Source organism: Ranitomeya imitator, chromosome 7 (assembly GCF_032444005.1).
Source record: "Ranitomeya imitator isolate aRanImi1 chromosome 7, aRanImi1.pri, whole genome shotgun sequence".
Classification (NCBI taxonomy): domain Eukaryota; kingdom Metazoa; phylum Chordata; class Amphibia; order Anura; family Dendrobatidae; genus Ranitomeya; species Ranitomeya imitator.
Window position 1 is genome coordinate 204,604,219 of NC_091288.1, and position 72,089 is coordinate 204,676,307.

The 72,089-nt window shown below is 48.3% G+C and overlaps 1 protein-coding gene across 2 annotated transcripts; it reads left to right on the forward strand.

Moving 5' to 3' along the window:
• The first annotated feature begins 7,635 nt into the window (after nucleotides 1-7,635).
• Nucleotides 7,636-45,668, forward strand: CAPN15 (calpain 15). 2 transcript variants are annotated; one of them, XM_069734492.1, is made up of 12 exons: nucleotides 7,636-7,718; nucleotides 22,590-23,742; nucleotides 26,762-26,970; nucleotides 27,272-27,455; nucleotides 27,543-27,766; nucleotides 27,897-28,022; nucleotides 34,735-34,887; nucleotides 37,321-37,482; nucleotides 39,017-39,249; nucleotides 39,339-39,511; nucleotides 39,665-39,843; nucleotides 41,429-45,668. In XM_069734492.1, the coding sequence occupies exons 2-12, from the start codon at nucleotides 22,603-22,605 to the stop codon at nucleotides 41,604-41,606; spliced, it is 2,961 nt and encodes a 986-aa protein (XP_069590593.1). In that variant the 5' UTR covers nucleotides 7,636-7,718; nucleotides 22,590-22,602; the 3' UTR covers nucleotides 41,607-45,668. The 2 variants fall into 2 exon arrangements, with proteins under 2 accessions (XP_069590593.1, XP_069590592.1); XM_069734491.1 differs by lacking the exon at nucleotides 7,636-7,718 and adding an exon at nucleotides 15,954-16,133.
• Nucleotides 45,669-72,089: the final 26,421 nt, after the last annotated feature.

The following is a 72,089-nucleotide window of genomic DNA, read 5'->3' on the forward strand; positions in this document are numbered from 1 at the left end:
ACACTTTTGAAGAAAGTTTCTATATGTGTATGTAAATAATTAGATAAAACAAATTCTATATATATATATATATATATATTGAGCTGTAAATATACAGGTATATGGAACTGACGGGGTCCTCCGGGGGGCGACGCATTCCTGTCCAGTCACTGGATTTGACCATGTCGTGGCCAAGGGCAATAGCAATATAATCCCCGTGGTGATGACGTGGTTAAACTGGCGAAGTAAGACAAAGCTGCGGGACGGCAGCCATTTTCCTTGAAGACGGGGAACATGCTACTGGTATAAAGTTTTAAGATATTCCTCTAGGGCTGACAACTCTGGTGGAAAAAGGGTTGTCGGTAATCGCAAGGAATCCTCCGGTATTTTAGCGAGTCGTCCTCTTTATTTTATTTTTTCTTCCTTTGGTGAAAACTTGTTGGGAGTTGTAATTCTATCACTAATGTTTCAAGCAAAGAGAATACATGTAAGGATGAGGGGTCCCCAGAGCATACATCTTAAAGGGAGCCCTCTTCCTGGTGCTAGTCCACCCCCACAGCACTTTACACCCCCATCATGGTACAAGAGGTACTGCATTTATTTATTGTTACCCATTTCCCCTCCGCGCACACCCCACCGTTGGTTGCATTTTGCCACTTTACCTATGGAGAAATACTCCCAATACAAAGCCAACCCCCTTCAATACAAAGCCAACCCCCTTCCTTAGGCATCATGGCCACATCCGTGATTTTTTTTAAAAAAACATAATTTCAATCCTTCTTACTGGATTTCTAAAAATTGGCCAAGATAGCAGAGTTAGTGACACAGGAAACGACGAACACTCATCAATGATATATCCTGGTTCCACGTCTCGGTGACATCACTTGGTTTCAGGCCTTTGCGTTGTGACACAGGGTTGTAAGGCTCGGTGACATCACTGGGTTGTAAGGCTCGGTGACATCACTGGGTTGTAAGGCTCGGTGACATCACTGGGTTGTAAGGCTCGGTGACATCGCTGAGTTCTAAGGCTCGGTGACATCACTGCGGTAAGGCTCAATGACATCACAGTTCTAAGGCTTGGTGACATCACTGGATTTGTAAGGCTCAATGACATCACTGAGTTCTAAGGCTCGGTGACATCACTGTGCGGTAAGGCTCAATGACATCACTGAGTTCTAAGGCTCGGTGACATCACTGTGCGGTAAGGCTCAATGACATCACTGAGTTCTAAGGCTCGGTGACATCACTGTGCGGTAAGGCTCAATGACATCACTGAGTTCTAAGGCTCGGTGACATCACTGTGCGGTAAGGCTCAATGACATCACTGAGTTCTAAGGCTCGGTGACATCACTGTGCGGTAAGGCTCGGTGACATCGCTGAGTTCTAAGGCTCGGTGACATCACTGAGTTCTAAGGCTCGATGACATCACTGTGCGGTAAGGCTCAATGACATCACTGAGTTCTAAGGCTCGGTGACATCACTGCGGTAAGGCTCAATGACATCACTGAGTTCTAAGGCTCAATGACATCACTGTGCGGTAAGGCTCGGTGACATCACTGAGTTCTAAGGCTCGGTGACATCACTGTGCGGTAAGGCTCGATGACATCACTGGGTTTTAAGGCTTGGTGACATCACTGAGTTCTAAAGCTTGGTGACATCACTGTGCGGTAAGGCTCAATGACATCACTGAGTTCTAAGGCTCGGTGACATCACTGTGCGGTAAGGCTCGGTGACATCACTGAGTTCTAAGGCTCGGTGACATCACTGTGCGGTAAGGCTCGGTGACATCACTGAGTTCTAAGGCTCGGTGACATCACTGTGCGGTAAGGCTCGATGACATCACTGGGTTTTAAGGCTTGGTGACATCACTGAGTTCTAAGGCTTGGTGACATCACTGTGCGGTAAGGCTCAATGACATCACTGAGTTCTAAGGCTCGGTGACATCACTGTGCGGTAAGGCTCGGTGACATCACTGTGCGGTAAGGCTCGGTGACATCACTGAGTTCTAAGGCTCGGTGACATCACTGTGCGGTAAGGCTCAATGACATCACTGAGTTCTAAGGCTCGGTGACATCACTGTGCGGTAAGGCTCGGTGACATCACTGAGTTCTAAGGCTCGGTGACATCACTGCGGTAAGGCTCGATGACATCACTGGGTTTTAAGGCTTGGTGACATCACTGAGTTCTAAGGCTTGGTGACATCACTGTGCGGTAAGGCTCGGTGACATCACTGAGTTCTAAGGCTCGGTGACATCACTGTGCGGTAAGGCTCGATGACATCACTGGGTTTTAAGGCTTGGTGACATCACTGGGTTGTAAGGCTCGGTGACATCACTGGGTTGTAAGGCTCGGTGACATCACTAGATTTCAGGTTTGATAACAACTGGGTTCTAGGGCTCAGTGATATCACTTGGTTTCACAACTGAAATGACAGGATTTCACTTCTTGGTGACATCACAGGGTTCCAGAGCCCGTTGACATCACTAGATTTCAGGTTTGATAACATAACAGGGTTCCACGGCTCGGTGACGTCATAGGGTTTCACGTCTCTGTGAAATCGCCAGGTCTCGCTGCTTGGTTACATCACTGGATTTAAAGTTTTGATAACATAACTGGGTTCTAGAACTTGGTGACATCACTTGGATTCATGACTCTGTAACATCATAGGGTTTCATTTCTCGCTGACATCACAGGGTTCCAGAGAGCCGGTGACATCACAGGATTTCAAATTTTGATAACATTACTGGGTCCCATGGCTCGGTGCAATCACCGGGATCCACAGCTCGTTATCACCGGGTTCCGCGGCTCGGTGACATGACTGGCTTCATGCAGATGGGCTGATGACGGTCGTAGGCTGCACTATGTAGCTGACCAGCATGAACGTACACTACATGTAAAAAGAATCGTTTGTTTTAATTTAATTATTCTGAGATCATTTGCTTTATCTTTGTGTATTTTCAGAAATTTCTGGTGAAGAATAAATTCCGTTTGATTGCAGTAAATTCCTTGTCCGCTTCATTTGTGATAAGCAAGCCGTTACTTTCAGCTGAGTGTGCATGTTACTAGAAAAAAAAAAAAAGACACGAAGATAAGCGGCCACAAGTGTCTGGTGCTGATTATCTTCAAGGGGCGGAAGACATGACTGGATCTGCAGCATCAATTAATCCCGACTAGTAAAATAGAATGACGAAAGAATTAGTTTGGGGGTTGAAACTACTTCTAGAAACAGCGCCCCTCTTGCCCATGGGCTCTATCTATTATTGCAGTTCAGTCGATGGAAATGCTCCTATGAATTTTTTCTTTTGTTTACAGTTTGTTGCCTCGGAAACCGACCACCGCAGCTTAGACAGCAGAACATTCTCAGTGCTTATAAGCTCTTTTCTGTGACCTTGTAAGCACTGTTTTGAAGCTGGTTGGGATCCCTGGAGCGCATTGTTGCCTCCTAATCCTGGCCAGCTTTGTTGCAGCGCTTACAAGCTAGACCGCATCAGTTACAAGCTAGAAAGCAGCAGTGGTCGGTCTCCTAAGAAACAAGCTTGAAAGAAAACAAAACTGTTAATATCTCAAGAACGGCTGCAAATTTTAGCAAGCAGTAAATTGCAAAAGTGCTTGTTTTTACCAGCTCTATCCGACAATACCGAACAACCCTTTGATTTATAAAGTCTATTGTTCTCTGGTGTCAGACGCTTCAGGCTGATTAAGATTGGAGGGGGGAGGGGAGTGGTGGTAGGAGGGGAAAATCCTAGCTTCCCCAATGATCGTATTTTTAATCTAGAAATGATACCGGCAGTTTTCTTGGTAAAAAAACAAACATTTTTAGGCGAGGTTCTGCAGCAGCTGAAGTGTTGAGCCGTGTTGTGCCTCCGCTGCTGCAGAACATAAATATACAGCTGCAAACCTGGCATGTGAAAATGCCGGGCGTTTTAGATCAATCGATGATGGACAGAAAGTTTACCCTTACTTGTCAAGAAAGAGGTTCTGCAGCAGCTAAGGAAATAATAAGACATGCTGCACTTATTCTACCTGTGAAATATTCCGCTTTCAGTAAGTTTGAACTGAGACCTAAAAGTCTGCTGGCTTTTATATTCTCATAAGGCTACGTTCACACTAGCGTTGTGCTAGTGTGCGTCGCCTTACCGTCGGGCGACGCAGCGGCGACGCACGCGTCATGCGCCCCTATGTTTAACATGGGGGACGCATGCGTTTTTGTGTGTTGCGTTTTGCAACACTTGCATCTTTTTTGCCGCTAGCGTCGGACCAAGAAAACGCAGCAAGTTGCATTTTTCTTGCGTCCGATTTTCGGCAAAAAACGACGCACGCGTCGCAAAACGCAGCGTTTTTGCGTGCGTTTTGCAGCGTTTTTGTGTGCGTCGTGCGTTGCGTTGCCGACGCAGCGGCGCGCAACGCTAGTCTGAACGTAGACATAGTTTGTCTTAAAGGGATCCTCTTCCGTTGCTCACTGCCGCCAGGTGACAGGCACTTGTTCACACGAGAACACGAGAACGAGATCTGGCAGAGGCGCAGCATCATCAACACCCCTCAATGAAGTGAGAAGAGCTGCAGAATCCCATAAAAAGGAGGCTATCACCCGTGAGGGGGCGGGACCTGACACATGGTGTTCATCCTGCTCCGCCCCCTCATATGACTACATGGAAAATCGGATCAAACTGTACATATTGGTTTGCTAATAAGTTGTGACATATTTCTAAGCCCTTCCAGAAGACTAGTACGGCCATTTTGTATACAGATTGACCATAGTGATCTATAATATAAAGTGCAAAACACTTCTACTTTGGAGGCTCCATCAAAATCCCCCAATGGCAGATTGTCAGATTTGACAAAAAAAAAGCGCACTATTTTATTTTTTTTTTACCGGTAAAACGAAAAGAAAGGAAAAGTGGAGGCAACCAATCAGATTTGACCTTTCATCATTTAGATGCTCTTGAAAAAATGCAAGATGTGATTTAATTGGTTGCTATGGGCACCCCCACTGGTATCTATGGGACAATATCAAAAGGGAAAGCAAAGGCGGCCAATCAGATTTCACATCTCATTTTTTAAAAAGTTTTAGAAAGATAGAAGCTGTGATTTGATTGGACGCTCTGAGCTCCGCAGTGGCAGCCATTTTTCTGGTGTATTCCTATATAGCCTATGGCATATTTACCAGTGCAGGACCGATGCCTAAGCGGCACACGTTGGCAGGGTTATCGTTTTTCGACACGTGCGGCATTTTAAGATGTTGGAAATGCAGGAAAGTGTCCTGACTTCCATATGGTCCAGCCAGTCATGGCAGCCAGGGGTGGGCTTCATAAGAGGAGACTCATACAATACACTGCAATGTGACAGAATTGTACAAGCGATCACAGGTTGGTACCAAAAAAAATATTAAAATACAAATAAATTAAATATAATTAAGATATATTTAAAAATAATGAATAAAAATACATTTTAAATAAAATAATTACGGTAAGATTATATATTACCGGTATATACAGTACAGACCAAAAGTTTGGACACACCTTCTGATTTAAAGATTTTTCTGCATTTTCATGACTATGAAAATTGTACATTCACACTGAAGGCATCAAAACTATGAATTATCACATGTGGAATTATATACTTAACAAAAAAGTGTGAAACAACTGAAATTATGTCTTATATTCTAGGTTCTTCTAAGTAGCCACCTTTTGCTTTGATGACTGCTTTGCACACTCTTGGCATTCTCTTGATGAGCCTCAAGAGGTAGTCACCGGGAATGGTTTTCACTTCACAGGTGTGCTCTGTCAGGTTTAATAGGTGGGATTTCTTGCCTTATAAATGGTGTTGGGACCATCAGTTGTGTTGAGCAGAAGTCTGGTGGATACACAGCTGATAGTCCTACTGAATCGACTGTTAGAATTTGTATCATGCAAGAAAAAAGCAGCTAAGTAAAGGAAAACGAGTGGCCATCATTACTTTAAGAAATGAGGGTCAGTCAGTCCGAAAAATTGGGAAAACTTTGAAAGTGTCCCCAAGTGCAGATGCAAAAACCATCCAGCGCTACAAAGAAACTGGCTCACATGAGAACCGCCCCAGGAAAGGAAGACCAAGAGTCACCTCTGCTTCTGAGGATAAGTTTATCCGAGTCACCAGCCTCAGAAATCGCAGGTTACCAGCAGCTCAGATTAGAGACCAGGTCAATGCCACACAGAGTTCTAGCAGCAGACACATCTCTACAACAACTGTTAAGAGGAGACTTTGTGCAGCAGGCCTTCATGGTAAAATAGCTGCTAGGAAACCACTGCTAAGGACAGGCAACAAGCAGAAGAGACTTGTTTGGGCTAAAGAACACAAGGAATGGACATTAGACCAGTGGAAATCTGTGCTTTGGTCTGATGAGTCCAAATGTGAGATCTTTGGTTCCAACCACCGTGTCTTTGTGTGACGCAGAAGAGGTGAACGGATGGACTCTAAATGCCTGATTCCCACCGTGAAGCATGGAGGAGGAGGTGTGATGGTGTGGGGGGGGCTTTGCTGGTGACACTGTTGGGGATTTATTCAAAATTGAAGGCATACTGAACCAGCATGGCTACCACAGCATCTTGCAGCGGCATGCTATTCCATCCAGTTTGCGTTTAGTTGGACCATCATTTATTTTTCAACAGGACAATGATCCCAAACACCTCCTGGCTGTGTAAGGGCTATTTGACCAAGAAGGAGAGTGATGGGGGCTACACCAGATGACCTGGCCTCCACAGTCACCAGACCTGAACCCAATCGAGATGGTTTGGGGTGAGCTGGACCGCAGAGTGAAGGCAAAAGGGCCAACAAGTGCTAAGCATCTCTGGGAACTCCTTCAAGATTGTTGGAAGACCATTCCCGGTGACTAACCCTTGAAGCTCATCAAGAGAATGCCAAGAGTGTGCAAAGCAGTCATCAAAGCAAAAGGTGGCTACTTTGAAGAACCTAGAATATAAGACATAATTTCAGTTGTTTCACACTTTTTTGTTAAGTATATAATTCCACATGGGTTAATTCATAGTTTTGATGCCTTCAGTGTGAATGTGCAATTTTCATAGAAATATAAAAAGATCTTTAAATGAGAAGGTGTGTCCAAACTTTTGGTCTGTACTGTATATATTAAATATTTTTTTGTTTCACCCAAATTAGAATTTGTTTCCCATTTGTGTATAATCTGATAAACTACAACTCGTCGGGCAAATATGAAGGCCTCTTATGGAAAATAGAAAAAAAAAGTTATGGATCTTGGAAGAAGAAGTGCGAAAATTAAAAATTCCTCAAGTTTTTATAAAAACATGGAGTTGCCCATAGCAACCAGTCACCTTGTTATTTCCCATGCAGGTTGCTATGGTGGATCTATTACTCTGTGTGACTACTCTAATGGTGGCCATATTGGTCACCACCCAGCTTTCCCAGTAGCAGATGTGATTGCTTAGGACTTTGACATAGAAATGGTGTTGCATGAAGGCCTGAGCCGCAGGGAGCGCTGGAGGAAAGCTGGAATAGCGCACACAGGAGGTAACGCGTCTCCACGGCGCCGCTCCCGGGGCCCCAGCTGTAACCTGGCAGCGCGGTGGCTGCCGGGAGTTGTAGTTCGCACGGCGTACACAGGGCGGCGCTTGCGTCATTCTGCCGGCGGGTGGAGCTGCTGAGCTGCGGAGACCCGGAAATAGAGGCGAGGAAGGAAACCGGGCGAGCAGGAACCGGCAGCGATCAGTGCGGTCCTGGGAGTCCTCAAGGTATGAGACATATAATGATAGGATGGCAGATAACAGACAGATCGGCGATTACTACAGCGGATCCACAGCGGGGATGGTGACTCTCACTTCACCTTCTCTGTGAGCTCAGGGAAGGAAAACCCCCATCATGTCCCACCACCTGAGCGCAGGACCCCCATCATCTCCCTCCACTGAGCGCAGGACCCCCATCGTGTCCCACCACCTGAGTGCAGGACCCCCATCATCTCCCACCACCTGAGGGCAGGACCCCCATCATGTCCCACCACCTGAGCGCAGGACCCCCATCATCTCCCTCCACTGAGCGCAGGACCCCCATCATCTCCCTCCACCTGAGCGCAGGACCCCCATCATCTCCCTCCACCTGAGCGCAGGACCCCCCCCCCCATCGTGTCCCACCACCTGAAGGCAGGACCCCTCCATCACGTCCCACCACCTGAGCACAAGACCCCTCCATCATGTCCCACCACCTGAGCACAGGACCCCCATCATGTCCCACCACCTGAGGGCAGGACTCCCATCATCTCCCTCCACCTGAGCGCAGGACCCCCATCGTGTCCCACCACCTGAAGGCAGGACCCCCCCCCATCATCTCCCACCACCTGAGCACAAGACCCCTCCATCACGTCCCACCACCTGAGCACAGGACCCCCATCATCTCCCACCAGCTGAGCGCAGGACCCCCATCATGTCCCACCACCTGAGCACAGGACCCCCATCATCTCCCACCAGCTGAGCACAGGACCCCCATCATCTCCCACCAGCTGAGCACAGGACCCCCATCATCTCCCACCAGCTGAGCACAGGACCCCCATCATCTCCCACCAGCTGAGCGCAGGACCCCCATCATCTCCCACCAGCTGAGCGCAGGACCCCCATCATGTCCCACCACCTGAGCGCAGGACCCCCATCATCTCCCACCACTTGAAGGCAGGACTCCCATCATCTCCCACCACCTGAGGGCAGGACTACCCCATCATGTCCCACCACCTGAGCACAAGACCCCTCCATCACGTCCCACCACCTGAGCGCAGGACTTCCATCATGTCCCACCACCTGAGGGCAGGACCCCCATCATGTCCCACCACCTGAGCACAAGACCGCTCCATCACGTCCCACCACCTGAGCGCAGGACTCCCATCATGTCCCACCACCTGAGGGCAGGACCCCCATCATGTCCCACCACCTGAGGGCAGGACCCCCATCATGTCCCACCACCTGAGGGCAGGACCCCCATCATGTCCCACCACCTGAGGGCAGGACCCCCATCATGTCCCACCACCTGAGGGCAGGACCCCCATCATGTCCCACCACCTGAGGGCAGGACCCCCATCATGTCCCACCACCTGAGGGCAGGACCCCCATCATGTCCCACCACCTGAGGGCAGGACCCCCATCATGTCCCACCACCTGAGGGCAGGACCCCCATCATGTCCCACCACCTGAGGGCAGGACCCCCATCATGTCCCACCACCTGAGGGCAGGACCCCCATCATGTCCCACCACCTGAGGGCAGGACCCCCATCATGTCCCACCACCTGAGGGCAGGACCCCCATCATGTCCCACCACCTGAGGGCAGGACCCCCATCATGTCCCACCACCTGAGGGCAGGACCCCCATCATGTCCCACCACCTGAGCGCAGGACCCCCATCATGTCCCACCACCTGAGGGCAGGACCCCCATCATGTCCCACCACCTGAGCGCAGGACCCTCATCATCTCCCACCACCTGAGCGCAGGACTCCCATCATGTCCCACCACCTGAGCGCAGGACCCCCATCATCTCCCACCACCTGAAGGCAGGACCCCCATCATCTCCTACCACCTGAGCACAAGACCCCTCCATCACGTCCCGCCACCTGAAGGCAGGACCCCCATCATCTCCCACCACCTGAGGGCAGGACTCCCCCCATCATCTCCCACCACCTGAGGGCAGGACTCCCCCATCATCTCCCACCACCTGAGGGCAGGACCCCCATCATCTCCCACCACCTGAGCGCAGATCCCCCCCATAGTGTCCTACCACCTGAGGGCAGAACCCCCCCATCATGTCCCGCCACCTGAGCACCGGACCCCGTCATCTCCTCTATCAATAATATACTAAATTGTTATAATCCCGTGCGCCGCCCGCTGCTGTCTTGGGGTCTCCCGCCGCTGTCTTGGGGTCTCCCGCCGCTGTCTTGGGGTCTCCCGCCGCTGTCTTGGGGTCTCCCGCCGCCGTCTTGGGGTCTCCCGCCGCCGTCTTGGGGTCTCCCGCCGCCGTCTTGGGGTCTCCCGCCGCCGTCTTGGGGTCTCCCGCCGCCGTCTTGGGGTCGCCCGCCGCCGTCTTGGGGTTGCCCGCCGCCGTCTTGGGGTCTCCCGCCGCCGTCTTGGGGTCTCCCGCCGCCGTCTTGGGGTCTCCCGCCGCTGTCTTGGGGTCTCCCGCCGCTGTCTTGGGGTCTCCCGCCGCTGTCTTGGGGTCTCCCGCCGCTGTCTTGGGGTCTCCCGCCGCTGTCTTGGGGTCTCCCGCCGCTGTCTTGGGGTCTCCCGCCGCAGTCTTGGGGTCTCCCGCCGCCGCCTTGGGGTCTCCCGCCGCCGCCTTGGGGTCTCCCGCCGCCGCCTTGGGGTCTCCCGCCGCCGCCTTGGGGTCTCCCGCCGCCGCCTTGGGGTCTCCCGCCGCTGCCTTGGGGTCTCCCGCCGCTGCCTTGGGGTCTCCCGCCGCTGTCTTGGGGTCTCCCGCCGCCGTCTTGGGGTCTCCCGCCGCCGTCTTGGGGTCGCCCGTTGATATTTCTGGGCCCTCGGGTGGTAAAGTTGCGAATATCAGCATGTAGGAAAAGAAGCAGACGTGGCCCCTCTGGGGTCTTTGCCTCTGACCTTCCACATCCGCCCAATCTGGGGTCATAAGGAAATCCTTTACACTAAGCCCTGGACCCTGATCCTCACTACAGATCCCAGGATTACATAACGGGGGCCGCTTCTTTCCCACCGTCCTTCTCCTGGAGCTGTGTCCTGGTATTGCAGCTCAGCCCCCTATTGCAATACCAGATACATCCTGTGGACGAGGGTGGTGCTGTTTCTAGGAGAAATAAAGACATAAAATCTCCTACAACTCCCTGTCAGTCTGTCGTGAAACTACATGTGGTATGGAGGATTTCTCTGTGGAGGTCTGCGGGGTCTTCAGCCCTTTCAGACCCCGTCCTCCTCCAGTGCGTGTTAGTGAAAGTGGCAGCGCAGATATCCTGTTATCAGCAGGTCGCCGGGCGTCCGTGGGCGTCTTATCATGGTGGACCTCGGCAATTACCTCCCTTCACACTCGTGTTGTCACCAGTGCTCCGGAGAGTCGGCGTTCTGCTCGTCACAGTCCATCTACAGGCTACGGAGGGTTAATTATACTGGCTGATGGGGGGCTTATTATGTGATCACTCAGGTGCCCCTATAAAACAGCTGAATTTGCAGGGGGCAAGGTGCTGCTCATGTGTCCTACAGCGGCCACTACTGGGGAAACGTAGTATTACCGCGCTGCCCATGGTCGTGCTGCCGAGTCCTACACAAGAAAGCTTGGCCGGTAACGGACACCTCTGGCATCGGCTTATCTCCCCTGGAAACGAAAGGATCAAGTGTTGAGATTCCAGCTGTCCGATCCTTCTCTCGCGTTCCGTCAGGATGGAGTCGGGAGCCCCCCATTAGATGGTCGTCCCAATGAGGGGCTCAGCCTGCTGTCATCACGGGGACCTTTAGGCTTTACATGTAATGTATGAACAGGATATGCCTCATCCCGCGAGATCCTGAGTCAGCAGACATGTGATCCGTACGTCCTCGGGCCACGTCTCGTCATCTGCGTAAAAGAAAGCGCAAGCTGTAAAAAAGCCTTTATCCTGCCGGATGAGCAGATATTCTGGATTATTGGACTGATGTAGAGAAAGCACCAGTCGCTGCTGTTTGACAGCAGCATTTAAAGGGGTTTTCCACTTTCAGATAAATCCTAGTTCCTGGATTTTTTTTATAACAAACTTTCTTTACTCACCCTCCCCAGGTCCAACACAGAATCTCCACCTCTGCTCCCGGTGTCTGTTATTGTCTGCAGCGCTGACATCATGTCAACAGTGCAGTAGCCAATCGGTGAGCTCAGCGAGGCGTTCCATCGACACAGGCAGAGCCACTGAGCTCACTGATTGGCTACTGGATTGTTGACGTGACGTCAGCGCTGCAGACAATAACATGCACCAGGAGCAGCGGTGGAGGCCCAGCAGTGGGTCCGAGGGAAGTAAAAGTGCGTTTGGTTTTTTAACTTTAATAATTTGTGCCCCGGGATCGGGATTTTCTGAAAGCAGACAACCCCTTTAAATTGTGTGAGTGCTTCTTTGTCATACCACATTTAGCTGTTGGCTGACCGAGCGCTCCCGCGTATGGGTGAGATGGTTGTTGGCTGACCGAGCGCTCCCGCGTATGGGTGAGATGGTTGTCAGCTGACCGAGCGCTCCCGCGTATGGGTGAGATGGTTGTCAGCTGACCGAGCACTCCCGCGTATGGGTGAGATGGTTGTCGGCTGACCGAGCGCTCCTTCGTATGGGTGAGATGGTTGTCGGCTGACCGAGCGCTCCTTCGTATGGGTGAGATGGTTGTCGGCTGACCGAGCGCTCCTTCGTATGGGTGAGATGGTTGTCGGCTGACCGAGCGCTCCCGCGTATGGGTGAGATGGTTGTCGGCTGACCGAGCGCTCCCGCGTATGGGTGAGATGGTTGTCGGCTGACCGAGCGCTCCCGCGTATGGGTGAGATGGTTGTTGGCTGACCGAGCGCTCCCGCGTATGGGTGAGATGGTTGTCGGCTGACCGAGCGCTCCTTCGTATGGGTGAGATGGTTGTCGGCTGACCGAGCGCTCCTTCGTATGGGTGAGATGGTTGTCGGCTGACTGAGCGCTCCCGCGTATGGGTGAGAGATGGTTGTTGGCTGACCGAGCGCTCCCGCGTATGGGCGAGATGGTTGTTGGCTGACCGAGCGCTCCCGCGTATGGGTGAGAGCTGGTTGTTGGCTGACCGAGCGCTCCCGCGTATGGGTGAGATGGTTGTCGGCTGACCGAGCGCTCCCGCGTATGGGTGAGATGGTTGTCGGCTGACCGAGCGCTCCCGCGTATGGGTGAGATGGTTGTCGGCTGACCGAGCGCTCCCGCGTATGGGCGAGATGGTTGTTGGCTGACCGAGCGCTCCCGCGTATGGGCGAGATGGTTGTTGGCTGACCGAGCGCTCCCGCGTATGGGTGAGATGGTTGTTGGCTGACCGAGCGCTCCCGCGTATGGGTGAGATGGTTGTCGGCTGACCGAGCGCTCCCGCGTATGGGCGAGATGGTTGTCGGCTGACTGAGCGCTCCCGCGTATGGGTGAGAGATGGTTGTCGGCTGACCGAGCGCTCCCGCGTATGGGCGAGATGGTTGTTGGCTGACCGAGCGCTCCCGAGTATGGGTGAGAGATGGTTGTTGGCTGACTGAGCGCTCCCGCGTATGGGTGAGAGATGGTTGTCGGCTGACCGAGCGCTCCCGCGTATGGGCGAGATGGTTGTCGGCTGATTGAGCGCTCCCGCGTATGGGCGAGATGGTTGTCGGCTGACCGAGCGCTCCCGCGTATGGGTGAGATGGCTGACGGTCGGCCATTGTATATGGCGGCCTTACCTCTTAGTTGATGTTGTGACATGCCAGAATTGGATGTGATGAGATCACCGCAATGATGACGGCAGCAGGAGGTGAGTGTGTTGATGTTGATGGAGGCAGTGACCACAGATTGTTGGATCATTGACGGGATAGTTGAGCAGCACTGAGTATTTCAGGAGACATTAGGCGATCTCGGGGCGGACGTCGTGCGGCTATGAAAAGCTTCTTGGAGCCACATGACGTTTATTGTCCCCGTAACTTCTCAGGGAAGCTGCTATTTAAAGGCGCAGGCCCAGTGTAAAGTGGAGCGCGGCTATTTCTGGAGAGCAGTTGGTGGTAACTGTACCCGCAGTCGGGGCACGGGGCGACAGAGCGCTCTCTCATTTCACCTAGTGCCCCAGGAAGTCATATTGGAGAAATACCTGGACTGACCCTATAAACATAATGGCCACTAAATGAATTCTCAGCCGCGGTTGCCAACCTCTGGCTCTCCATCTATTGAAAAACTACAACAGGAGATCGGCCTCAGGCTGGTTGGGTTTTCCGGTCTGTAGGAAAGCTGGGTGGAAGCCATCATCAGTGCCCCCAGCTTCCCTGGTATGATCGGTTCTGATGCCCGGCTTCCTTATTGCAGACGTTTGTAGCGATAGAATTTCCTTTTAAAGGGTTATTTCCCATCCTTGCAGATGGATATTGTCAGATAGAGCTTGAAAAAACAAGCACTTTTGCAATTTCCTGCTTATTAAAATTTTCATCCGGTGTTGAGATATTAACACTTTTCTTTTGTTTACATCTCGTTGCCTTGGAGACCGACCACCGCTGTTGTCTAGCCTTTAAGCGCTGGCCTGGGATTAGGAGGCAATGGGTCAGTCTAGCGAATCTGGCCAGTTTCAGAACGGCAGTCCCTGGCTCAATAGATAAGAGGCTGTGAGCACTGCGCATGTTCTGCTGTCTAGCAGCGGTGGTCGGTCTCTAAGGCAACGAGCTGTAAACAAAAGAAAACCGTTAATATTTCAAGAACAGATGCAAATTTTAAAACACAGTAAATTGCAAAATTAGTTATTTTTTCAAGCTCCATCCAACAATACCCATATGTAAAGATGGGGATACCCCTTTAATTTGGTTTTGTTGGGCTAGATATTTATTGATCAGGGCTTTAGAGAGTTTTGGGCTTGGGTATCCCTGGCTCCATGTACAGGGAGACCTGCCATGTAGGCGTTGGGTGACGGGTAGATGGTGGCCTCTGCAGATCTTAGTTTTCCATCTGGTTTTCATTAAACATTTTGCTTGTTGCCCTGAAGACCGACCACCGCTGCTAGATAGCGGATCGTGCTTGGTGCTTACAAGCTCTTTTCTCTTGAGCTTGTAAGCACTTGTTTTGAAGCTATGCTTGCTTTAAAGAACAGGGGAGCATGATTCTTGGATTTGGGGTGATACAGCTGCTGGCTTTATGGGGGTGTTTCCCCTCCTAAATCCACAATGACTGGCATTTATTAGACGAGCCGTGGGGTGTGTTACCTGCTTATGTGCATTAAAGGACTTTCCTTTTCCTGTACAACAGGTCTAGAAATCCTCAGTCTGCTTTCGGGATTTAAAATCCACGCACAACTTACAAGAAAGGAAAGATCACGAGTGAATCTTGTTTTATTACATCCGCCATATCGTGTGTGAGGTTTTCCACCATTTCATGTTTAGATCCACCATCCGGAGTTGATTCATTTGATATCTTTTGAGCTCCAAATTCCCTGCAGAAACTGAATGATTTTTCTACTTCCCGGCAGCCACCACTAGGGGGAGCTCACCGCATACAGAATGTTCAGATAGAATGCGGCCAACTCACAAGCTCCCTCTTGTGGTGGTACATATCAACGCCACCCAAAAATGATCACCTTTTAAAGGGTTTTTGAAAAAGAAACTTGACCTTTTCCCTTCTCTGCTTCCTCTTCGTTCTGCATTCTCACAATTTCTGAATTAATGGGCTTTAGCTAGAGGAAAGTTTAGGGGGGGAACCTAAACTTGTAGATCGGGAAATGTCACTTGATTGCATAAATCACACACAAAAAAACCCCTGCATCAAGGAATGTTGAGCATATAATCAATGCAAATAATGCTCATCCTGGGCTTCCTGGTTCACGAGTACTAGAAGTTGATGGCTACAGGTAGCCTTGGCAGCAGGATACAAACGTCCGCCATGTTGCTGCCGTTGCCCGCAGGACTCGGGCGTGTGCTGGCAGATTTGACTGTTGCCTAATGACCCTTTTTATAGATCGGTCGGCGACTAATGATCTCGGGTGTTTATCTGCTGACACTCGTGACGTCGGCTCCTGTAATTACATGTGAATGCTGAAAGACAAGTTGTGAGTTTTTGGCCGTCACTGTGGAATAACATGTGGAGTGCGTGCCTGGAATCGGTGTCACGCTGTCACCTGGCAGCGCCGCCGGCATCGTCCTCCTCCTGTTCTGCCCTGGCAGCTCACTTCTCTTCTCCTTCCTTAAGGTGATTCCTCCAGCCTGGCGCCCTCCTTCGCCCACCCTCCCGTCCCTCCCTGACAGCTGTGCCCTCCCCGTGTGTCAGCGCTCACTCTCTGCCGCTCTCTGATGCCCTCTGTCACCCCCTGGCACACTCTGCGATCTAGCCCGGGATACAGATGGGGAGTTCGGCATCTTCCCTGGCAGCAGAGGGCAAGTCGCACCCTGGCTCCATGGGCACTGCGTACCCTGGACTGGGCTGGCACAGGAGCGGGCTCCCCGGGTCTGTGTTGCAGGGCACAGCCATTCCCATGTACCGGACTCACAGGTAAGCGGTCGTGCCATCTGTAGAATAGTCTCATTAGATGTAATTGGCTGCAGTGGTGGCGCTTATCGTCAGCAGTCACAGGAACGTGTAGCTCGCTCGTGTGTGCCCTGGGTGCTTGGCATGGGTGGCAGGGGGTTAATGAGTGATGATAGCGGGCGCAGACAGCTGTAGGTGGCCTGTTTATAAGTGACGTGTGCCCGTGTGTGGGGGCGGCATTATTATCAGATTATTATTCTCATTATTCATGTGGTGCCAGCTTATTCTGTGGTAGGACCGTCAGACACATGGCACATTGGGGGCATTCCGATATACCAGTCTGCCGAGGAAAGGAGAAGCGGCTCTGGGGGTGCCTGGCAGCCCCCTCTCTGCCCAGTAAGCGCTGGTCAGTACCCCGGGCGTCCGGCTGTGCAGGGGACTTCAGTGCGGCCCCCCTGGACTTTGGCTGTGCAGGGGACTTCAGTGCGGCCCCCCTGGACTTTGGCTGTGCAGGGGACTTCAGTGCGGCCCCCCTGGACTTTGGCTGTGCAGGGGACTTCAGTGGGGCCCCCCTGGACTTTGGCTGTGCAGGGGACTTCAGTGGGGCCCCCCTGGACTTTGGCTGTGCAGGGGACTTCAGTGCGGCCCCCCTGGACTTTGGCTGTGCAGGGGACTTCAGTGCGGCCCCCCTGGACTTTGGCTGTGCAGGGGACTTCAGTGGGGCCCCCCTGGACTTTGGCTGTGCAGGGGACTTCAGTGGGGCCCCCCTGGACTTCGGCTGTGCAGGGGACTTCAGTGGGGCCCCCCTGGACTTTGGCTGTGCAGGGGACTTCAGTGGGGCCCCCCTGGACTTTGGCTGTGCAGGGGACTTCAGTGCGGCCCCCCTGGACTTCGGCTGTGCAGGGGACTTCAGTGGGGCCCCCCTGGACTTTGGCTGTGCAGGGGACTTCAGTGGGGCCCCCCTGGACTTTGGCTGTGCAGGGGACTTCAGTGGGGCCCCCCTGGACTTTGGCTGTGCAGGGGACTTCAGTGCGGCCCCCCTGGACTTCGGCTGTGCAGGGGACTTCAGTGGGGCCCCCCTGGACTTTGGCTGTGCAGGGGACTTCAGTGGGGCCCCCCTGGACTTCGGCTGTGCAGGGGACTTCAGTGGGGCCCCCCTGGACTTTGGCTGTGCAGGGGACTTCAGTGGGGCCCCCCTGGACTTTGGCTGTGCAGGGGACTTCAGTGGGGCCCCCCTGGACTTTGGCTGTGCAGGGGACTTCAGTGGGGCCCCCCTGGACTTTGGCTGTGCAGGGGACTTCAGTGGGGCCCCCCTGGACTTCGGCTGTGCAGGGGACTTCAGTGGGGCCCCCCTGGACTTTGGCTGTGCAGGGGACTTCAGTGCGGCCCCCCTGGACTTCGGCTGTGCAGGGGACTTCAGTGGGGCCCCCCTGGACTTTGGCTGTGCAGGGGACTTCAGTGCGGCCCCCCTGGACTTTGGCTGTGCAGGGGACTTCAGTGGGGCCCCCCTGGACTTCGGCTGTGCAGGGGACTTCAGTGGGGCCCCCCTGGACTTTGGCTCTGCAGGGGACTTCAGCATGGCCCCCTGGATGTCTGGCTGTGCAGGGGACTGTTATAATTCTTCAATCAGCCAGATAGGAGCCCAGAGAAGGGGGCACAGCACTATGCCATCTCTGCAGACCGTTCATTCTCGGAGATCGGACCCCCATGGATCATACAGTGATGGAATGCCCCTTTTTAGACTGAGCTTTCTTCAAGACGTCATTGTTCAATCCCACATTTGCCCGGGGTGATTTATATGGGGGTCTCCTACCTGTCCCCTTTTGTGTCCGGCCATCACGGTCTGTCTCCCATAGTAGTCACATGCTGCAGTGGGTCACCAGCCATGGCACCTCCTGTGGGCCGCTCAGGACGGGGGTCTACACCGCAGACCTACAATGAACCTTGTGTGTGAGTGGTCCGTGCTCAGTGTGTAATGGGTGTGACGGACATCTGCCGGCCACAGAGGCCAAGATCAGCAGCTGCTGCACGGCTCCCATAGAGCGCGGCGAGGGGCATCAGCTGCACCTGGCACGGCCATGTGGGTGCCAGCCTGTTATTGGGCATGCTGGGAGATGTAGTTATGCAGCAGCTGCTGAGCCATGTTGGCAACCTCTGGCCCACATGCGATGACTCCGGTGGATCCGCTCCCATGTAATCTGATTACTCAGAGCCGCACAATGCTTACGGTAGGAGAAAGTTGCACTAAGCCGTCCGCCATCCGTCAGGGCTCTCCCCTGCTCCAGACTATTGCCTAAATAGCAATGACGAGATTCTCACGATTAACTAGGAATTGCTTACAAATGGCCCCTTACTTGTATTCGCTGTAAGGTTAGGATTCTGAAGCGCGTCCCTCTGTTGTTCCTCCTGGAAAACCTATGAAAGCTTCAATAATCCCCACGCTGACTGAGGAACACAAAAGCCTTTGGTCAGGGGAGGTCATGGCATCCAAGCGCATAGAATTCTGCATTTCCAGGAGGAATAGCGGAGGGACGGCAGAGGGACATCTTGGTAGAGAAGATGCTCCAGAAGTGTGATTTCACAGAGAATAGAAGAATTTAGTAAAAGAACCGGGAATTCACATCTCAAGGGCCCGGCGGTCTGGTCGCGGAGGCGCGGGGCCCTGTGGTCTGGTCGCGGAGGCGCGGGGCCCGGCGGTCTGGTCGCGGAGGCGCGGGGCCCGGCGGTCTGGGCGCGGGGCCCGGCGGTCTGGTCGCGGAGGCGCGGGGCCCGGCGGTCTGGTCGCGGAGGCGCGGGGCCCGGCGGTCTGGTCGCGGAGGCGGTGGGCCTCCGTCCTATCGCGTTTGCCCTTCACCTACAGAACCGCTGACTCTTAAAGTCCCGCACGTCGCTCCCTGCACTGACATCGCACCCGGGTCGCCTTCCGCCCATGCGTGCGTTTTGCGGTTGTAAATAGACACCGGTCGTTCCGGTCTGAACTCCTGGCCGATTCTCGTTTCTGTTGATTCCTTAGAAATCATAAAATCCCAGCGCTGCCAATTCCAGTTTCTCGAGTCATAAGGAAGGAAACCGCGTTCTGCGTCCTTCAGGGTTTGTGTCCTTAAATTAACCCCGAGGACTCTCAGCCTTCGCGGCCGAGCTGCGCTTGTGATTGCATTATTACCCTGGTATAAAGCCGCCATCTCTCGGGATTGTGATATACGGCGGACATTGATAAACGTCTATCAGATGCGGGCTCCTCGAGGCTCGGGCCCCATGTGGCCTTATCCACCATGTAAACCCATCAGAGACCCTTTACCTCTCCTGACATGTCCGCTTCACACCAAGTTTACATGATTCTCTTTTTTTTTTTTTTTTTTCTAATTCCTCACATCCCTCTGTTATTCCTCCTGGAAATCACTGAATACATTGACAGCTAGGCGCTACATAGTCAAAGCGTCATGTCCCTACATAATCGGCTCTGATCATCAGCGTGCACATAGACACGACCCCAATTTAGTCCTACATTTCCAGGAGGGATAACAGAGGTACAATATATATATATATATATTTTTTCTTTTGTCTTAAGATATTCCGGAATTATTTCACATGGATATGATGGAAGTGGTGACGTGGCCCCTTTAAGTGTCCGTTTTTCTTTTCCATGTGGCGGGCTAATAATTATCTGCCGTTACATAGCAGAACGTCGGAGTCCCAGATTTCCATTATGTGTCAGGAAGGTTCTGCCAGGAATCACGTCAGCGCTCCTGGAATCTGGAAACTATTCCACCCAGTAGAGAAGTTTGCTTTTCATAGATTATCACTTGTTTTGTGTCCCCAGATAGTAGCAAGATAATTCCTCTTAAAAGGAGGCGCTAAAATTCCCCAAGATTTCTAGAGGGGTCTAAACTTGGAGCAGCATGATGTAGGGGCAGAGACCCTGATTCCAGTGATGTGTCACTTACTGGGCTGCTTGGTGTAGTTTTGATAAAATCACAGTTTTATCAGGTCTCTGAATACTGAGCTCTGTAGAACCCCGTCCACACCACTAATTGGCATCTGTACACTGTGCATAGGCAGTAAGCGGCCAGTCAGTTGTGTGGGCGGAGTTATACAGAGCTCAGCATTCAGAGAACTGATGGCAGATAAAACTGTGATTTTTATCAGAACGACAGCAGGCAGTCCAGTAAGTGACACATCACCGGAATCGGGATCTCTGCCCCTACGTCATGCAGCTTTCAGCTTAGGTGGCAGAAATCTAGTGGTAGGTCACCAGAACTTAAAGGGAATCTATCGGTGGGGCTCCGGCTGAATCCACTTCATCGATCAGCTGATTGATGGAGTAGCACAGCTCCACACATTTGCAGTGGCCATGAACGGTAGTGCAGCCTCTTGCCCATACAAGTGAATGAGAGGTAGCGTGCAGTACCGTTCATGGCCACTTTATGGTGTATGGAGCTGTGACATTTCAATTGCCAATCAGTTGTGGGGGAGGGGGTTGGTCGGACCCTTGAATAGATCCATCATTATTAAAATCCCATAAACCCCCTTTAGCAGCTAGAATAGAAGGCAGGGACGGCAGTTAAAGGGGTTGACTTGTCATAGACGAACCCTTTGATTTGAGAGCTGCTGAGGTAGTTGCCAGCAGCTGCTGATTTTCTCTGCAGCGGCCACTACAGGGGACAGGTGGTATGACATGTGGCTGTATAAATGAAAGGTGGGCCGCCAGTTTCTGGATAATATCTGTTGCCTGATGGGAAGAATAAATTTCCTCTCTCCTTGTGCCACATCCTGTTTGTTCGGATAGCGCTTGCTTAATCCTGCAGCGTCCACACCCAGGTTTATTTTACGGGACGGCTATTAACATGTAGATTAGGTGCAATTAGATAAATAGACTTAGTGTGTGCCACAGTGCCAAGCCGACTCGTGAGAGGTGGCAGTACATCTGACAGCTATCCCTCCTGTACTCGGAAATTCGGCTCCAGCCGAGCGCTGCAGGTTCTGCTGAACTCAGGGGCCTTAAAGGGGTCTTCCAGCCCCTCTCACTCCTGAATCGGGGGGTGGTTGGGGCTGATGACAATGCTGTCTCTTCTCTCCTCAACGCCTCTAACCTCCCAATGTGGAGGTGAAAATCTGGAGGACCCCTTTAAGATGAACTCTCTTAAAGGGAGTGTTAACAATTTTTTTAGATTATCCCCTATTTATTGGATTGGGAATTATTTACTGCCCCGCAGCGATCCCGAGATTGCAGATCCCCGTCTGAATGGAGGGCAGGTCGGGCATGCTCCTTTGGGACGGAGGAGCGTTGTACTTGGTTGTGCCCTATTCAGACTGGACTCTACCAATACGGTATCTTCTGTCCGATCGATTAGGAATTTGCTAATACCCCCTTTAAGTCATCAGGGTCTGTTTCCACTAACTATTCCAAACCTCTGTGCATAGAGCTTGGAGCAAAAATATCTCCTACCGTTTTTTTATCTACAGCTTCTATGCAGAGCTATGTGTCTCCATGGTTACATACTACAAACAAACCTTTTGTGTAGTCTGATCCTTCCCATAACTATCGAACATTACGTTTGTTCAGTAGGTTAGCGAGCTGTAGTGGACAGAGGAAACCCAGTGCTTCAGGCAGAAAAGCTCCGAGCACACCTTGCCTAGGAGACAGGCCACCTCTGAGACTGAAGAGGTGGTCGGTAACCTAGGCAATGAGCTGTGCATAATGGCGCTGTTACTTGAAATATGATCCTATTTTTTCCTTTGCAGATAAGGCCTTTAAATGCGATACCAAAGACACGTTGGCTCATCGACACGTAAACTCCCATGGTGCTGTTAGGTCGGGAGTCAGCAACCTGCGGATCTACGGCTGTCGTGAAACTACAACTCCCTCAGCCTGCAGCTGTCAGGAAGGGCCGCAGTAGCCGTCTCACCACAGCTGTAGTGCCGCAGTTTGCGGACGTCTGGTTTTTCATACAAATTGGAATGAATTTGCATTTGCAATACACCCTTGTGCACTCGGAGTACTAGGGATTCCAGCCACGATAAAGGTGGCCGCACATATTAGGTGAATGTCAACCAAACCTGTAGATCGTACAGCCATCTAATATGTCCCCAGTGGTTGGAGGAAGGGTGGAGATCGGACATATTGGATTTGAACTTGCCTGATCCTTCTCTTCTTCCTGGAGATAAGCCACCAGCAGAAGTGACTGGCAGTGGTCCGCAGTGAGAATACACACCCGCTCGTCATATGCGGGAGGTGGATAACTTCTTTCTGCTGCCGGTCTTGGGGCTTTGGTGTTGCGCCCATTGCACCACTACAGTAACGCTGCTGCCGATATGATCAGCGATTTATTGCACCGCTTATCTTTATGGCTGCCCTTTGTGCAAGGTGCCGTTGGAAAATGTGCGATATTTCCTATGTGACTGTCCTGATAGCATCGATTTTATCTTTGGTTAACCAATGGACCTTACAGCTACTCTAATCGCCGTCTTTCTCGCCCACAGGCTTCCAGACCCCATGGCTGCCCCCTCCCCAGGCGGGGAGTGGTCATGCTGCCGATGTACATTCCTAAACCCTTACGGGCAGCGACATTGCTCGATATGTGAAGCTCCTCGCAACCTGCCGGATCTCAACCACATCCTCCGCCTGAGCTCAGCCGAACAACGCTGGTCTTGCAGCCGCTGCACCTTCTCCAATCTTACTCCGACCAACCCTTCACCTCCGCCAACCGGCTGCCAGATTTGCGGGTTCCTGCCACCTCCTGCGGTTCCCAATGGCGTCATCCGTGGGCCGCACGAAGACCCAAGATCCCCCGTCCAAGAATCCGACCCCGAGGATATAACTAGCCCTACTGTCCAGCCTACGTCGAGTTCAGGTTGGAGTTGCCCTCGTTGTACCCTACACAACACTCCCGTGTCGTCCTCCTGTTCGGCGTGTGGTGGTCCACGTAAACTGTCCTTGCCCAAAATACCCCCCGAGGCGTTGGTCGTTCCTGAGATTCTTCCACCTCCTGCTGCGTTTCAAGGCCCGGATGAACAAGCTGCCTCTTCTCTCCGTGAACCAGACTCTCCCAGACCTTTACCTGCACTTCCACTTTCACCGGGACCCCATAATATTCCTGTTCCCAGAAGCCGTAGAGAAGTGGCGCCAGATAATCCACTCTCTCCTCCTCCTGCTGCTGCCAGTCGTCTTCCTAAACGCCTGAGCATCTTGGAAGAAGAGGTAACGGCAGCTGAAACCACTCCATCCTCCACTGAGCCACAAAACCCGGATACCAGTTGGTCATGCGGAAAATGCACTTTTCGGAACCTTGGCGGTGCCAGTCGATGTTGCGTCTGTGGAGCAACGCGGGCAAGTGAGAGCGATAGTAATACAGCCGGACTCGAGTGCTTGCCGTCACCGTCCAGCACGGTGGTCCTCCCCATGCCCGTTTCCCGTAGGACAGAGTGGCCCTGCCCAGCTTGTACCCTTATAAACGAGACCCGTTGCTCGCACTGTGTGGCATGTCACACGCCGCAGGGCTACGTGGCCCAACACCGTAACATGGGGGCACGGATGCTACGTCGCAGGGAGAGCGTCCGGGCCGAAACCAGGAGGCAGTCAGATGAAGGCGAAGCCAAGGAGCTGTGGGAGAACATCGTCAGCTTTTGCCGAGAGGTGAGCTCTAATATCTATCTATCTATCTATCTATCTATCTATCTATCTATCTATCTATCTATCTATCTATAAAATTGTCTAAGGGGTACTTCCGTCTGTCTGTGAGGGAAATCCCGCGTCGCTGATTGGCGGCCGCAACCAATCGGCGACGGGCACATTCTGGCCGAGAATTAGTACCTCCCTACTTCCGTCCAGTCAGTGCCCGGCCCCCGCTCCATACTCCCCTCCATTCAGTGCTGACACAGGGTTAATGCCAGCGTTAATGGACCGCGTTATGCCGCGGGTAACGCACTCTGTTAACGCTGCTATTAACCCTGTGCGACCAACTTTTTACTATTGATGTTGCCTATGCAGCATTAATAGTAAAAAGATCTAATGTTAAAAATAATAAAAAAACAAAAAACCTGCTATTCTCACCTTCTGTCGTCCGCCGATGCGCGCGCAGCTGCCACCAGCTTCCGTTCCCAGAGATGCATTGTGAAATTACCCAGAAGACTTAGCGGTCTCGCGAGACCGCTAAGTCATCTGGGTAATTTTGCAATGTATCGCTGGGAATGGAAGCTGGCGGCAGCAGCGCGCGCTTCAGGACAGCTTCGCTGGACGCCGGCGGGTGAGTATATAACTATTTTTTATTTTTATTTTTTATTTTTTTTAACAGGGATATGTTCCCACACTGCTATATACTACGTGGGCAGTGTTCTATACTACGTTGCCAGTGTTATATACTACGTGGCCAGTGTTGTATACTATGTGGCCAGTGTTATATACTATGTGGCCAGTGTTATATACTACGTGGCCAGTGTTATATACTACGTGGCCAGTGTTATATACTACGTGGCCAGTGTTATATATTATGTGGGCTGTGTTATATACTGCGTGGGCTGTGTTATATACTGCGTGGGCTGTGTTATATACTGCGTGGGCTGTGTTATATACTGCGTGGGCTGTGTTATATACTGCGTGGGCTGTGTTATATACTGCGTGGGCTGTTATATACTGCGTGGGCTGTGTTATATACTGCGTGGGCTGTGTTATATACTGCGTGGGCTGTGTTATATACTGCGTGGGCTGTGTTATATACTGCGTGGGCTGTGTTATATACTGCGTGGGCTGTGTTATATACTGCGTGGGCTGTGTTATATACTGCGTGGGCTGTGTTATATACTGCGTGGGCTGTGTTATATACTGCGTGGGCTGTGTTATATACTGCGTGGGCTGTGTTATATACTGCGTGGGCTGTGTTATACACTGCGTGGGCTGTGTTGTATACTGCGTGGGCTGTGTTGTATACTGCGTGGGCTGTGTTATATACTATACATACATACATACGCTAGAATACCCGATGCGCTAGAATCGGGCCACCATCTAGTCTACAATATTGAGTTTACCCACTACTACCTATTTTTTTGTATAAATGATATTTTAACCAAGAAGCCATTTTTTAGATTCTGCGGCTGGGATATACCATCCTTCCTATGTAATGTAATACACCTGTCGCCCTCTTGCACAAACAGCGCCACTCCTGTCCATAGGCCAGTTCTGGTATTGCAGCTTAACCCCATTGCAATCCCGGACAAGTGCTGCTGCTTCTGGAAGAAAGCCGCCATGTTTTTATAATCTTAAAGCTGAGCGTGCTCACTCACTCTGACATCTATTCCTCCCAATCCCCCTTACACATGCACGCTCGTTGGGGCGAGGGGAATAGGCCACTTCTGGAGGCGGCTTATCTCCTGTGAGGAGAGTGAATCGGGCATATCGAAATCCAATATGCCTGGTCCTTCTCCTGCCGTCAATATTAGATGGACATCTGGTCTCAAAATTCACCTAACACAGGTCTGCAACCTTCGGCACTCCAGCTGTTGTGAATCTACTTCTCCCAGCCTGCCCTGACTGCTGCAAGCCATCGGATGGCCGTCAGGTTGTCTTTTACAATGGCTGGAAGTTGCCCCCCGATCATCCCTAGTGTAATATGTACGGCCCCCCTTAAGGCTCCCTACTAACTGGATGGGACCCTTCTGCAATGATACACCAGATATCGCCGCCTGGTGCTGTGATTACGGCTGGCGGCGATGGGGTCTTTGTGGGTGAGCCCACATCTGTTCTTCCATCATCTCTGCCCACACAGCAGCGCCCGTTGTGTGACATCTGCAGCTCGCCCTTCCCTGGCACCGTCCGCCTCTTTGTTCGTTGTTGCGCGCGGCGATCCTGGTAACCGTTGTGAATGCGGACACGTTCCTGTAAAAGCCTCATCACCTTCACCAGAGAGAGCGATCGTCAACAAGGAGACGTTACGCCGTGAACTTGACACCGAAATGTGAACCCGACACTGACGGTGTCCTAAAAGACGACACCACAACACAATGGTTTCCATTTAAAGTCAGGTGTGGAGAGGAGCGAGGGGGGTAAACCTATACGCACAAAATCGTACGGTCTCGCAGGATTCAGCTGACTTCATCCTAAGGTGACTTGGATCACAAAAAGCAGCGGATCAGCTGAGGAATGTGACACTGTGCATGCTCCATAGTTGCAGACTATTGTCTGAAAATGAAGAGATCTATTATTGCACATATTCTCTGGCTGCATTACTTATCTTTTTCCTTTCATTGATCGTGGACCCAGGTGCTCCTAACCTGCATTATCCCCTGTTGGTTGCACGCAGGCGTACGTCTGCCCTTCTCCGCTAATCGTTAGTGATGATGAAAGTGCTCGGGTGCGATGTTATCTGAGAATGCTCGGGTGCTAACAGCGTGTCTTCAGAGTTCTTGAAAAATATGTTCTAGTCTCCGCACCTGTTTGACAAGTAATCCCTGCGTGTGTTGCGGCTGTCAAACAACCACGAGACATTCAGCCGCGGGGACTTATTTTTCGAGCACGCTGAAGATACTCATTTAGCACCCGAGCATGCTCCGATAACCCCTAACGCGGGCACAGTCGCTCATCACTAGTAACCACGTGCCTCCTCCTGACATAATCGGTACCGATACCCTCTCTGACACTTGTCCTCTTGGCTAATCCCCAGAACAGAGTGAATTTCGTGGACGACAGCTTTCCACCGGGACCTCGTTCCGTCGGCTTTCCAGAGTCCGATAGCGTCCAGCAAAGGGTGAAACAGTGGCTGCGACCGCAAGAGATCAACTGCAGCATCTTCAAAGACCGCGGGGTGAAGTGGTCCGTCTTTCGCACACCGAGACCCTCCGACATACTGCAAGGGCTGCTGGGGAACTGCTGGTAAGGACCGCGTCGTACATGGCGGGATCTGTATGGACATCCTGTGGTGCTCATGCCTGACTACAACTCCATTCACTTCTATGGATCTGTGAGAGTAGTAGTGCTCAGGTGTGACCACCGCCGTCATAGACCATATGCATGCACGTTCACTCGAGGGACAGGGGACCCCTGTTCTTGGCAGAATAACTTTTTTTTCCCCAAAAAAATTTCCGGGAAAAGTTCTCCACATTGCAGAATACACCTCCGTTTGACCCTACTGTGTGAACAGACCCCTGATACCAATGAGGTCTTCTCATCGTAGGTTTCTCAGCGCGCTGGCTGTGTTGGCAGAAAGACCAGAACTGGTGAAGAGGGTGATGATCACAAGGACGATATCTCCAGAAGGTGCTTATCAGGTGCGACTATGCAAAGATGGCACCTGGAGCACCGTCCTGGTGGATGACATGTTGCCTTGTGATGAAGCTGGGTATTTACTCTTTTCTCAGGTGCGTAAAAAAAAAAAACCCACACTGTTCCGCAGATCTTGCCCCCTCTGTTCTTGCTGATCGGTGTGCGATTTGTCTTCCATACAGGCCCAAAGGAAGCAGCTCTGGGTGGCTCTGATCGAAAAGGCTCTGGCAAAGCTTCACGGCTCCTATTTTGCCCTCCAGGCGGGTCGGGCTATCGAAGGTCTGGCCACTCTGACGGGAGCGCCCTGCGAAAGTCTAATGCTGCAGGTCAGCTCTACTAACCCCCGAGAAGAGACGGTGGACACGGATCTCATCTGGGCCAAAATGCTGAGCTCCAAAGAAGCCGGGTGAGAGGAATGGTCGTCTTCCCGTACACTGAGTGTATTCGTAAACGCATTCAGGCGCCCCAGTGAGATGTGTAATCTGGAGCCTTGTATTTGTGGTACGTTGGAGCTCACTTGTCCCGTGTTACTCCAGGTTTCTAATGGGAGCATCCTGTGGAGGTGGGAACATGAAGGTGGACGACGCGGCTTACGAAAGTGTCGGACTACGACCTCGACACGCTTACTCCATACTGGATGTGCGAGATGTCCTCACTCACCGGTAAGGATAATTGATCGGTGTCAGAATTAGGCTCCAATTACACCTGTCGTATTCTTTAACTTGATGCTTTGGCAACGTAAAACGGGTTTTCTCTATCGCCTCATTGGGGGACACAGGAAACCATGGGTGTATGCTGCTGCCACTAGGAGGCTGACACTATGCAAATAAAAAAGTTATCTCCTCCTCTGCAGTGTACACCCCACCGACTGGAAGTAGGATATTCAGTTTAGCTTAGTGTCAGTAGGAGGTGGACACGGGTCTTTCATTAGACCCTTATCTACCTCAATGTGCGTCGTTTCTTTTCAGATTTTCCGGAGGGATACAGGGTGAACAGTCACACCTGTAGTCCCACATTATGGACTATGAGTACGGCGTGTACTGCCACCCCGTATCCTCATAGATCCCACAGCAGGGCCAAGATCCTAGCACACAAGCGTGCTTAGAAGTCCGGTCCTGCATCCGTCCCCCACCCACTCGCCCACCAGAGCCTGTCGGTCGGAGGAGACGAGGACGTCCATCAGCTCCCTGGACGTCTGATATTTTCCCCGGAATGAGGTTAGTAAGGACGGCGTGGGATGTTTTAGGTAAGTATTCCAAAGTACCTCTGAGTCCTTCCTTGGTTCCAGGGTAGTCATTTGGGGGTCCCTTGGGATATTTTTCCAGGTTGCATGGGGCGGGGGTCGTCACCCCATTTGCGTGAGCTGCGCTACTTCCTGGCGGCCGCGCTGTTCTTGGCCTTACAGGCGGCCGCACTGCTTTTCCCCAGCTGCACTGGGCTCTGACCCGGCGCTGCAGCCGTGCAGCAGCCGCTGCCTTTTTTCCCATGTGGCCGCACTGTCTCTGTCCCGGCGCGGCGGCCTTACAGGTAGCCGCGCCGATTTCCTCTTACAGCCGCACTATTCTTTTCTGACACTGCGCGGCTGCCTCGCTGGCAGCCGCGCCGCTTTCTCCTGCGGCTGCACCGTTTTTCTTCTGGCACAGCGGCTTAGCAGGCACCGCACCGCTTCCTCCTCCGGCCGCTTCCTCCTCCTTTGGCCACGGCGCAGCGGCCTTGCAGGCAACCGCGCCGCTTTTCCCGGGGTCCGCACTGCACCCGCCGCCGCGGCCGCCGGCCTCAAATTTAGGCCCCGGCTTCTACCGGGGCCTACTTCCGGCGCCGCATCTCCTCCCACTTCCTTTCCCTCGGGCGGGCTTTTCTCCCACCCGAACATCATCGGCAAGCTCCGCCCACCGGCGCCATCTTGGTGCTCCCCTACAGGCGGTTTAGTCTGTACCCATTCCTGTTCAGAGCGGCTAGCTCCGCCCACTACTCCCAGCCGCACTATTCGGCCTGGGATCGCCGCTATCTTGTTGGGAACCGTTCTCCTCCGGAACTGATGGCTATTCGCGCCTCCCCCCCCCCCCCCCTTCAGATCGGTGTGCTTGTCCTTTCCCACCAGCGTGCATCTGCAACGGCCGGGTTCCCCGCCTCCATCTTCATACTGGTGCCCTGGACCTGTGTCCTGATGCCTGTCGCAGTTACAACCTTGGAGCAGACTACAGGACACTACAACTGCTGTGAGTAGCGCTGCTTAGCAGTTTGGCACTCCTCTCTGCATCTCTCCTGTTCCCCTAACCTTCTGGCATTCCTTAGTAGGTATGCTTATCATGCCCAATCCTATAGGAAAGTGTTCTCGTCGTCCTTTCATGCAAGCCGGTCAACCGTGCAGCCACTGGCGTAATGCAGTCACTGGTGTGATACGTATTAGTACTCTAAAGCCGTGCAGTCGATGGTGTATCACTACTCTAGACCCGTGCAGTCACCGGCTTAATGCGTAATAGTACTCTAGACCCGTGCAGTCACAGGCGTAATGCGTAATAGTACTCTGGAGCCGCGCAATCACTGGCAAAGTAGCACTCTAGAGCCGTACAGTCTCTGGCGTAGTAGCAAAGCCTTGCAGTCACCGGTGTAATAAGTGCCCTAGAGCCATGCAGTTACCAGCGGGGTATGGCAGTATGTCCCTCGCTGCCGTCATCTGGGCCACTGTCCGCCCCTCACCCTCCACAGGGAGATGGACCATTATAAGACCTGCCATATGACGTTCACTTCGTAGAAGGTTTCAGTTGCCTCAGAGTTCTACGTTTTCACACTGCTGTTGTGATTTCTGCTATTGCAGACCTGTGCCTTGATTTTCAGCGGTGCTCGGCTATTTCTCTACACACAGCGATGCTAGAGCCCTGGCATATCAAATGTTTCCATATCTCCTGCTCTAAGGCACTTGCCCTCCATCTCCCTGCAGCCTCCTCCGGATGCAACCATTAAACTGCTCTAAGCAGAGTAGGGAGCTGCTCCTACTCACTTCACGACTGCAGTGTTCAGACCTGACTTCCAGCCGGTTAAGAGTCTGTATTTCCCAGCAACGTCTGCCGTGGCTCAGTGGATAAAGAATCTGACCACATATCGCAGGCACAAAGGTTTGAACTCAGGTGCACAACAGAGAGTAGAGTTTAGTCTCCCTGTTGACAAGCCTACTGTCCTACCTTCAGGAGAATGAGCACGGCAGGACATACTTCAAGACAGACTCCGTGGTGCGGCTTACTACACGGAAGCTGTTATTCTGTCTAATGCCGTCAGGTATCACGACCTAGACCGCAACACAGAATCAACTCTCTCCTATACCCTTCTCCAGGGTTCTCTCCAGGCTGATTAGTCACAGGATACCGAGAGCCGATCGCAGCAGTACTCTATTTGCCATAGTTGCAGGATATCGGGTGCCGAACGCAGCAGTACTCTATCTGCCATAGTCGCAGGATACTGAGCCAATCGCAGCAGTACTCTATCTGCCATAGTTGCAGGATACCGAGAGCCGATCGCAGCAGTACTCTATCCGACACCCAGGTTTCACACGCACCACCTTCCAGGTACAGTACGTTATTTGAAACTGTCGTATCTTCAGCGGATCAGTCATGTCTTGGATTGACCACCGCAGGGGTACCGGCGTTCTGTACTATATTCAGGTAAGTCAGGTGCACTCCCCTATTCCTCCTGTCGATTGCAGCAGTACTGTCTGCTATCCAGGCTTTAGATGTCATCTTCCAGACACATTAAGTCAATACCTGCCATCGTTCCAGTGGTTTAGACGTGCCCGAGATCGATTGCTGCACTGGTCCTGCTCTTTTGCTCCAGAGTCAGGTATGTCAGAAACACCCTCTATCACTCTCTTAAGGTTCTTTTGCAGCATCTGCCTAGGCTCCCCTTTAGTCACCACTCAGAGAGAGGTGCCCGGTATTTATCACTTCTGGTTGACTGCCGCAGCAGTTACAACCGCATTCAGGTGAGTCGGAGCCGCAACTTTACTGTGTATTTCACGGTCAATAACGTCTGTGGTCTATTAACAGCTAAACAGAACATCTAGCACGTACCACAAGGCGGATCTCAGTGCCACAGGGTGGACCTCAGTGGCAGCATAAGTGGCCAGTCCACTTTCAGGTAGGTCGGACTTGCCGGTGTCAGGTACCGACTGGTTGCAGTTTTCCTTCAGCCACGCACTGGGCCTTAATTGCGGGTTGCTCCCCAGGAGCCTTCCCACTCCGTTTGGTTATTCGGGCCTACCACTAACTATCCAGTAGGTAAGTTTACAGTGCTGTCCTAGATTTATCTGCACGATCCAGTGCATTACTCCTATCATATATGATTTACAGTATTGTACGTTCTGGCTGTCTCTTACGAAGTCAGAGCCCATATAATACCTTGACTCATGATTGTTCACGGCACTAGTCTAGGGGCCTTTGAACTACCTCTATACAGAGCTTCCTATTTATGCATCAGTACTTACCTCTTCTTTCTTACAGACACTGGATTCAACCTCGAGCAGCGCCGGGTTTTTATTTCCGACTGTGGCAGGAACAGGTTCTCCCACCTCGGATAGGAATTGGATCTTACTCTGTGCAAGCATCGTCCAGTGTACAGGGCTGCTCCACGCCTGGATCCAATGATGGGTTTTTGGGATAATACATTCCTTCCTTCAGCAGGATTCGTATCCCTTTCATTGTTATCCTCGTTTGTGTGGTGTCTTATACTTAGGTAAGTAGATCCACACACTACAATCCTCTCCCATTCCAGAGGGTCCGTGACGGATAGGGTCACTCAGGTCGTCATAGGTACGGATCTTCCTTTTGGCAGTCAAGTTTTTTTCCGGGGCCTATGTACTCCTTCATAGGGCCAACTTCCCATGGAATTGACATACTCCAGTTTTCCATGGACTCTTCTCCCTTGACTGCTCATGTCCGATTGTGCTTATCAATGCCCATCTTGTCATGCTTTCTAGCAGGCTCCCAGTACCCTACTCTCAAGTTTTTTCTTGTCATTTCAATTTAATGGTCTTTTCTGGGTTTTCTCTTAAAATCCTTAGTCCAGCCGTTCCAAAGAGGGTTTTCCTATATTCCCTCTCTCCTGAACTTACTGCGAGCTGGACCTCTTCTCCGTCTCTGGACCCTCCGGTTTCCAGCTTTTCTAGTCCTCCTCTTCCACAGAGAGCATCCCTCAAGGATACCAACGACGAACTAATAGTCCACGGCAAAGTCGGCCATTGAAGTGTCCACCGCTACATTGTGCCCTGCCTTTGTCTCCACCTAGACAGCAGGTTTATAGACGCATGGGCTAAGCCGCTCCATCAGGGCCCCCTTCATGGAGTCCGATCGGAGAAAATCACTGTCCTTGCGGACTAATTTAATCCTGCAGGAAGTGCATGGTATCCGTTCCCGCGGATGCCACTGCAGGTGCTGCTTGGACATTCAGCAATATGGTGCCCTTCCGAAGGACCATTTGCTTATGGCGTGACAGGACTTATCCTCTGGGAAGTCCCTCACAGTTTGCCTTCCGAGGTTTTCCGTCAGTTTGTCTCCGACGTGAACCAATTATTAAGGAGGTCCTCGGAGGGACAGGGTTCTCCTGGGACCGTGTGTGCTTTCCTTTATTTTATGAAAGCCTTTATCCAGGTCCTCCCTTTCTTCAGACATCGGACACTCCTGCATTTTTGCGAGGGGTGGGTCCATTTTAATTTTATACCTTCCTTTCAGGCTCTCAACCACTTCCAGAGTCTGTGGCAGCAGTTTTGTACATTCTGTGGATTACAGGTTCAGTGCTCTGCCCTTATCTTGCCGAGGTTCTCCATGGTTCTGTTCATCATTCTTGATTCCCTTCCCTTTGTCCTGCTCGGACTCGTCCTTTGTAGCGTTCTCTCATCACGCTACCGGGTCTATCCAGCTAAGGCCCCCTTTTCAGTATAAGGGCTCGGCGTAGAGAGGCCCTCCGGCCTCCTAATCAACGCATGCCCGCAAAATCCGGTCAGCAATGTTTAGATTTGCCAGGTCAGAGCAGTGCTCCTCCTTCCAGGTTTAAGGCGCACTCTACCCGGGCAGTGGGCGTCTCCCGGCGGTGCACATATAAGGCCTCTACCTTGCACCTCTACAGACCGATGATCGGTCCTCCACATGTTCGCGAAACTTCGATGCCTAGCTTAAGCGTATGCCGGCTTAGGTAGGAAGACCTTGCAGGCGACGGTGGTGAGTTCCTCTGACCTAGATTGGAGTTGACTGCTGTTCCCACCCCAGGGACTGCTTTGGGACGTCCCATGGTTTCCTGTGTCCCCCAATGAGGCGATAGAGAAAACAGGATTTTTGGTTGCTTACCGTAAAATCTTTTTCTCTGAGCCTTCATTGGGGGACACAGCACCCTCCCATGTTGAACAGCTCTGTTTATTGTTATACTGTTAACGTTTGAGTTCTTTAAACACTCTTTGAGCGTTTGAAACTGTTAATCTGTGGAGCGCTGCAGAACTTGTTGGCGCTATATAAATAAAGATTATTATTATTATATTGTTGTTCTTTCTCGTTGCTTCTCCTACTGCTTTCTCACTAACTGAATATCCTACTTCCAGTCGGTGGGGTGTACACTGCAGAGGAGGAGCTAACTTTTTTATTTGCATAGTGTCAGCCTCCTAGTGGCAGCAGCATACACCCCCATGGTTTCCTGTGTCCCCCAATGAAGGCTCAGAGAAAAAGATTTTACGGTAAGCAACCAAAAATCCTGTTTTCTCAAGATCAGAATTGTAAAGGCAAGCAACTTTGCAATTTACCTTTTATTAAAAGTCCTCTCTGATCTCCAAGTAGAGAGGGATTTTACGCTTTTACTGCTTATTGTCCAGGTTACCGGCCACTGCTGCAGTCTATCAGAGGTGGCCAGTCACCTTGCAAAGAAGCGCATCATATGAAGCTCTTTGCTGTAGAGCTTGCAAACGCTTCTTTGAAATGAGCAGAATCTCTGGACCATGTAAGAGCGCTCAGATGTGCTGATGTCCGAACTGTCAATCATTGAGTAGTGCACTGCCACCAGGAAGTCGGGAGGCCTTGGGGCGGTGGACGTAGTGCTCTACTGTAGAAGGGTCTTGAAACAATCCCCTTTAAAGAGGTATTACCATAAGCGATGGATTATCACTGGGACACTTTGGATCCTGCATAGGAGGAGACCATTTGGCTGCTTCAGCTCTAAGGTTCCTTCACATTTTTTCCTCTGCGTTCCTAACCGCCCGCAGTAGTGTGGCACTGTGAAGAGGCCCTTCATTCTCCAGAGGTCGGACCCCCACCAGTTATGGCATACCCTGATATGGGAATACCCCTTAGGTACAGTATAGCATGAGACATTTTCTAATTTGTGACGTCTTTTCCTCTGCAGCCTTCTACGTCTCCGCAACCCCTGGGGTCGCTTCTCTTGGAACGGAAGCTGGTCGGACGATTCGCCCTTGTGGACGGGGTCGCTCAAACACGAGCTGATGCCCCACGGTAGCAGCGAAGGCGTCTTCTGGATGGAATACAGCGACTTTATCCGGTAAGCGAGCGACGCTCGTCGCGTATCATCTCTTGCGGATATATTATCCGCACAGGATATCCAGTCAATCTGTTGGTCAGTCCATCTGGCTCTCACAATCACAGTTTGCCTGCTTGTTCCAAACATGTCGGCGCAAGCAGATATACAATCCATAAAGGGAGGTTCCCGTAGGAATTCTTCGCTAACGATGTAGACCCCCATACATGTCTCATGTTCGGCTGGTTCAGACCACTTTCATCTAGGACCTTTAGAGAGCAGTGCGAGCGGAGTACAGACTTGTAGAAGGAGCACGGCGCGCGGCAGGGCACTTCTACTCCTTTGTTTTATTGATCGGTGGCGTTCTCGGCATCGGGACCCTCGCCGGTCTAAGCAATTGTAAAAGATCTGGTTATGCTTTCAAGGAGTATTCCCACCTGAGCCATAAATTACCAGAGGTGGTCGGGGTTATATAAACAGCTATGCTTTGTAACTTCTATGTGAGCCATGGACATAGTACAGGTCCTTCTCAAAAAATTAGCATATAGTGTTAAATTTCATTATTTACCATAATGTAATGATTACAATTAAACTTTCATATATTATAGATTCATTATCCACCAACTGAAATTTGTCAGGTCTTTTATTGTTTTAATACTGATGATTTTGGCATACAACTCCTGATAACCCAAAAAACCTGTCTCAATAAATTAGCATATCAAGAAAAGGTTCTCTAAACGACCTATTACCCTAATCTTCTGAATCAACTAATTAACTCTAAACACATGCAAAAGATACCTGAGGCTTTTATAAACTCCCTGCCTGGTTCATTACTCAAAACCCCCATCATGGGTAAGACTAGCGACCTGACGGATGTCAAGAAGGCCATCATTGACACCCTCAAGCAAGAGGGTAAGACCCAGAAAGAAATTTCTCAACAAATAGGCTGTTCCCAGAGTGCTGTATCAAGGCACCTCAATGGTAAGTCTGTTGGAAGGAAACAATGTGGCAGAAAACGCTGTACAACGAGAAGAGGAGACCGGACCCTGAGGAAGATTGTGGAGAAGGACCGATTCCAGACCTTGGGGAACCTGAGGAAGCAGTGGACTGAGTCTGGTGTGGAAACATCCAGAGCCACCGTGCACAGGCGTGTGCAGGAAATGGGCTACAGGTGCCGCATTCCCCAGGTAAAGCCACTTTTGAACCATAAACAGCGGCAGAGGCGCCTGACCTGGGCTACAGAGAAGCAGCACTGGACTGTTGCTAAGTGGTCCCAAGTACTTTTTTCTGATGAAAGCAAATTTTGCATGTCATTCGGAAATCAAGGTGCCAGAGTCTGGAGGAAGACTGGGGAGAAGGAAATGCCAAAATGCCTGAAGTCCAGTGTCAAGTACCCACAGTCAGTGATGGTGTGGGGTGCCATGTCAGCTGCTGGTGTTGGTCCACTGTGTTTCATCAAGGGCAGGGTCAATGCAGCTAGCTATCAGGAGATTTTGGAGCACTTCATGCTTCCATCGGCTGAAATGCTTTATGGAGATGAAGATTTCATTTTTCAGCACGACCTGGCACCTGCTCACAGTGCCAAAACCACTGGTAAATGGTTTACTGACCATGGTATTACTGTGCTCAATTGGCCTGCCAACTCTCCTGACCTGAACCCCATAGAGAATCTGTGGGATATTGTGAAGAGAAAGTTGAGAGACGCAAGACCCAACAATCTGGATGAGCTTAAGGCCGCTATTGAAGCATCCTGGGCCTCCATAACATCTCAGCAGTGTCACAGGCTGATTGCCTCCATGCCACGCCGCATTGAAGCAGTCATTTCTGCCAAAGGATTCCCGACCAAGTATTGAGTGCATAACTGAACATTATTATTTGTTGGTTTTTTTGTTTGTTATTAAAAAACACTTTTATTTGATTGGATGGGTAAAATATGCTAATTTATTGAGACAGGTTTTTTGGGTTATCAGGAGTTGTATGCCAAAATCATCAGTATTAAAACAATAAAAGACCTGACAAATTTCAGTTGGTGGATAATGAATCTATAATATATGAAAGTTTAATTGTAATCATTACATTATGGTAAATAATGAAATTTAACACTATATGCAAATTTTTTGAGAAGGACCTGTATAGCGCAGTCTGGTTGGTTGTTTACACCTGGTCACATTTAGACAGATGATTACAATATATGGCAGCGGTGGGAATATCCCCTTTAAATATACACAAGCTCCCCTCGTGATCGCTTGTCCTAGATCCACACTACTGGAGACGGATCACCATCACTGAAAGCGAGACGTCTGCCCACACCCTGAACACTCCGACAGTGCAGACGATCCTTGTATGGTACAACTACCACCACCATCATCCTCTGCTTTGTGCTATATGCCTAAAATAAACAGCAAATGATGATCTATTTCTCTGCTCTTCTGATTTTTTGGCTTTTGATGCCCTCAGGTACTTTGACTCAGTTGATATCTGCAAGATCCACACTGACTGGCATGAGGTTAGAGTTCAGGGCACTTTCCCAAACAAAGCGTCGACCCCCGTGACTGTAACGTCGCTCACAGTGGTGGAGCGCACCGCCCTGGAGTTCTCACTTTTTCAGGAAGGCAGCAGGTAAATGAGCTTAAATCTTAAAGGGGGGGGGGGGGGGGAATTCATTCATGTATTTATTTAATTTTGTTCAAAAGGTGATAAGCTCATGACAAGGCGTTCCACCGTTCAGACCCCAGTGATCAGCTCCATTTCTATTGAAGTCTATGGGAGTAACGGAAGGAGCGGAGCAATCTCTTTCTGTAACTACTGTAGATTTACAGAAAAAAGGCTTATTTCTAGCCTAAAATAATGTTACTTTCCGCATCGATTCCTCATTTGCAAGATCTCTGCTTGTATTCAATGAATGATAAGCGCCATTGTTTTCTTCGTCCTGGTCTCGTGCCTCTCGCACTGCTGTACGGCTATCAACGATCGGCCGTGCAGCTGTGTTCATCCCAGGACCCCCATGGGTTAACAATGAATCCCATGATGTTTAACCCTTTTCCGTCCCATGACATGCTATGGAGTCTGCTCAAGGTACCTCTGCAGCCAGGGAGACCCCTGTCGCTGCCATCTTTGGACTCAGCCCTGGCGCAGTCGATGCTATTAAAAGTTAAGTTTACAAATATTTTTTAAAAAAATCCTAAAAATTCGAATAATCTTTCCCGGAAAAAAAAAATGTATACAATTGAAAGTCGGACCTGTCAAAAATTAAAGTATTTAAAAAAAAAAAAAAAAAAAAATCAGAGCTTCACAATTGCTGCCCCTCCTCCACCCAAAAAATGCAGTAAAAAGTGATCAAAATATCATATGTTCCTCAAAATGGTAGCAATATAAACTACGTCTCGACACGCTAAAAAGCCAAAAAGCCCTCGCGCAGCTCCACAAACCGAAAAATGTAAAAAATGACGGTCTTGAAAACTGTCGATACAGACCTAGTTTTTAAGCCACTAAAATAATACGCCTACATACGAGTTTGGTATCGTCGGCATCGTCCTGACCTGAAGCGTCAAGTTACCCGGATCATTTTTTTACTGCCGATCAAGCGACATGAAAAAGAGCCCATCCCCCACACAAAAAAACGGAGGTTTTTTTTTTTTACCATTTTACTGCAGTTTGTGCTAAAAACCTTTTTTGTGTGTGCATGAATTCAGTGGCGTCATTAAGATGTGATTTACTCTTGGTAGTAAGTGAAAACAAAATCGTAAAAAAACAAAAAAACAAAATTGGCTTCTTCGTTAAGGGTTTGAAGGAGAATTACCATCTCCAAGATCCTATCTTATATGTAGTAGGTGTAATAAATATTATCAAATGGCTCCAATTAGAAATGTATAGTTCTTTTGATTAGCTATGTCTCTTACCGCATGTACAGGGCATTGTAGTAGCTTAGGCATCTACGGTTACGACTGCAATGCCCTGCACAGTGGGTAAGCGACATCACGAACCAGGAGAACTACACTACGTTTCTTATTGGAGGCATTTGCTAATATTATTATTGTTGTTATTATTATTATTATTATTATTACACCTACTACATATTGGCATAGGGTCGGTGTGCTCATTGCACATGGTCCGGAGTCATATCCTTGCGGTTAGCTTTCTGCTTTTTCTATAGACGGTCGGACACCGTGGACAGTCACCTCCTGGACCTCTGCATCATGGTTTTCCGGGCATCTCATGGCGGCACGGGAAAAGTTATGTTGGGCCGGCTCATGGCACACAGCAAAAGGGCGGTGAAAAAATTTGTTGGATGCGACGTAATGCTGGAACCGGGAGAATACGCTGTGGTGTGTTGTGCCTTCAACCACTGGCAGACCTTAAATCTGGGTGGATCATCCATAGTTCAAGGTAAGGACATGTCTGCTCTGGACACGTGCTGGGATAGATCTGTAGGACTTTTACCAGATCTGGTCCATGACTTTCATCTTGTTTTGCAGCGTCCAGTCCCACAGGTGGCGGTAATAATCGTCGCCCCGCTGCAGACCAAATGGGGTACATCTTGGCCATTTATAGTTCGCGGCTTGTCATGGTTGAGCAAGTAGAAGCACAACCGACCACGCTTGCGGACGCCATTATCCTGCTGACCGAAGACAAGGGGGAGCGGCACGAGGTAGAGACTCGGCGTGATAATTTACTGCCTCTGTGCAGAAATCGATAATTCATTATTTCTCAGACTTGGCCGTACCCGGCCGTCGCTTTCTTCCGAGGCGCCGGCGGTAGGGGGTCTATCGTACCTTGTGTTCAGGTTTTTCTGTCCTCGTAGGGTCGGGAAGGGATGACCTGCTATTATCTGACACACGGATGGGCCGGGCTCATTGTGGTGGTAGAAAATCGCCATCCCAAGTCTTTTCTGCACATCCAGTGCGACTGCACAGACAGCTTCAACGTCGTGTCCACTCGAGGCAGCCTCAAAACCAGCGACAGCGTCCCCCCTCTACACAGGTGAGTGATCCCCCCCCCGGCAGTCCCTGTTTATAGCTAAAGGCTATCCCACGGTTTATGGTCAGTTTTAGGGTCTTTTTACACTGGACGATCACGGCTATCAAACATCCGCTACATGAAAGCCGATCGGCAGTCATCGAATAGACTTTTTAGACAGACCCTTTCAGGCTCCCATTCACATTAGATAGTTGTCGACCGTCTCGCCATACACAGCAGTATTCGGCTCGAGCCGAGTGCTCCTGTTTTCTCTATTAACCCCTATGTGACGTATATGTACGTCATAGGTCGTGTCCCACCCTTTGATGCGGGCTCTGGCGCTGAGCCCGCATCTTTCCCAGCACATGATAGCTGATTTAATCGCCATTGTGCAGCACAAGCGATCTGATGATCGCAGCTTCAAGTCTCCTAAAGGGACTATTAAAGCAAGTAAAAAAAATTAAAAATATTTTAAAAAATATAAAAGATCAAATCACCCCCTGTATGTTCCATTCAGAATAATAAAACAAATACACATATTTATCAGATCGGACATTTCTGAACGAGTTATAATATAATAAAATAAATTATTCCAATCAGTGAAGAAAACAAGAAAAAAATGGAAATGGCAGAATTGAGGGTTTTTTTGTCGCCGCAACTCTGCAATAACTGGAGATAAAAACATTGTATTTACCCCAAAATGGTATAAATAAAAAGGTCAGCTCGGCGGGCAAAAAATAAGCCCTCGCCTAGCCCCAGGTCCCAAAAATGGAGATGCCATTTTTTTTTTCCTTACTGACTTTGGATATTTTTTTTCACCACTTATGGTAAATTTAAAAAAAAAAAAAGGATCCTGTTTGGTATTTACGAACTCGTAATGACCTGGAGAATCCTAATGGCAGGTCAGTTTTAGCAGTTAGTGAACATGGTGAAAAAAAAAAAAATTGTGGAATTGCACTTTTTTTTTTTGCAACTTCTCCGCGCTTGGAAATTTTTTCCAACTTTACAGTACACTATATGGTAAAATCAATGTTGTCATTCAGAAGTACAATTCGTCCTGCAAAAAACAAGCCCTCACATGGCCATATTGATGGAAAAGTTACGGATCTGGGAGGAAGGGGAGCAAACAAAATTTAAAAACGCACGGTCGTGAGAGGGTTAAAGACCTGTCCTGCTTTCACACTCCTCCAGCAGCGGCTCATCTCCAGGGAGAACAAAAGGATCGGCCCTTGAAAGTCAAACTAACTGGATCCTTCCCACAGATGATGTCTGGGGATAGTCCGGAGGCCCCCATACACATTAGACTGCTGTGTATACCAGCATTTTTATTTTTTAAGAAATCTGATGTGGAATCCATATGCAAATCAGGTTGAAAGTGCATTGGGGACATCTTAGTGCACTTGAAGGAAACAGACCATAATGCATTGACACGCCCCCAGTGCACTTCCAGCCTGATTTTACATGGCTCCCCTGCTAGTTTTCTCATGACTGCCACATCGGATCTCTACATAAAAAGGTATCCTTTTTTTTTATTGTGGTCAATCTCAGTTGTGCGCACCATATGGTTATGCTATTGATGTATTTATCTGCCCCCACTTTTCCATCACAGGCAAGTGCTGGTCATTTTGTCTCAGCTGGAGGGGAACGCTGGCTTTTCTATTACTCATCGACTGGCACACCGAAAAGCTAACCAAGCTTCTCTGAACGACTGGATGTCCAGCAAAGGCACGCACAGCCCTCCATTGTCTCCAGAGGTGTCCGGCTTGCATGGTCCCCGACCTCTCTGACAAATCCAGGAGAGATCCCCTGGTGCTGGGGGCTTGATTGCCTAAGTTCAGTGGGAGCACTTTACAGACTAATAAACAATTCCCGGAAAGCAACACTTGAAATCCACTCAGGACTTTTATCCTGTGTAAACAGGGACCCTATCCTATCCGGCCCCCTATATTTTTTTTTTTTTTTTCTTTTTAATGTACCACACTGTAAACATGAAACTGGAATCGTCCTGCACCCCAAAATCAGAGGGATGTGCCCTTTGTTGTCTTACAGCGCACAATATAGAGGCCACTGTTTTTTGGGGGGAGGGTTGGTTCTGTTTCTTACTTTTGTCCTATATATATATTTTTTTTTATTTTTTTTTTAAATGTTCATTTTAATCCTTTTTGGATCTCTAAGACAGGATGCTATGGCTGCTAGTGACCCTATGACACCCTGCTATATGCATGGACGCAAGCTTTAACTAATCCAGCGGAGGAGAAATGGTGTAACAAGACCGCCGCATCCATTGCGTACCCGAAACGCGCGGTGTACCAACCTGCCACATTCCTTTTATTTGCATCCTGCCGCCTTACCCGCGAGTCTTAATGATCACGCAGAGCTTAACGATCACGCATCGGAATAAGGGAGATGTCACCCACCCATCATGCAATAAATCGCAAATCTCATATTTTTTTTATAGTCCGCTAAGGAAAATGCAGCCATTTTACCAGAGAGATAAAGAAATCCTGCACATTTGCAAAACAGGGTAAGTATAAAAACAGATCTCCCGAGTTGGAGATGATAGTCTTTTAAATGCAATTTCTGTATATGAATGTTACTTTTCCCACCATGTATCATCCCACCATTGTAACTCCATAGGCTGCACTGCGGAAAAATCCCCTACAAGCCCCTCCCCCACCTACGAAGACTACTATCCCCCCTATCAGATCATTATATTGGCTATCTACCAATGACCGTCTTCGTCCAGATGCAAAATTGCTTGTTGCTTTTCACCAAAAAAATGTGCCTGTCAACAGAGAAAAATATAAATATTCATCAAAGATGTTCTCCACCGGCACGAGCGGATGCCATACAACTAGGATTTGCCAAAACAGTGATTTTTAGGGGTATGACCTCCAAAAGTGAAGAGGCCTCTGTTTGTTGGTTTTTCCAAGCACAGAGGAACTTAAGGGGATTCTTCACTACTATAAAGGTTAAAAAACTCAAGGTAGTATAAGAAAAGTATACAGCTCTTCAGACTGCCGCCGCTCCTCTGTGTCCACCGCCGGCCTGCTTACATCAGTATTCGGCATGGGGCGTCATGGGCACTGGAAAAAATTAGCGGTCACTCGTCAGCTGAACCAAAAGAACAATCTCTTTTCTTGTTTTGTCGAATATGTGAAGGCTTCAAATGAATGGCGGCCACAGTCATGGGACGTCCCCGCCGGATGTTACGGTCAGGAGACATGAAGTATTTTACAAACCTGTGTCCGTTAAGAATACCTTTTATAGTAACTGAGGACCCCCTTACAAGTGTATGGTTGCAAAATTGGCGTTTTGGCATCCCCTAGCGAAAGCACACTTTAAAAGATGGGAATACCCTTTTTTAATGTTACATATGCACATTTTAACCAAAAATTGCAGGCAGTAATGACATGGTGGTGCGCGGCTAATAAATTGCAAGCCGACGAGACCTACAAACCCACTATTTCTATACGTTACAGGGATGGGGGGGTCCGCTGCTTCACACTTTTACGTCTCAGGGAAAGAAGGGCTGGTAACTCATTCCCATCCCATCTAGGATTTTCCCCTCGGTCCACCTTATTTGACTACACTGGGTTGTTTTTTTTTTTTTTATATAGCATGTTGTGTTCCTGTATATTGTTTATGCTGGAGAGAATTGTACCTAACGTGCTGTATATAATGTGACATGATGACTGCCAACTGTGGGCACTAGATCGGTGCAATCATTGCTGTGATTCTGCGATTGGTGAGGGACCACCGTTTATTTTTTATTTTACAAATCGTATGAATTCCATCTTCTCACTTTTTTTATCATTAGCCATTAAGGACTATGCAAAATGTCTGGACCACCACCTCAACCCTTTCTCAGCATTTATCCGGGAGGGTATTTTTCATGCATTAAATGACTCTCGAAATTGTGCGCCCTTGAAAAGCTTTGGCCCTTAAATTTAGTAAAAATATCACCAATGAGAAACGAGACGTGTTGTCATCCATTTTTAATGTTGTATTTGCACATCCGTGTATTGCGGTCCGAGCATGGACCGTGATTAACAGATCGACTGCACGTCTCCTGACCCGAACGTGACAGCCCCATTGATATGGACAGTCCAGTGTCTGACGGTCCCAGTACATACCGCAAAACACAATGTGTGAACGCCGCCTAAAAGTCTCTTTTAGGTAATCTTGGTGCAAGCAACACATCTGCTAGGTCCGCTCCCATAGTTGTCAACTAAGGCTGCGTTTTTTGTGGTGCCCATTGACCTGCGCTACCATGGCCGTTCGGGTGTAATATTGAAACTATGGCCATATAGGTGAACTAGTGGGGGCTGTAATGGTGAATATTATGGCTACCACTCATTGGGATATACATCTGAAATAGATGAATTAATTTTTTGGCAGCTAGACAGATGATGAAGACTCCAAAACTGTTACTTGCCCCAGTCCCTTTCGCTATGATCACTCTCCCTTATAGCACTTCTCGGCCATAATACACCTACTGCGCCTGCACCTTAAAAGACAAGCAACATTATTTTTCCACCATCGTCACATATGCTGCCTATCTTTACAAAAAAAAAAAATAAATAATTGGCCGTATGCTTTTTGTTCATATTTTCTTTTTTTTTTATTTTTAAGAGGGTCATGTCAACGTACCAACACACCCCTTCATACGCTTCAGTGTATAATAGATATGCACCCATGTTAATTAATTCATTGGAAGGTATTTATAAATTTATATTGAATTTGTTTACTAAACTTGTCAAAGGCAACCATTTTGTGCACAGGGCCGTGATTGAGTAGAGTTTTGGCTTTTTTTTTTCAGTCATGAACTACTGTCCACAAAATGGCTGCCTGTTGTGTGTAGATGACAAATTATCGTGTATGAAATCTCTTGCTGTCCATAGCAACCAATCAGAATTCATAGTTCATTTCTCCAGTGCGGTGTTGAAAATGAGAGCTGCACTCTGATTGGTTGGTGTGAGTAATTTCTCTGAGGTAAATGAGGCCTAGTGTTTCCTGAGAGCCCTGAGAAGCCATTTCTTTTATTATCTGTATAATTCACCCTGACTAAAAAATGTTTGTTGTTTCTACCAAAGCTGTTAAATAATTTAGGGCCGTGTAACTTTTTTTTAATAGAATTTTTTTTTTATTTCATACGTCAACAAATAGTAATTTTTACACTTCAAATTGCAGTAAACGTGATGCCAAAACGTCCCCTGCTTGACATTGTAATGAACCAGCATCTAGCTGCTTCTATGGGGTTTTTTTTTTTAAGCTTTTCTTAAAGGGGTTTTTGACTCTACATTAAAGTGGCTAAAAAATGTTTTCAATTTGACACGTATGGCCACATTTTCAGCCATTTAGTTTTTTTTTACTCAACCTTTAATGTAAAAGGGTCTAATGTTAGCACGATGTAGAAGGGGGAATAAAAAATGGCGGTTGCGCCCACAGCAGCCAATCAGAGACTGGCTTTTATCTTTCCAGTGCAGTTTAGAGAACAGAAGCTGCAATCTGATAGGTTCACCCTTGCAACCAAACAGATACCATCATGGTACAAATGGCCCAGTGTGGTGCTGTGGCACAATGCAAGGGTTGGGGAATCCATTAGTCCAGGTCTCATCACTACTTTCCTACTAGGCCTTTCTTCTCCCCCCAGATAGGGTCCCTGGTCTCTCTCCGTCTGCCACAACTGGGAAATATTTGAAACTTGTATATATTGTTCAGCTGTAATAAATCAGAATGCTATTTTATCAACTTATATACTCAGATTGTATAGATAGCTACATTTTGGGTGGCCTACGCTCCCATCTCAGGTTCTTTCGGACCAAATAAAGATTTTGTTTTTTAAAGATGTGTCTCGTGTGTTGTGTCTATAAAATTACTTAAAAAAAAAAATGTAGACCCTTAACCCCTTCACCCCAAAGCCTGTTTTCACCTAAGTGACAGGGCCAATTTTTACAATTCTGACCACTGTCACTTTATGAGGTTATAACTCTGAAACGCTTCAACGGATCCTGGTGATTCTGACATTGTTTTCTCGTGACATATTGTACTTCATGATAGTGGTAAAACTTCTTCGATATGACTTGCATTTATTTGTGAAAAAAACAAAAATTTGTCGGAAATTATGAAAATTTAGCAATTTTCAAACTCTTAGTTTTTATGCCCTTAAATTAGAGAGTTATATCACATAATATAGTTAATAAACAACATTTCCCACATGTCTGCTTTACATCAGCACAATTTTGGAAACATAATTTTTTTTTGTTAGGACGTTATAAGGGTTAAAAGTTGACCAGCGATTTCTCATTTTTGCAACAAAATTTGCAAAACCATTTTTTTACGGACCACCTCACACTTGAAGTGACTTTGAGGGGTCTATATGACAGAAAATGCCCAAAAGTGACACCATTCTAAAAACTGCACCCCTCAAGGTACTCAAAACCACATTCAAAAAGTTTATTAACCCTTCAGGTGCTTCACAGGAATTTTTTGAATGTTTAAAAAAATTGAACATTTAACTTTTTTTTCACAAAATTTTTACTTCAGGTCCAATTTGTTTCATTTTACCAAGGGTAACAGGAGAAATTGGACCACAAAAGTCGTTGTACAATTTGTCCTGAGTACGCCGATACCCCATATGTGGGGGTAAACCACTGTTTGGGCACATGGCAGAGCTCGGAAGGGAAGGAGCGCTATTTGACTTTTCAATGCAAGATTTGCTGGAATTGAGATCGGAGCCCATGTCACGATTGGAGAGCCCCTGATGTGCCTAAACAGTGGAAACCCCCACAGGTGACACCATTTTGGAAAGTAGACCCCCTAAGGAACTAATCTAGATGTGTGGTGAGCACTTTGAACCTCCAAGTGCTTCACAGAAGTTTATAATGTAGAGCCGTAAAAAAAATTTTTTTATTAATTTTCACAAAAAATGATCTTTTTGCCCCAAATTTTTTATTTTCCCAAGGGTAAAAGGATAAATTGTACCCCAAAAGTTGTTGTGCAATTTGTCCTGAGTACGTCGATACTTCATATATGGGGATAAACCACTGTTTGAGCGCATGGCAGAGCTCGGAAGGGAAGGAGTGCCATTTGACTTTTCAATGCAAAATTGGCTGGAATTGAGATCGGACGCCATGTCGCATTTGGAGAGCCCCTGACGTGCCTTAACAGTGGAAACCCCCCACAAGTGACCCCATTTTGGAAAGAAGACCCCCTAATGAACTTATCTAGATGTGTGGTGAGCACTTTTAACCCCCAATTGTTTCACTAAAGTTTAGAATGTAGCATTGTGAAAATTAAAAAATCATTTTTTCTTTCCACAAAATGATGTTTTAGCCCGCAATTTTTTTTTTCCCAAGGGTAACAGGAGAAATTGGACCACAAATGTTATTGTCCAATTTGTCCTGAGTACGATGATACCCCACATGTGGGGGGGAACCACCGTTTGAGTGCATGGCAGAGCTCGGAAGGGAAGGAGCACCGTTTGAAATGCAGACTTAGATGGAATGGACTGCAGGTGTCATGTTGCATTTGCAGAGCCCCTGATGTACCTAAACAGTAGAAACCCACCACAAGTAACCCCATATTGGAAACTAGACCCCCCAAGGAACTTATCTAGATGTGTTGTGAGAGCTTTGAACCAACAAGTGCTTCACTACAGTTTATAACGCAGAGCCGTGAAAATAAAAAATATTTTTTTTTCCACGAAAATGATATTTTATCCCCTATGTTTTTATTTTCCCAAGGGTAACAAGACAAATTGGACCCCAAAAGTTGTTGTCCAACTTGTCCTGAGAACGCTGATACCCCATATGTTGGGGGGAACCACTGTTTGGGTGCACGGCAGAGCTCGAAAGGGAAGGAGCGCCATTTGAAATGCAGACTTAGATGGATTGGTCTGCAGGCGTCATGTTGCATTTGCAGAGCCCCTGATGTACCTAAACAGTAGAAACCCCCCACAAGTGACCCCATATTGGAAACTAGACCCCCAAAGGAACTTATCTAGATGTGTTGTGAGAGCTTCGAACCAACAAGTGTTTCACTACAGTTTATAACGCAGAGCCGTGAAAATAAAAAATATTTTTTTTTTCCACGAAAATGATATTTTATCCCCTATGTTTTTATTTTCCCAAGGGTAACAGGACAAATTGGACCCCAAAAGTTGTTGTCCAACTTGTCCTGAGAACGCTGATACCCCATATGTCGGGGGGATCCACTGTTTGGGCACACAGGAGAACTCGGAAGGGAAGGAGCCCTGTTTTACTGTTTCAAAGCAGAATTGGCTGGAATTGAGATCGGACGCCATGTCGCGTTTGGAGAGCCCCTGATGTGCCTAAACAGTGGAAACCCCCAATTATAACTGAAACCCTAACCCCAACCCTAGCCCTAGCCCTAGCCCTAACCCTAACCCTAGCCCTAACCCTAGCCCTAACCCTAGCACTAACCCTAGCACTAATGGGAAAATGGAAATAAATACATTTTTTTACATTTTATTATTTTTCCCTAACTAAGGGGGTGATGAAGGGGGGTTTGATTTACTTTTATAGCGTTTTTTTGGCGGATTTTTATGATTGGCAGCCGTCACACACTAAAAGACGCTTTTTATTGCAAAAAATAGTTTTTGCATCACCACATTTTGAGAGCTATAATTTATCCATATTTTGGCCCACAGAGTCATGTGAGATCTTGTTTTTTTGCGGGATGAGTTGACGTTTTTATTGGTAACATTTTCAGGCAGATGACATTTTTTGATCGCTTTTTATTCCGATTTTTGGGAGGCGGAATGAACAAAAACCAGCAATTCCTGAATTTCTTTTAGGGGGGGCATTTATACCGTTCCACGTGTGGTAAAATGGATAAAGCAGTTTTATTCTTCGGGTCAGTACGATTACAGCGATACCTCATTTATGTAATTTTTTTTATGTTTTGGCGCTTTTACACAATAAAAACTATTTTATATAAAAAAATAATTGTTTTTTGCATCGCATTATTCTGAGAGCTTATAACTTTTTTATTTTTCTGCTGATGATGCTGTATGGCGGCTTTTTTTTTGCGGGACAAGATGACGTTTTCAGCGGTACCATGGTTATTTATATCCGTCGTTTTGATCGCGTGTTATTCCACTTTTTGTTCGCCTGTATGATAATAAAGCGTTGTTTTTTTTTTTTTTTTTTTGCGGTGTTCACTGAAGGGGTTAACTAGTGGGATAGTTTTATAGAGCGGGTCGTTACGGACGCGGCGATACCAAATATGTGTACATTTATTGTTTTTTTTTTTTTTACATAAATAAATGGATTTATTGGGAAATGTTTTTTTTTTTTTATTTGGGGATTTTTTTTTATTTTTTTTTACACATTCTATTTTTTTTTTTTTTTTTACTTTCTAACATTGTCCCAGGGTGGGACATCTCTGTATTAGATCAGATCGTTGATCTGACACTGTGCATAGCACACTGTCAGATCAACGATCTGACAGGCAGCTTAGCTGGCTTCCAGCGCCTGCTCTCAGCAGGCGCCGGCTAGCCAGGTCACTTCATGACCCGGAAGGAGTCCGGCGGCCATCTTGGATCCGGGGACTCCTCCCGGGTAACCGGAGCAACGCGATCTCATTGCGTTGCTCCGGTGGGAGAGCGCAGGGAGCCCCCGTCCCTGCGCGATCCCCCTCTATGCCGCTGTCACTACTGACAGCGGCATCAATGCCCGCGATCGGCGATAGCGCCGATCGTGGGCATTGCTGCGGGGTGTCAGCTGTCATATACAGCTGACACCCGCACCCGATCACCGCGGCGCTCAGCGCGAGACCGCGGTGATCGATGCGCCGTACTAGTACTGCTGCTGGCACTAATGCAGTGCCGGCAGCGCAGTACTAGTACGGCGCATGGCGCGAAGGGGTTAAAGGGGCATTCCTTTCATCACATTGACTTCATCAAAGTTTGTTTGCAAGAACTTGCAACTGTTTTATTTTTCTTTTAATGAGCTCTTTTCAGCTGATTTATGCCCCACAGACCACATCAAAAGAGCTGGATTTCCATAGGTAAAAGACAGAAGTTAGAAGGAGCTCGCTGATGGTTTCTCAGTTAACTCATTCTGCAGCCTGCAATAGAAATTGCAACACAGAGGCTTTTGAAAGCAAACACTGCAACATTTTTTAATGAAATCTACTTGCAAAGGATTATTGTAGCCCAAAATACATGCATTTAAGAACAAAAAATGACCCCCAACGGTTGTTTTTCTCCTACGCCTCATTGGGGGACACAGACCGTGGGTGTATGCTGCTGCCAATAGGAGGCTGACACTAAGTGATACAAAAAAAACTTAGCTCCTCCCCTGCAGTATACACCCTCCTGCCGGCTCTCGGCTCCTCCCCTGCAGTATACACCTCCTGCCGTCTCTCAGCTCCTCCCCTGCAGTATACACCTTCCTGCTGGCTCTCGGCTCCTCCCCTGCAGTATACTCCCTCCTGCCGGCTCTCGGCTCCTCCCCTGCAGTATACACCCTCCTGCTGGCTCTCAGCTCCTCCCCTGCAGTATACACCCTCCTGCCGTCTCTCGGCTCCTCCCCTGCAGTATACACCCTCCTGCTGGCTCTCGGCTCCTCCCCTGCAGTATACACCCTCCTGCTGGCTCTCAGCTCCTCCCCTGCAGTATACACCCTCCTGCCGGCTCTCAGCTCCTCCCCTGCAGTATACACCCTCCTGCCGGCTCTCAGCTCCTCCCCTGCAGTATACACCCTCCTGCCGGCTCTCAGCTCCTCCCCTGCAGTATACACCCTCCTGCTGGCTCTCAGCTCCTCCCCTGCAGTATACACCCTCCTGCCGTCTCTCAGCTCCTCCGCTGCAGTATACACCTCCTGCTGGCTCTCAGCTCCTCCCCTGCAGTATACACCCTCCTGCCGGCTCTCGGCTCCTCCCCTGCAGTATACACCCTCCTGCCGGCTCTCGGCTCCTCCCCTGCAGTATACACCCTCCTGCCGGCTCTCGGCTCCTCCCCTGCAGTATACACCCTCCTGCTTGCTCTCGGCTCCTCCCCTGCAGTATACACCCTCCTGCTGGCTCTCCGCTCCTCCCCTGCAGTATACACCCTCCTGCCGTCTCTCAGCTCCTCCCCTGCAGTATACACCTCCTGCTGGCTCTCAGCTCCTCCCCTGCAGTATACACCCTCCCCTGCAGTATACACCCTCCTGCCGTCTCTCAGCTCCTCCCCTGCAGTATACACCTTCCTGCTGGCTCTCAGCTCTTCCCCTGCAGTATACACCCTCCTGCCGTCTCTCAGCTCCTCCCCTGCAGTATACACCCTCCTGCCGGCTCTCGGCTCCTCCCCTGCAGTATACACCCTCCTGCTGGCTCTCGGCTCCTCCCCTGCAGTATACACCCTCCTGCTGGCTCTCGGCTCCTCCCCTGCAGTATACACCCTCCTGCTGGCTCTCGGCTCCTCCCCTGCAGTATACACCCTCCTTCCGGCTCTCGGCTCCTCCCCTGCAGTATACACCCTCCTGCCGGCTCTCGGCTCCTCCCCTGCAGTATACACCCTCCTGCTGGCTCTCGGCTCCTCCCCTGCAGTATACACCCTCCTGCCGGCTCTCGGCTCCTCCCCTGCAGTATACACCCTCCTGCCGGCTCTCGGCTAACCAGTTCTTGCTTAGTGTCTCTAGGAGGCACTTGGGTCTGGTTCAGACCCAATGTTTTTATTTAACTTTTTTTTACTTTTCTGTAAATTTTTAATTAACGGAGTGAAGGGGGCGACGGTTCCTTTCAAGGTTCCGATCTCCCCCAAATCATCAACAGGTGAGCACGGCGAGTATACCTCCCCGTACCCTCTCCTGCAACGTGGGAAGCCATGCCTGAGCTCACTTCAGGGGCGACTGTTCCTTCACGGTCCCGATCTCCCCACACCAGCAACAGGCGACCACATGGAGTGTCGCCTCCATGTATCCTCTCCTGGAGCCAGGCCTAATGCCGGACAACTGGCCCTGTCCACCCGGGGGCTGAACTCCGTGGATGTACAGAGGCCCCTCTCTATGGCGTCCGAGCAGCCCCCACTGTCCCACCACTGTGAAAGCGGATGGCACAAGGAGGTGGACGGTTCCTCTCCACCTCCCTAACAAAGGGATGATGGATTGAGGTTTATCCCTGTATCCCTGCAGCAGAACCATAGAGTGCATGTGCTTCCTCGGCGCTGAAACCCAGTCATCGCGTCGGCTCCATGCTGAGACGTGCACCGATGGTGAGTGGATCCAGTCAGCCTCAGGCTTATTTAGGCCCCGGCTTGGGCCTATTCATGGAAGTCACGAGGCTCCGCCCACATCAAGTCTGTGGCTCCGCCCCCCAAATTGTCGCGCCTCGCTCTCTGCCAGACTTTACCACCTCTGCAACTCCGGTGGCCATTTTGGTCCACCCTGCCGGCACACACACACACGGGCGATGGTTTTTCATTAAAGGGGCACAACGACTCAGCAACCGAGTAAGGAAGTACTGCATAAAGGTACAGGACCAGTATTCCCTAGTCTTAAAGGCACATGACCCGTATTCCCTGGTCTTAAAGGCGCATGACCAGTATTTCCTTAGGGGCGCATGACCAATATTTCCTGGTCTTAAAGGCGCATGACCAATATTTCCTGGTCTTAAAGGCGCATGACCAATATTTCCTGGTCTTAAGGGCGCATGACCAGTCCGAAGCCAGTTACCCTAAATGAGCTCAGAAGCCCACCGCCGCGTATCCCAGAGTACCTAGTTCCCTGAGTGGGCTTAGTCACTGCCACAACAGATGGATTCTCTGACAAGAGATTGAATCCCTCCATGAACCCTTTGTGGCTCAGAGTGCTCACAGGACCAATATAGATGTCCCTTTCCTTCATGCGAGCCGTCGGCTAGCAGGAGCTGCAAGTTTTCTAGAAACGTACAGGCGTCTAGAAACGTACACGCGCCTAGAAAACGGAAGTTTCATTTCCTGATACCTCATCAATGATTTGCTGAGAACAAGTCTCTGAATATGGATCGGATATTACCTTGGTTCTGGACTCACCAGAACTTCAGAAAAGGATGGATTCGCCTATTTATATCAACCAATCTCTGTAGATTGACGAGGACTTCGGTTCTACTCTAGATCACGCAGTGTCCCTCATGAGGAAACTAAACTCCCTCACAGAGCATTTGCCATTCACCCGGACAGGGAGCGTCCGGATAAGCGATCCACTGGACAGAAACCTCTGCAAGCGCGGTATCCTTTTTTTCAGCCAATATGCAAACACACAGGGTGTCTACTCCACGTATACCCACCTAAGACGTGAGATGCCATGCTTGGTCTGATTCTTAAGGGCGATGGGTCCTTTTAAAGGGCACCGATCTCCCCACACCGATAGACGAGCACATGGAGTGTCGCCTCCATGTATCTTCTACAGCCAGGCCTAACGCCGGACAACCAGCCCTGTCCACCCAGGGGCCTTAACTCTGTGGATGCACAGAGTCTCCCTTTTTGGCATCCAAACACACCCTCTGCATCTCCACTATTTAGCAGATGATGCAAGAAGGCGGACGATCCCTCTCCACTTCCCTGTTAAGAGGATGGTGGATCGAGGGTTCATCATTTTATCTCCGCACCGTCAAAAGAGAGTGGCGATTAGTAAGAGATGTTTTTTCCTAACCTTCTGCATGCAGCCGTGAATTCTGCCACTTGGCATATTAACCGGGTAGAATCTCCTGTGGTATACCTACCAGTATCCCTACCCGATGGGTCATCAATTAAAAATACAACGGACTGTCAGCATATCTAGTTCGTTCCGTCTTGCGGCCTCCAGTTCAGCGCTCTACCCTCCCTTAGCCGCCGCATGTGTTGCTAGAGCAATGGCCTCTTGGTCAGAGACCTTAACTATTTTGATTTCCTATAGACTCAACCAGCAGTGGATCAGTTGTCCAGGACAGTCTAGATCTAAGGGATCTTGGTTCCAAACTGGAGATTGAAAAGTAAGACCGACCCTGAACCTAAAAAATTCTACCAAACTTGACAAGGTCCCCCTTCTTCAGATGGAGTTCCTCCGCTCAGCCATTATTTCAACCGAAAAAGGGTGGAGTTTGTGGCATCCACAGACATTCGGGATGCTTACCTTCACATTCCTGTGTTTTTCCCCTCTTCAAAAATTCCTTCGCTTTCCCTTTCGCAAACAGCATTTCCAAATCACGACCTTGTCCTTAGGCCTTGCTACCGCACCCAGAGTGTTTGCAGGGGTTAAGGCGGCTGTCATGTTCCTCTTGCACCCTAGAGGCCTTGTTGTCCTGCCCTATCTGGCCAACTTTCTAGCCTCTCTTCCAGCCCTGCACTGAGTCATCTATATCTCTTGCTATACCCTCTCTAACCTGGGCTGGCAGCTAAACTTAGACAAGCTTTTCCCTCATTTCCAGCCCAGCAGACCTCCTTTTTTGAGGATGATCCTGGAATCTTCCAGAAGGTTGGTGATTCTCCCTTGAGACAAGGTCGTGGCCCTTCAACAGGGTCTTGCGCACTTGTTCACTCATCCCCTCATTCCATTCGATTTGCTAGGAGGGTTCTGAGGAAAATTGGTGACGACAATGGAAGCATTTTCCTTCGCTCTTCTCGTTTTCTGCAGGTCAATCAGGCTTTCAGAGGGTAGTCTCTGAGCTCCTTCCTCATCCAGGGAGATCCTTTCTCCCGGTTCAATGGTTATTAGTGACTACCGATGCCAGTCCTCTTCTCCTGATCATTGTTCTGGGGATCCGAACAGTACGGCTAGTTCTACGGCATGTCCACTGCCTTCTGGCGGGTCACCCAATCCGTTTCAATCGGACAATCCCATGTCTGTCCCATATGTCAATCTAGCAGGTACCCACGGTCAGGCGTCATGGCCGAGGTACCGCACATTCTCTGTTAGGCCACGATCTATCATTGGTGATCTCGGCACTACACATCTCAGGAGTAGAACTCTGGGCGGCGGACGCGTCAGGGTCCCGCCTCATGTGAGTGGGATCTTCACCCGGAAGTCTTCCATCAGATCTGTCTTCTCTGGAGCACTCCAGATGTAGGTCGGATGGCGCACAGACTGAACGCCAATGTACTATAAGTTCATGGTTCGGCCTCCAAGCCCAAAAGCCATCGCAGTGTGTGCTCTGGTCCTTCCATGGTACCAGTTTCCTTCACCCCTCTTCCACTACTTCCGAGATCTTTATGGAAGCAGGAAGGGCCCAGTGATCCTGGGAGATCCGCACTGACCATGTCAGGTTTTCTTGTTTGCGGAACTAGTATTTTTCCGTCTTATTGCAACGAAACTGCAAATATGGACTTCCTCGCAGGGAGTCTTCACATGTGGTTCTTCCCTATCGCACACCATTAGATCTTTGGGACCTTAATGATCCTGGGAGTCTTACAGTAGACTCCTTTTGATGCGAACAGACTATACTATCAGAAAAGGTCGCCCCTTTTTTCTCTGCGATATCCTCATCCTGACGAGTCTTGGGAGCTAGCCGCTCTGTTCTTTCAGACCTTTTTCCCTTATTACCATCAAGGCAACTTTGCCCTCAGGCCATCCCCGTCCCTTCTTACCAAGGTGGTATTGTATTTCCACAGTTATGAGGGCATCGTTCTTCCCTCATCTCTTTCCGCACCAGTCCACATAACGGAATGGAATCCCCATATTCTGAACGGGGTGAGTGCTCTCAGTAGGTACGTCTCGAGGACAGCGTCCTTCTGAAGGTTGGACACTTGATTTGGGCTACCTCACTGAAAGAGGACGGCTTCCTGACGGTTACAGGAAGGGTTTAGCCGTTTCATCGGCCATGTTAGCATGGTGGATTTGTTACACCATCCAGGGGTCGATCTGTGTTAGATGTCAGCCTATCTCCCTGTCTATCGAGGTTTCTTGGATTCTAGGCACCAGGCATCGTCACAACACGCCTGCAAGCTCGCGAGGTCGTCCAGTCCGCATGCATTCTTGAAGCACTATAATTCCCAGACTTCCACAGATGTGAGTCTCGGACTCTGCAGGCCGCGGTGTCGCACTTGTAAGTAGCGGTTATACAGGGCCTGATCTGATGTTGTCCCCACCCAGGGACTGCTTTGGGACATCCCACGGTCTGTGTCCCCCAATAAGGCGTAGGAGAAATAGGGATTTTTGTTTACTCACCGTCAAATCCTTTTCTCCGAGCCATTCATTGGGGGACACCGCTCCCACCCTATTATTAGCTTGTGCTTGTTTTATAATTTAACATGCTATACTCTCATATATAATGTGACATGCTATACGCTCATATATTATTGATCTCCTGCTTTTGCACTGAACTGGTTAGCCGAGAGCCAGCAGGAGGGTGTATACTGCAGAGGAGGAGCTAACTTTCTTTGTATCACTTAGTGTCAGCCTCCTAGTGGCAGCAGCATACACCCACAGTCTGTCACCCAATGAATGGCTCGGAGAAAACGATTTTACGGTGAGTATACAAAAATCCCTTTTTTTCTTTTATCCATACCTCACAACTTTAAAGGGTATTATAAAGCTCAAAATGGATTTAAAGGGAACCTGTCACCCCCCTCAGGCGTTTGTAACTAAAAGAGCCACGTTGTGCAGCACTAATGCTGCATTCTGACAAGGTGGCTCTTTTAGTTATGCTCCCTGCACACGCTGAAATAAACACTTATAAAATGTGCCCCCTCATACCGTGAAATTGTCCCGGAGGTGGGTCTTTCCCCCCCTTTGTCAGAATGCAGCATTAGTGCTGCACAAGATGGCTCTTTTAGTTACAAACGCCTGAGGGGGGTGACAGGTTCGCTTTAAAAATGGATGTTTTATCCAAATGAGCATAAAGTGGGCCTAGTTTTAAGGACATAAACTGTACAAAGGCTCTTAAAAAAGCAATGATGTGCCTAGCTGGTTCTCTAGTGTACAGCAGGGCAGTACAGACAGAACTAATGCAAGAAAGACCAAATATCCCACCCTCCCCCGATGGCTTTCATATTACCCTGATTTTCCCTGCAACGCCACCACAGGAACACAGTTCCCATTGAAATCAAATGAAGCGATGCATTGGGTTCTTCAGAGCGTGGAACCTTAGGTATAGCAGTTCTCCATTCTGGCCAGTAGATGAGGGTCCTTTATGGCACCCATCTGTCACCCCATATATTACAGAGGACATGTCACTCAAAAATAAAGAAAAATTTGGTTAATTACATTGCAATAATCCCTGAGCTCCCCTGATTATTCTGCTCTTTTCTGTTTTCTGCTGCATCGCTCCATTGCAGAGTATTCACATTTGTTACTTTTGAAGCGCAGTGTGTGAATTCTCTGTTTTGTAGTGCAACTGGGCGTTTCCATAGAGTCTTCTCTAGGGAGGCATGTGCTTTCACCCCTCCCTCCCAGACACAGCCAATCACAGCTCGGCAGCATCTGAGTTTGATAGATATGATTGGAGGAGTCTGGTAGGGAGGAGGGGTGAGAGCAGACTCCCCCCAGAGAAGACTCTGAGAAATGCACAGTTGCACTACAGATGTCACATACTGCCCTCCAAAAACAACAAATGGTAATATCTCTGCAATGGAGCGACGCAGCTCAAAACGAAAAAAAGAAAATCATAAACAGGGGAGTGCAGGGATTTTTTACAAGATATTCAGAGATTTTTTTTTTTAAGTAAATGACAGGTCATTTTTTAACTTTATTCTTTCATGGCAGTCTGAAAATTCTTAGTGGTTTTCATCAGATCTTGTAAAACTGGATCATCCAGGTCACTCTGGATTTGTTAACGGCTAAAATATCAGATAATGGGATTGTCAATATTAGGAAAATGATTCCAGTCAGGTACGATCTCCAAAACGACAAAATAACTTTTAATACTCTCTGAACCGCGACTGTGGAGCGCCCCCAGTTAAAGGGACACTAAACCTAGACGATATCGTCTATACAATACAGCGGTTGTCAGGCCGGAAGGCTATTTTCAAATCTACATCTTAAGATTTCTGCTTGCTGTCGGTGAATAAAAACCTAAACAAACAGAATGCTTCTCACAGTTTTAGGGTATGTGCACACGATGCAGATTTAGTGCAGAACTGCACTGTGATTTACAGTACAATGTAAATCAATGTGAAAAAAAAAAGCTGTGCACATGGTGCAGAAAAATCTACGCAGAAACGCTGCAGATTTCAAAGAAGTGCATGTCACTTCTTTTGTGCAGTTCTGCAGCGTTTCTGCACCCCTCCATAATAGAAATCCGTTGGTAAAATCTGCACAAAAAAACGCATAAACGCACAAAAAACGCACAAAAAACGCATAAAAAACGCATAAAAAACGCACCTGCGGATTCTGCCAGGAGATGCAGATTTTATGCAGAAAATTCTGCACCAAATCTGCATCGTGTGCACACAGCCTTAGGATTTGCTGCAGGGTATTTACATTTTTTAACTCCACTCTGCAGGACGTAATATTACTTCTTGGGGAAGGTGATAATGGAGTTGTTTCGTAGACGGCACAGATCTTCGATCGCCTTTGTTTAATGACTGAAATGCCACTGTCCATCTCCGTCAGCGCCATTTGTTTCCCCCACAATGGAATCGTGGGGTACCATGAGAGAACGCAGCTAGAAAAATAAAGCAAATGGTAAAAATAATTTTTAAAAAAAGTTGAAAAATATTTTTAAAAAGCATATAAAAGTTTGTCCCACCTTTTTTATGAAGAAAAAAAAAAAAATGGTAACCTTGAGTTTGAGAGAAGTTCAATCTATGAAAATATAACTTTTTTTTTTGTTGTTTTGTTTTTCAACCCATAAGAGAAAACAAAAAATTCTAAACGCCAGAATGGCCCTTACTCTAGCTCCATCGACGGAAAATAAAAAGTTAAGGGTCTTAGAAAAAGGCAACAAACTAATTTTTTTTTTTTTTTAGGTGTTTTCCAGGACGTTTTTTTTTTTCTTATGGGGCTTAATTACCTGCCTGTTCTTCCCGCCACTGATCTCTGCCAGTCTACAGCAGTGACGGGCCGTGCCTACCAGCAACTTTGCTGCTTCATTTGATTTCACATCAATAAAAGTTTTGTCCAGGTTGCTCTGTCGACGGACCATCACTGCAAATGTCATGCTGATTGACAGCTGGCTCCCCGCAGTTAGGCAGTGGGGATCCGGCTGTCAATCAGCAAGACATTGACCATTACGCCCTTCCACAGAGCAGAGTGGAAAGAGAAGACCCTTCTCAGTTAATGTGACATCACTGGAAGTTGCAGAATCGCCAGCACTTCCATGACTGCTCTGTGCCGGCAGAGATCGGCGCAGGACAGGCAGGTTGTTGAGACCCATAAGAAAAATTAAAAAGTCCCAATCGCCTTTAACACATTTCCAATATTTTTTGGCATCACCATAATTGTACTGACCCGGAGTATCCTCTTTCCAGGCCATTTTTACCGTATAATAAATACAGTATAAGCTAAACCCCCAAAAAACAGTGTCGGGGTTGCATTATTTTGGCTTTTCAGCATCATGTTAATCCACATCTCACCAGCAGGGGGTGTACGTGCACCGCAGCCTGCACTGATACCGGAGGACTGGTATATAATATTATAACCTAATGATGCTGTAATCAGGTTTAATGTCCTGTAGGGAGGACAAGTTGTCTAGATGGCTTTGCATTCATTTTTTTGGCCATCAACAGTGTTCCAAATTTTTTCAGAGGACAAAAATAATGATTTTTTTTTTTTTTTTGTCGATCACCCATGGGACTGACTGCCAGCCTGGCATGCCAGCAGGTTCATGCAGTGATTATAATTGCAATGAGTGTGCCGAGTACCCAAAGGAATGAACGGGTTCAACTTATTGGGTGCAATTCACTCGGGTCGAGTTGTTTATGACATATATATATATATATATATATATATATATATATATATATATATATATATATATATATAGATAAACAATTTTCTTCCTGTGTCTTGAAAATGTGCTCTTTTGCCCACGGCACCCAGTGAAATGCTATGGGCAGCATTACTTTAACTGGACATGGTTAGTAAAAAATAGATATAAGGATAAGGTATTAAAAAAAAAAAAAACATGGCTGGTTTACATTAGGAACAGCGCCACTTTTGACTACAGGTTGTGCGTGGTATTGCAAGTAAATGTAACGAAGCTGCAATACCACACACAGCTTGATCATAGGTGTAGTGCTATTATTGGACACAGCCAGAAATGCCTTTTAATTTAATTGACTTCCCCTTTAAACGACTGCGCTGTATACGGCGGGGTTTAACGAGAACTTGCTGACAAACAAGCACCGTGTAAGGAATTTGGCCGACGGAGCTAAATCGATGCTTTAGTCAGGCCTTAGGAATTATTTATACAGCGCCGTACGATTGTACAGGTCTTAAGATGCCATATAAATAAGATCACTCGCAAGGAGGAATCCGGCTATAATTCTATAAAAAAGAAAAAAAAGAAAAACGGAACTTAAAGTTTAGGAAACCGAACAAAGAAAAGTTAACTTCTAAATGAAATTGTCAGGAATTATACACATATCGTTACAGGTCAGGAATTTTTGGGGACAGGTTTGGGGTTTTTTTTTAGCCCATTTTCGGTGTCTGGCATCAACTGCACTGGACTAGGCTGCAATACCAGACACAACCTGGTTATAAAAGTGGCGCTGCACTCGTCCTTGGAGTCTATATTGACCATGATTGAGGAAACCTTATAGCCCTTCAGCTGTTACGTTGCTTCCACTTCCAGCATATCCTGAATTTTGACCTAACCTTCCTTTTATTCTCCCCAGGTCTGCTCTGTGTATATGGCCTATGACACTTAAAGGGGTCGTCCAGTGAAAAACAAGTTGTCACCTATCTCAAAAGATAGGCGATAGCTTGCTGATCGGTAGGTGTCCCTTCGCTGGGAATTTTTATCCGTTTTACAATGGCTTTGAAGGTCAGGCATTCAATCGCTCCTCTATTCATTCTCTATGGGCATGCATGCTTCTGCTTCACTCAAAGGAAGATCTAAGTTTCCCGTTCTGCCAGTCGAACCAGGTCCCACAGAACTTCTTTAACTCTTTGCCCCATGGATGGTGAAGTGACTCAAGAGCAAGATTCAATTTTTACTGCTGAGACAACTATCATAGCAGTTACAGCACAAGGGCGCCATCTTGGTAGGTGCAAGTATTGAGGCGCAGAACTTGGCTGTTACACATCAGAGTTAGGGCACAGAGCTTGGCAGTTACACCACTGAGGCCCAGAGCTTGGCAGTTATACCCTTCTCAAATACTGATCCGCATAGCTAAGCAGTTACACCACCTTCTCAAATACTGAGGCCCAGGGCGAGGCAGTTACACCACCTTCTCAAATACTGAGGCCCAGGGCGAGGCAGTTACACCACCTTCTCAAATACTGAGGCCCAGGGCGAGGCAGTTACACCACCTTCTCAAATACTGAGGCCCAGGGCGAGGCAGTTACACCACCTTCTCAAATACTGAGGCCCAGGGCGAGGCAGTTACACCACTCCCAAATACTGAGGCCCAGAGTGAGGCAGTTACACCACCTTCTCAAATACTGAGGCCCAGAGCGAGGCAGTTACACCACTCCCAAATACTGAAGCCCAGAGCGAGGCAGTTACACCACCTTCTCAAATACTGAGGCCCAGAGCGAGGCAGTTACACCACCTTCTCAAATACTGAGGCCCAGAGCGAGGCAGTTACACCACTCCCAAATACTGAGGCCCAGAGCGAGGCAGTTACACCACCTTCTCAAATACTGAGGCCCAGAGCGAGGCAGTTACACCACCTTCTCAAATACTGAGGCCCAGAGCGAGGCAGTTACACCACCTTCTCAAATACTGAGGCCCAGAGCGAGGCAGTTACACCACTTTCTCAAATACTGAGGCCCAGAGCGAGGCAGTTACACCACCTTCTCAAATACTGAGGCCCAGAGCGAGGCAGTTACACCACCTTCTCAAATACTGAGGCCCCGAGCGAGGCAGTTACACGCCCTTCTCAAATACTGAGGCCAAGAGCTTGGCAGTTACACCCCCTACCCAAATACTGAGGCCCAGAGCGAGGCAGTTACACCACTCCCAAATACTGAGGCCCAGAGCTGGGCAGTCATACCCCTGCAAAATACTGAGGCTCAGAGCTTGGCAGTTATACCCCTCCAAAATACTGAGGCCTCAATGCTTGGCAGTTACACCCCCTTCTCAAATATTGAGGCCCAGAGCTGGGCAGTAACACCCCCTCCCAAATACTGAGGCCCAGAGCTGGGCAGTAACACCCCCTCCCAAATACTGAGGCCCAGAGCTGGGCAGTAACACCCCCTCCCAAATACTGAGGCCCAGAGCTGGGCAGTAACACCCCCTCCCAAATATTGAGGCCCAGAGCTGGGCAGTTACAAATGAGATTAAAGACAAAGTACTTGGCAGTTGCGCATCAGAGTTAAAGGGGTATTCCCATCTCCAAGATCCTGTCCCAATATGTAGTAGGTGTAATAATAAGAATATTAGCAAATACCTCCAATCAGAAATGTATAGTTTCTTTCCTCAGGTGCAGCCATTGAAGGACCTTTAGGTATCCATGGTTTCAACCACTGATGTAGTGACAGTTAGGTAGTTGCTAGTGGTAACCATGGATACCTAACTGTCCCTACATCAGTGGTTGAAACCATGGATACTTAAGGTCCTGCAATGCCTGCACATGATGAGAGGCATAGCAAATCAGAAAAACTATACTACATTTCTAATTGGAGGTATTTGCTAATAATATTATTATTATTACACTTACTACGTACTGAGATAGGATCTTGGAGATGGGAATACCCCTTTTAAAGTAAACAGCTTAGCGGTTACTCCTCTTAAGTATAAAGAAGCAGAGTTTGACAGTTGCATAACAGACTAAAGACAATGTAACTGGTAGTTACATATCAAAGTTAAGACACTGAGCTTAGCTGTAGCTCCCCTCCCAATTACTGAAGTACAGCGCTTTAGCAGTTACATAACAGAATGACACAATACTTGTCAATTATACATCAGAGTTAAGGCACAGAGCTTGGCGCTTACACCCCTCCCAAGTTTTGTGGCACAGAGCTTGGCGGGAACACTCCTCCCAGGTTATGAGGCACAAAGCTTGGCAGTTACACTCCTCCCAGGTTTTGAGGCACAAAGCTTGGCGGTTACACTCCTCCCAGGTTTTAATGGCACAGAGCTTGGCGCTTACACTCCTCCCAGGTTTTGAGGCACAGAGCTTGGCACTTACACTCCTCCCAGGTTTTAAGGCACAGAGCTTGGCGGTTACACCCCTCCCAAGTTTTGAGGCACAGAGCTTGGCGCTTACACTCCTCCCAGGTTTTAAGGCACAGAGCTTGGCGGTTACACCCCTCCCAAGTTTTGAGGCACAGAGCTTGGCGCTTACACTCCTCCCAGGTTTTAAGGCACAGAGCTTGGCGCTTACACTCCTCCCAGGTTTTAAGGCACAGAGCTTGGTGCTTACAGCCCTCCCAAATTTTGAGTCACAGAGCTTTGGCGCTTACACTCCTCCCAGGTTTTAAGGCACAGAGCTTGGCGCTTACACTCCTCCCAGGTTTTGAGGCACAGAGCTTGGCGCTTACACCCCTCCCAGGTTTTGAAACACAGAGCTTGGCGCTTACACCCCTCCCAGGTTTTGAGGCACAGAGCTTGGCGCTTACACCCCTCCCAGGTTTAGAGGCACAGAGCTTGGCGCTTACACCCCTCCCAGGTTTTGAGGCACAGAGCTTGGCGCTTACACCCCTCCCAGGTTTTGAGGCACAGAGCTTGGCGCTTACACCCCTCCCAGGTTTTGAGGCACAGAGCTTGGCGGTTACACCCCTCCCAGGTTTTGAGGCACAGAGCTTGGCGGTTACACTCCTCCCACATTTAGGGCACAGAGCTTGGCGGTTACACTCCTCCCACATTTAGGGCACAGAGCTTGGCGGTTACACTCCTTCCAGATTTTGAGGCACAGAGCTTGGCAGTTATTTAACAGAATAAAGACACATAATATAGATTAAATTGATACCTTGGTGAAGAAATCCACTTTGCGGTTTTTCTTTAATCACCATTTTAAGTTTTATGCCAATTAGATTTTGGTGCACAGTGCATTGGATTTTCTACTCCTGCCTCCTCTGTTTGAAATCTCAGCACTGACCTGTTATTGAAAGAGCGGAGGCAGGCAGAGGGGCCGGGGAAGCACAGATAAGGAGAAGATCTACTTAGTAGAAAACGCTAAATGCTGATTATACAGGAACACAATAAAGCAGATTTATTCACCGAAGGAATCCATGTACTCAATATTACAGTGTCACTACAGCCATGTCTTTACTTTACATTACAAAATCATGTTGACAAGTTCTCTTAAAGGCACAGAGCTTGGCTGTTATAGAACGGATAAAGACAAAATATCTGGCAGTTACACATCAGAATTAAGGCAAAGAGCTTGACGGTCACATACCTCCCAAGTATTGAGGAGCAGAGTTTGGCAGTTGCACATCAGCGTTAATGCACAGAGCTTGTTTGTTACATGCTTCCCAATTTTTGAGGAGCAGAGCTTGGCAGCTACATAACATAATAAAGATACAGAGCATGGCACTTACTCAGAGTTAAGACAGAGCTTGGTAGTTACACATCAGTTAAGGCACAGAACTTGGATGTTACGCATCAGTTAACACATAGAGCTTGGTAGTTGCACATCGGTTAAGGCACAGAACTTGGCTATCACACATTTGAGTTAAGACATAGAGCTTGATAGTTATACATGAGTTAAAGCACAGAACTTGGCTGTTTTACATCAGAGTTAAAATGCAGAGCTTGGTAGTTACACATCACTTAAGGCACAGAACTTGGGGGTTACACATCATAGTTAAGACACAGAGATAGGAAGTTGAACATCAGTTAAGATGTAATTGTTGCACACAGCATTGCGGCACAGATCTGGGTGGTTAGGTTACCCGTCAGTTGACACATCCCGCTTGAAGGTTATACTTCTGACTTGTGACACCGAACTTGGCCGTTAGCAGCAACAGCAGGAAAAATCGTTTGCTATAGTCTACAAAGTAATTCACAACAGGATATAGCAGGCTGGTGCAGTTACCTTGTCAGGTCATTATTTTTTCTTTTCCCTGCACAAGTTACACACTATAGCCTGGAAGTAGTCTGCAATATCCAAGGCCACCTATATCCACAGAATACGCTCTACAGCAGTCAGGGCAATACCACCCTGTTGGATCGTAGGTTGCTAGTCCTCTACAATGAGTGATGGGTACATATACAGTTCCTAAGCAGCAGCCATTTGTTTCACTGGTGATCCACGTTTCAAGAATACATTACACAGGTTGCAACAAATCTCAGTGGTGCTCCTCCATAATGGGGTTGTCTGGTTTAGAAATATTTAAGGTTGCAAAAAAGTGTCTTTTATCCTGAAGACCCCAACATTTCTGTGCATTACTATCTTCCTTCATAAATAGCAGCTGATTGTGGGAGGTTCCAACACTAAAATACAAAGTGATCATCTCTTTGCTGGTGAATTATTATTTTTTTTAAATAAAAGGATTATATGTAGTAGAGGAAAATTTAAGGAAGAAGTAAATAGTAGAAGTAAATAGTATATTTAATTAAAGGGAAAAAAAGGAAAAATGATAGTGGAGAATGTCTTGGTGAAAGAAGGAGGATGCAGGGATGAAGATGGGGTCCGTCCTGGGAATGCTTGCGGGGTTCAGCAGACGGAGCGATGTCCTGTCTGTCTTAAAGCAACTTCTTCCCATGTTGTCTTCCTGAGAAAACAGATTTCCCGTCAGAAGCCTCTGTCATCTTCAATTATGATTAGTGCGAAAGACGTCCAGCTGGAGTCGGCCAGGCTAGGACATGGGAAGTGTGTGCGCACAGTATAGCCGTACATTAATATCATTATTATGCGAGTTACATGCAGTAAATCATGGCCGGCGCTCCTACAAATGAAGCCCCCCGTGTATACACCTGTGTTCCTGCAGGGGTCTTCTTCATTTGTGCTGCGTGGGATTTATCACTTCACAGAACAACATATATGAGATCTCACACGCAACTTCTTGTCCCAGGGACATAAAACAATCCCATCGTTAGTATTTGTCACATGGGGAGATTTTTTTTAAAAGAAAAGACATTTTAGTCAAAACTTTAAAAAAAAAAAAAAAAAAAATGGCACGTTAGTTTTTGCTGCTTTTTTTTGTTTTGCTCTCGCTGTATATTTTCTACATTGCAGCATCAGACGGAATGAAGAAGAAATGAAATGAGCAGATGCCCCCCAGTACATGTGAAAAACGATGCGTCTTTTATCTTGTGGCGCCGGTTACCAATCAACCTACGGAGGAGCCGGCGTTACTAGAATACAGAGGATGGACGAGGTGCAATGGTGAACGTTTACCGTGCCGTGCAAAAGTTTTAGGCGGATGTGGAAAAATTCTGCACAGTAAGAAAGCTTTTACAAATAGAAGTGGTAATAGTTTATTTTTTATCAGTTCACAAGATTCAAAATAATATCCGTATTTGGTGACCGCCCTTTACCTTTATCAGTTCTTCTTGGTACTTGTCCCTTGTACACGGTTTTTGAAGGAACTCGGCAGGAGGTTGTTCCAAACATCGTGGAAAACTAACCCCAGATCTTCTGTGTATGAGGCTTATGAGGATCCTTCTGTCTCGCTATGTGATCCCAGACAGACACAATGATGTTGAGATCAGGTTTTTTTTTCTAGAGCCGTATCATCATTCAGGACACCTCACTCTTATGTAAGGCTAGCACGGCTGAGTGCTATGTGATGTCCTCAACAATGGTCATGTCTTGGTGCTTGTTCCAAAGGCCCTTAACCGCACATATTGAAATCACGGTAAAGGAGCCATAAACGAGGGGAGCAGAGATCAGCCCTAGAGTTGAGATAGGTGGCATAACACTCAGGGGCGTAAAGATTGCGGCAGCAGAGGGCGTAACTGTGCCTGTGCGGGAAGGGGGCCCGCTGATAGAAGTGACTATTTCAGTTGGATGTGTGTCCAATAGAGATGAGCGAATATACTCGTTACTCGAGATTTCTTGAGCACGCTCGGGGGTCCTCCGAGTATTTTTTAGTGCTCGGAGTTTTAGTTTTTAGCACCTCAGCTGAATGATTTACCTCTGTTAGCCAGCATAAGTACATGTGGGGGTTGCCTGGTTGCTAGGGAATCACCACAATGTAATCAAGCAGGCTAGCAGCTGTAAATCATTTAGCTGCGGCAATAAAAACCAAATTTCCGAGCACTTAAAAATACTCGGAGGACCCCTGAGCATGCTCGGGAAATCTCGAGTAACGAGTATATTCGCTCATCACTAGTGTCCAAGAATGCATATTCAGAGCTGCGGCGCAGAGACCCGCTGGCTCCCTGCACTGCAATACATGCCAATGGCTAAGCAGAAGCCGGCAGCTGACATCAGCGCGCCAGTCACAGGCGGTGCATAGCAATTACGTCATACGTCTTCCATAACAGGCACGCAGTAGTCAGCTGCTGGCTAAAGAAGAGGGTGCCGCATATTGTGGGGGTGGAGGAAGGTAAGTAGAATCTTTTCCTTTTTTTTTTTTTTAAATGTGTTAAAGAACAGTGGCAGAACAAGGAACATTATTACAGGATGGGCCCAAGAGGGAGAACATTATATCAGGGAGAGCACAGAAAGAGGGACATTATTATAGGTTGGACCCAGAAGGGGAGGAAATTATATCAGGAAGATCCCATAAAGGGGGACATTATTACAGGCAGTGGAGAGGATGGGACTGGAAGGTCCCCAGGATGGGGACATTATGCCAGGAAGGGGCTCAGGATGGGGGACATTATTACTGGATTGAGTAAAGCTGGGGAAATTACACCAGGATGAGGGACATTATTACTGGAAGGGGCCGAAGATAAAGGACATTATGCCAGGAAGAGGCCCAGGATGGGTGACATTAGTACAATGTAGAGGACATTATTACATCATGGGTGGGCAACACATATATCTTTGTAGGATTGAGAATGCTATAAGTTTCCATACATCTGACCAACTTGCAAGTGTGGGCCCAGTTCCCAATTTTGCACTGGGGTCCATCAGACTCTAGTTACGCCAATGGTAACACCTTCATTTATTTTTTTCCATGGATGTTGCATGCATAGATAGTATGGCCTCCATATATCTCCATGTAAATTACATACAGTAGGTACAGACAATACTGCCTCCATGTCCCTGTAAATGATATAAGAACAATTAGTACAGCACCATATCTTTCTTGCAGAGTATATACGGTAAGTACAGTTACTACTGCTACCACTTAATTTACGGTAAATGATATAGGTGCAGATAGTACTTCCAAATTGCTTATCCCTGTAAATCTGTAGGTACAAATAGTACTGCCCCTATTTCTGCTCCTATGAATGATGTAGGCACAGATAGTACTGTGGAGGAGAGCGGTGGACCCATTGTGATCTACTGTATATAAAGGTGTTATCTGCCATTGTACTAGAGGAGGTGAGCTGTGATATCACCTACTGTGAATGGTGGATCCTGTGTTATCTACTGTATATAGAGGTGTTATCAGTCATTGTACAGGAGGAGGAGGTGAGCTGTGACATCACGTACTGTGAATGGTGGATCCTGTGTTATCAGCTGTATATAGAGGTGTTATCAGTCATTGTACAGGAGGAGGAGGTGAGCTGTGACATCACCTATTGTGAATGGTGGATCATGTGTTATCTACTGTATATAGAGGTGTTATCAGTCATTGTACAGGAGGAGGAGGTGAGCTGTGACATCACATATTGTGAATGGTGGATCCTGTGTTATCAGCTGTATATAGAGGTGTTATCAGTCATTGTACAGGAGGAGGAGGTGAGCTGTGACATCACCTATTGTGAATGGTGGATCCTGTTATCTACTGTATATAGAGGTGTTATCAGTCATTGTACAGGAGGAGGAGGTGAGCTGTGGAATCACCTATTGTGAATGGTGGATCATGTGTTATCTACTGTATATAGAGGTGTTATCAGTCATTGTACAAGCGGGGGAGGTGAGCTGTGACATCACCTATTGTGATTGTTGGACCCTGTGTTATCCATAGTATATAAATGTGTTATCGTTTATTGTAATCCTGTCTGTGTTGATAATGAGACTGCTGAATCGTCATCTGTACAGAACAGGATGTATGAGTCTAGTATTGAGCCTAGTGTCCAGTGTGACAACTGCACTATCTATGAATTGTATTAGTATAGATTGTACTATGGACAATGAATATGCCGATGACTCCACCGTACTACGTCGCTGCAGCGTTCCGCCTGAGTGCAGATATGATTCAGAGCTAATGAGCTTATTGACAAATTCAGCTCTGCTACATTGGTCGCTCGATTTCTCACGTTTCCTGGCTGCTCTCATGTACCGCACACCTACGGATCTTCTCGCCGTCGTCCCCGTAATATATTGACACGACTACACTTGAGTCACCGCTCAGTCCGGCGTCCATCCGTCTAGAAGCCGCATCCGACTGTTGCACCTAAGTCTATTTCTGTCGGTGGCGCTCATTACTCGGCCTGTTCCTCCTCTATGGGGGGGCGAGCGTCTCTCGCCGGTTTGAGTTGGGTATGTTGGGGTCACGGTGTTGTGTGACGCACCCCCCTCTCCCTCCTGCCTCGCTCAGGTAGGGGTGCAGCGCTGTGGGGCGAAGCACAGCCAGGATGAGGCGCGGGGCTGCGGATTGGATGTGAAAGCAATTAAAAGGGCCGTGTTGTGGTGGCTGCAGGCTGGCTCCAGGCGCTGGGGGGAACTGCCAGGACCGATAAGGTGCTTCATTTCTCTGTCCTAAACACTCCCCTCAGAGGCCAAACTGCATCTCGCAAAGTCCTAGAGGTTCGCTTGTCCTAGACAATGCTGAAATGTGGGCTCATGCATTCGGCACCTCTCTCTCCCTCCTTTCCTTTTAATGCTGCCTTTAATTTTAACCATTTTGCTGCTAGGCACCTAAGTGTACAGCCCAGCGCTGCGGGACCCCCTTACAGAACAAGCACTATTTTAGGAACCTCTTATGTCGGACACTCGGATCCCCATGTGATTGATTTAGCTCAGACGCCGAAAATATTCAAACCGATGACCCTAATACTAATATAACGGGTGATGTGCCAAAGTGCCCCCCAAAATATATTGTCCCGTTATCATCCTATAGGATCCTCAGCGTCAATTAACAATAGCGATATAGCATACACGGATTAAGGGGTCCGTAAAAATTGGGCAAATTGCCCCAAATCATCGAAATGACACTTTTTTTTTAAGAAAACTAACTTCAATCGCCTGCGATCAGAATTCTCCCCCCCTTTTCCGTTTTTTTGCGCTTTCATTTTATTTTTCCACCCCAGTTATATGGTTTTTTTTTATTATTATTATTTTTCCCTCGACACGGATATTGTTTATTTTTTAGGGGGTGGAATGAGTTGTAATTTCCAATATCACCATTTTTTGGGGGGGGAGTGAGAATAATATTAGTGCAAAACTCAGGGAAAAAAAATCCAGTTGAAGTGAAGAAAAACAGAAAAAAATTCAACAACACAGTAATTCCGCCGTTGTTTTACGGGTTTTACTTTTATGTTGTTCAATTGGCGGGAAAAAATTACCCCGGCAAGGTCAGTAAGATGACGGCGATACCAGAATGGATAGGTTTTTTTTTTTTTTTTTTTAGTGGTTAAAAAAATGGTTTTTGTCGCCATTTTCAAAGAGTTGTAACTTTTATTATTTTTCTGCCTTTTTCTGCCTTTGTTTTGTTTTTTTGTTCATGTCAAGTTGTAGCTTTTATTAAAAACTTGGGTTCATATGAGCTTTTGATCACTTTTTTTTTTAATTTTATATGGATCGAAAAGCCGTAATTTTGATGTTTAGGTATTTATCTTTACCGTCTGGGATAAATATTGTTATACTTTATTTACATCGGTCTTTTATGTTCTTATCCACTTTGCCTTTTTTTATTTATTTATTTTTAACTGGGGAAAATTGTTTTAAAAACATATATATTTCACTTTAACTTTCAGTCCCTGGGGGGGACCTGCAATTCGGCCCTGAATGGACGCCCCGGACGGAATGGGATCCTTATACGTGGAGTTGTCAAATAGCCCTTTACTAGGACATTCAGAATCCCTAAAAGTCAATTTTACAGACCCACGAACACCATGGAGGAGAAATTGATCATAAAAATATTTTTTTTAAATGGCAATTGATAAATTTGGCTCACACCTCCTAAAGCCGAAATTACGTCAAGTTCTTGAAAGAGGCGAGAGCGGCGTGAAATAACAAAAAGTCACAAAGGTTTGAGCAAAACTCTCTTGCAAAAATTTTGCATACTAATAGCGAAAAAGTGTTGCAAAACCCCTTGATAAACCCCATCCTAGAGGAGCAGTATGGCCCACGGTAGTCTATGGATGATTTATCACAGATTTTTAGAACTAGCAGGTTAAAGGGCTTTCCTAGAATATTAATCTATTCCCTAGCCATTACATGGGGGATAACTTACTGATCACTGGGGGTCAGGCCACTAGAAGTATATCCCCCACAATAGCGTGATTGGGGCTCTGCAGATTGTGGTTGGACCCCCAGGCGATCAACATTTGTCATCCTTATCCCTCATTTGTTTTCCACCTTTGGGGACAATTTTTTTTTAATGTAAATACATATATTTAGATCTTAAAATCAGTTTAGCATAAAAATGTTGCACCGTGTGCCTTCTACAGCCTGTATATTGCTGGCTGTGGAATAAGTTAACTGAGAATCAGTCAGTGAGCTCACTCTGAGAGTTTGTAACTCTTTTATCTGTCTTTTTCTGAGCTCCTCTCAGCTGATTTATGACCACAGACCACATCAAAGTTAAATGTGGAGGGGAAAAAAAAGAGCCTGCAAAAGCAAAACGGTGCAACATTTTTATTGTAACCCTACGGCAGTTTTGCTGTAAAAAAAAAATAAAGAAACAACAAACAAACAAAAATCACAATTAATTCCAAAGCCGCGAGTGTGCGTTTTCTCCGGCAGGCTGAGGGTTAAGCAGAAGTTCAGGCGCACTGACTGTTAAACTCTTTCTCCAGGCGCACTTGGTGGCTCTTCACTTGTGAAATGTCCCTGTCACTTGACGTTAGGCTCCACATTACCAGAGCAGGCCGCGCTGTGCGCTCGTTAACGCCACCCCTGCTCTTGTCAGCGCTTGTAAACGAGAGGTCAGGGGCAGCGGCCTCAACAACATGGAGCCCCGAGGGAGAGTGAGAGGTGTCAGCGAGGATGCAGGAGAGGTGTATGTGCGCAGGAAATGTCTAACGGG

Coding starts and splice junctions, on each gene's coding strand:
- CAPN15 (XM_069734491.1), top strand. CDS start 15,985: ATGGGGAGTTCGGCATCTTCCCTGGCAGCAGAGGGCAAGTCGCACCCT. Junction 16,134..22,589: donor CCCATGTACCGGACTCACAG/GTAAGCGGTCGT, acceptor TCTCGCCCACAG/GCTTCCAGACCCCATGGCTG. Junction 28,023..34,734: donor CGAGATGTCCTCACTCACCG/GTAAGGATAATT, acceptor TTTCCTCTGCAG/CCTTCTACGTCTCCGCAACC.